This window comes from Aulostomus chinensis, chromosome 21 (assembly GCF_037954235.1).
Source record: "Aulostomus chinensis isolate RoL2024-O1b breed Wild chromosome 21, RoL_Achi_v1.0, whole genome shotgun sequence".
In the NCBI taxonomy this organism is placed as follows: domain Eukaryota; kingdom Metazoa; phylum Chordata; class Actinopteri; order Syngnathiformes; family Aulostomidae; genus Aulostomus; species Aulostomus chinensis.
The window spans coordinates 20445180-20516651 of record NC_141340.1 but is presented as its reverse complement, the minus strand read 5'-3'; the positions used below and the strand labels follow the sequence as shown (position 1 = coordinate 20516651).

At 45.3% G+C, this 71472-nt stretch overlaps 2 protein-coding genes across 12 annotated transcripts; one reads left to right on the top strand and one right to left on the bottom strand.

Moving 5' to 3' along the window:
* Positions 1 to 725: 725 nt before the first annotated feature.
* On the bottom strand, positions 726 to 8990 carry LOC147242019 (homeodomain-interacting protein kinase 2-like). 2 transcript variants are annotated; one of them, XR_015111008.1, is made up of 10 exons: positions 8839 to 8990; positions 8445 to 8629; positions 8160 to 8351; positions 7884 to 8071; positions 7505 to 7625; positions 7286 to 7402; positions 7107 to 7169; positions 6852 to 7024; positions 6028 to 6745; positions 726 to 5946 (listed from the first exon to the last, which is right to left on the bottom strand). XR_015111008.1 is itself a non-coding variant. In XM_086191996.1 (9 exons), the coding sequence occupies exons 1-9, from the start codon at positions 8951 to 8953 to the stop codon at positions 6523 to 6525; spliced, it is 1377 nt and encodes a 458-aa protein (XP_086048122.1). In that variant the 5' UTR covers positions 8954 to 8990; the 3' UTR covers positions 726 to 6522. The 2 variants fall into 2 exon arrangements, 1 of the variants encoding a protein (XP_086048122.1); XM_086191996.1 differs by having other exon boundaries at positions 726 to 6745.
* Positions 8991 to 15614: 6624 nt separating this feature from the next.
* Positions 15615 to 50950, top strand: LOC147242018 (homeodomain-interacting protein kinase 2-like). Of its 10 annotated transcripts, none has more exons than XR_015111012.1 (22): positions 15615 to 16446; positions 16605 to 16698; positions 18227 to 18414; positions 19322 to 19381; positions 19603 to 19674; positions 31511 to 31582; positions 31906 to 32003; positions 32136 to 32188; positions 32318 to 34411; positions 34580 to 34720; positions 35604 to 35648; positions 35812 to 35862; positions 36274 to 36321; positions 37041 to 37221; positions 48173 to 48364; positions 48453 to 48640; positions 48899 to 49019; positions 49122 to 49238; positions 49355 to 49417; positions 49500 to 49672; positions 49779 to 50495; positions 50577 to 50950. XR_015111012.1 is itself a non-coding variant. In XM_086192011.1 (21 exons), the coding sequence occupies exons 14-21, from the start codon at positions 37189 to 37191 to the stop codon at positions 49900 to 49902; spliced, it is 1011 nt and encodes a 336-aa protein (XP_086048137.1). In that variant the 5' UTR covers positions 15615 to 16446; positions 16605 to 16698; positions 18227 to 18414; positions 19322 to 19381; positions 19603 to 19674; positions 31511 to 31582; positions 31906 to 32003; positions 32136 to 32188; positions 32318 to 34411; positions 34580 to 34720; positions 35604 to 35648; positions 35812 to 35862; positions 36274 to 36321; positions 37041 to 37188; the 3' UTR covers positions 49903 to 50950. The 10 variants fall into 10 exon arrangements, 1 of the variants encoding a protein (XP_086048137.1); XR_015111015.1 differs by having other exon boundaries at positions 36061 to 36321; XR_015111016.1 differs by having other exon boundaries at positions 35604 to 35653.
* Positions 50951 to 71472: the final 20522 nt, after the last annotated feature.

Below are 71472 nucleotides of genomic sequence, written 5' to 3'. Positions count from 1 at the left end.
CCCTGTCCCCACTCCTATAGGCCTCCTCCTTGACCAGTCGGAGCTGACACAGTCTGGCGGTGAACCATGGCTTGCAGTTATTAAAAGTCCAAAATGTTTTGGTTCATTAGAAACTGATGTAGGCTGTCACAGTCTCTGTCAGGTCGTCCAGGTTGTCATTGGGTCATTGTCATTGTCATTGGGTATGAACATACATTTGTGTTTTATCAAACTTTTTATAATAGAATTGTTTCCCAAGACTTTATATATTTATTTATTTATATTTTTGTAAAGCTTCACGTACCCCTGGTGGACCTCCACGTCCCTCCATTTGAGGACCAGTGCACGACTACATGTCTCTGTCCCGCTCACACTTTGGAAGGGTTCCTTTCTCCAGTTGTAACTTGCATTGAGCAGATTGTTTCCGTGTTTGTTACTCCTACGTTTGATGTGCAGTATATAATTTATCTCGGAGAAATAATTCTGACAAAGGTATCATAGAATGAGGCAAACACCACGGACTACAGCGCAGCACTTCATTAGCATGACAAACCAGCAGATCATTTTCAGATGGAGGCAAAATTGCACGTATTATTGTTCCTTACATCATCTTGAGTCAGAATCAATGGTTTTTCTACTCTGGACGCTATTTTTTTATTTAAAACAATGTATTACAAATGTACCATTTCAGACAGAAACAATTCTAATGAACATGGAATGAATTCATAAATGTCACATTGGATTTAAAAAGATGTTAAAATAATTCCAGAGAAGAGTTAATTGAACAAGCAGCTATTTAGGCTGAAAAAATTGAAATCAATTAAGTTAATAGATGAGTAGAAAAGACTAGAAGACATTTAACTTTCCTAAAAAGGTATCTTCTCAATCAAATAACCTGGCGTGACTGTCCCATGGTCGCCACCGGGGAAACAACCGTTTCTCAGGTGGCCCACGTGACTCACCCCTGCTTTTATTCTCTTATTTTCCGTTTCTATTGTCAGACAGTCAAACAAGTGTGGAGTACTGATTGAAATGAGGCCCATTCAGGTGTTCACCTGTTAACCATAACTACCTGGAAGCTCTGCTCTGAGCACGTTCTCAGTCCGAGCTCTGAGACACGCCCACTGACTCTCCTCTGCCTGTCACTCAACGGAGGACCGAGAGGCCTCGGGGGAGAACAACCTCACCCTGGCGGACCGCCACCAGCGACACTTTTCAACTTAGAGTCGCTGGTTTGGTCTCGAGGCACTAAATCCTTAACGGCGGCTAAATCTCGCGACCAAATAAACGGAGAACCCTGGGCTGCAGGACCGCTCCAAGCGGAAATGCTAATTTGATTGGCTGGAAGCGTCACGTGGGCGCTGCGCGGGCTCGAGGCAGAGAAGTGCTGGGCTCATACGGTGACGACAGACATGCACGTGCGCGACTTTCAACCCACGAGCATGCGATCCCAAGGCAGGGGGGATACCTAATTTTTCCAATAACTGTTAACCGTTTCCATGGACATTTGTCCTTTTTTAATCATTTTCCATGACTGGAAAACTGTTGACCAGTTTTCCAGGTTTTCCAGGACGCGTGGGAACCCTGTAGTGAATAGAACTGTCCTTGGGGATGAATCAAGTATTCTGATCATGATTCTGATTCCAGAATTTGCTGTTTTATTTCATTGTTTCACCATGTGATTTTTATTGAACATAGGATTCATGGCGGGAGTGATGAAGTCAGCAAGTAGGAGTAAGGATGAGTCATTTTCTGTGCTGGGGGCAAGTCCTCAATGGCTGTCTGTGTCCCACAACATGGTCTCACAGCAGCAACAAAATCATTGGTGAATGAATGATAAATATAGCAACTTCTGAGCAACCCCTATTGATTTCTTGACATCAATTCTGCGAATGTTATATGTCCATCACAACCCACCTCCTCCGAGATAATGGTGTACCTGCTGGTCCCGATACTTCAGTATCATTTCTATAGTGACAGTATTTTAGCATGGAAGACATTTGCTCCAGTAGCTCAGTGGTTTGTTGTTGTTTCCTTTTAATATGAACAAAACTGAATTACAGTTTAAAAGAATTCAGTGTGTAGAACTTTGGCTCAAACTGCTGGCAGTTTATACTGAGCATCAAAAGTCTGTCGGTGTCAACGGTGCTGCCGTCATGTGCTGGTATTGGGCTCTGATGGCCGGGACAACCCAGGCTGGTGACACCAGGCTCTCAGGATCCACACCAGGGAACGGCGAGAGGCTGTTGGGTGATAGTGCCTACAAGACATGAGCACAACATTAGTGGGCAAAGTTAAAGGTGCAATGTTCAACACCTCCACCTCCTGCTGCACTAATCTAGTCTCCTGGTCACCAGGTTGACTCAACTAACCACATGTGGTCAGAGTTGGAATAGCAGAGATTAAACAGACAAGTCATGTGGTGGACCATGCCAACATGGTGGGGATTCACACACTCAAAGTAACAACATGAATCTGTCAGAAGTTAAGTTGCTAAACTGAGATATTGCTGTAGTTTGTTAGCAACCGTTAGCTTAGCTGCCCATCAGAGAAGTGGCCCCTTCAGGCTGATGACCTTGTCCATATCCTGCTCTCTCATTCCTTTGATCGTTCTTGGGCTTGTGGAGCTCCTGGATGTGGGATTACTGGCCCCACGGGGATCTCCCACTGATGGGGCGGGGAGGCAGTCTGCTCCTGGGGGAGGGGAGGCGGCCTGCTCCTGACGCCTGGAGTGCCAGGCTCAGCTGCTGGCTCTGCTGTGGAGGTGTCCCCTTGTATCAGCTGATGTCCCTCCTTTTGTTTCAGCTGGGTGGTGGAGGGAGTCTCCTCAACCAGGGAGCTGGGGGCTGAGGGGGGCTCCTGGGGAGCAGTGGGGTGGTGGTGGGGCGGGGGGTCCTGTGGAGCAGTGGGGCTCCTGGGGAGCAGTGGGGTGAGGGGGGTGTCCTGTGGGGTGAGGGGGTCAAGGGGTTTTTTCTGCTTTAATCTGACTCTCCACGACCCGCTTGTCTGCCTTTTTCTTCTCCAGCTGGTTCATTGTCTTGTACAGGTTGTCGATGTCGGCCTGTTGCTCTCTGCTGTCGTTTTGCAGACGCTTGTTAATCTCATGTAGATTTTCCAACTGGGATTCAAGGTTGAAAGTATTGCTCTGTGAGTGATTCACTCGATCCAGGCAATAATATATATATATGCTCCTGTGGAGCAGTGGGGTGAGGGGAGCTCCTGGGGAGCAGTGGGTTGAAGGGGGTGTCCTGTGGGGTGACGGGGTAAAGGGGAGCAGTGGGGTGAGTTGGGCTCCTGGGGAGCAGTGGGGTGAGGGGGGTGTCCTGTGGGGCTCCTGGGGAGCAGTGGGGTGAGGGGGGTGTCCTGTGGGGTGAGGGGGGTGTCCTGTGGGGTGAGGGGGTCAAGGGAAGCAGTTGGGCTCCTGGGGCTCCTGGGGGGTGAGGGGGTCAAGGGGAGCAGTGGGCTGAGGGGGTCCTGGGGAGCTATGAGGTGATGGGGTCTGGGTGATGATTTTCTCAGGCTGCTTCATGCCAGTGTGCTGACCGGTCACAGCAGTCTGACTTTCTGTGCCTGTGTGTCAGGGACAGCCTGGCTTTGGGGTGTGGAGGGCACGGGAGTGGATGAGCTTGCACTGAAGCCTGTGTGGAGTACCAGGGGCAGGAGAGGTGATAGCCCTGATAGGGAATCCTGCATGGAGTACCAGGGGCACTGGGTTAGTTCCCTCAACCACTGGGAGCCTCTGGCCAGAGGGACTCCTCTGCCACACAATGGTCGTGTCCTGCACCCCCAGGTGTGACAGCAGGGCGTGGAACCGAAGCTTATCCTCATAGGGAAGCCTGCGTGGAGTACCGGGGGCACTGGTGGGGGGTCCCCTGGCTGAGGGGAGCTCTGAGGAGGGCTTGGGAACAGGCATGGTAACTGGTCAGTCGCCCGAGAGGCATTTGAACTGTTTTTTGTTCCTGGCAGAAATCCCTTTCTCTAAAAAAAAAAAAAAAAAACACTTTCTCTGGTGAGTCCAACTGACTCGTCAGCTCCGATGACAAATTGTCAATGACCTTGTGCATCTGCTGACCTCTGGTGGCCGCCTCAAGAGACATATTTTTGAGCTGCCCTGCCAAGGAGTCAAGCTCATGACTCACTTTCCCTTCCAACACCTGTTTTTCTGCTGGGATTCAAGGTCAAGGGCTCCATCCACCGTCGATTCTTTTCCCCTCCCATTAGGGTAACCTGTCTGTAGCAATGGACTTCAGAGAACGTTAGCAACCTCTGTGCACTGCGCCTCAGCGTGTGCTGACTCCACTCTGTGATTTTGGCCAACCACTTTGAGGCTGAGTTGCTGTTGTTCCCAGTTGCTTCCACTCGGTGATAAAACCAGTAACAGTTGAGCGGGGAATATTTAGAACGCCTGAATTCACTGAGCTCATGAGAGCATGGAAGTAGGCAGGAAGGTGGAGCAGATCCAGGATCCGTGGGGACGGACGTCTGCTTTGACCTGTGTATTCAGGAACCTTTGTAAATACGCCCGTCTGTTCCGAGGATGGCAACCTTTCCGTGTCTTTGGTGAACAGTCCCATTTTTCATTTTTCTAGACTGTATGGGCTGAGGCGAGGGTTCCATCTTCTTCTTGGCAGGCTGCTTCATGCCAGCGTGCTGACCGGTCACAGCACTCTTGATTTTGGGTGCCTTTGTGTCAGGGACGGCCTGGCTTTGATTGGGCTTTGGGGTGTGGAGGGCACGGGAGTGAATGAACTTGCACTGGGGGGGGGGGGGGGTCTACTGGCTGAGGGGAGCTCTGAGGGGGGCTTGGGAACAGGCATGGCAACTGGTCGGTCGCATGAAAGGCATTTCAGTTGTTTCTTGATCCCAGCGGCAACCACTTTCTCTGGTGCTTCCTGAGCCTGCAGCTTCTTCTGGATTGTCTTCCAACGATCCTCCTGCTGCTTCTTCACAGAGTCCAACTGACTCGTCAGCTCCGATGACAAATTGTCAATGACCTTGTGCATCTGCTGATCTCTGGTGGCAGCCTCAAGAGACACGTTTTTGAGCTGCTCTGCCAAGGAGTCAAGCTCATGACTCACTTTCCCTTCCAGCGCCTGTTTTTCTGCTTTAATCTGACTCTCCACGACCCGCTTGTCTGCCTTTTTCTTCTCCAGCTGGTTCATTGTCTTGTACAGGTTGTCGATGTCGGCCTGTTGCTCTCTGCTGTCGTTTTGCAGACGCTTGTTAGTCTCATGTAGATTTTCCCACTGGGATTCAAGGTTGAAAATGTTGCTCTTTGAGTGATTCGCTTGACCCACGTCCTCATCTTGATGGTGTTGCTGTCTCATTTTTTCTTCACTTAAAGCAATTTCAGCCATCAGCTGCTTTTCCAGTTCCTCCACAGAGTTGCAGAGGTTATTTATTTGTTCTGGAAGCTCTTTATAGGCTTTGGCTGAAGAAACTGCCTCAGACTTTTCCATGTGTTCACGGTCATGAATGAGCTCTCTGAGGTGTTCCAGCTGAGCCCGGTCCACCTTTCCCTCCTCCAGGGCTGCAACACGAACTTGCAGACTCTCGATCCCTTTTTCCAAGTTGAGTATGGCCGACTCTACAGCAGTCTGCCGGTCAGAGCAACTCAGTGGAATTAAAAAAATAATGAACATGATCAATTTTCCATTAAAAAACAAAAAAGGTGGAGAGAACATGAACACAAGTGTTGGCAGAGAGGCGCCACTACTTTGACACAAAGTTGTTTGATTGAGCTCAGTGGTTTCTGCCTCTCTGCCAAAAGGCTCAGTGTCTCCGCACTGGAACGAACTCCTGAGGATCTTCTTTGGCCAGCTACCAGGACAAGGGCTGGACAGGGTCTCTCACGCTCTGGTGGGACTCCCGCATCTCACTGCTGATGTCATGATCCCGCCAGTTACGCTGATCCTTATTCAGGCGGCCCCACAGAGCTTTGGCCCCTGGATGGTCCAAAGCCACAGGCTACAAAGAAAATACAATGTTTCAAGTTACAACCATAACATTTGGTCACCCAGATTTCAGTAAAAAAGATTTGGACTTTACCTTTGTGTTCTTACACGGGGTATTGATGTGTGTCCTCAGGGGAGGGGCACTGTCTCTGTCCTCTGAGAATGTCTGCTGTGCCAGGGAGGCTCATTAGCATGAGGGACATGGCCTCCAAAGGCTCCTCCTTGTTTTTGGCCTTCCTGCGGCCCCTGGAACGGTGCACTGGTGGGTGTCCTTTGGGGGAAGGTCAATGTCTCCGTCCTCTCTGAACAAGGACAGTTGCGCCAACTAGGTCCATTTGCATGAGGGCCACGGCCCCCAGTGGCTCTCCCTCATTTTTGGCTTTCCTGCAGCCCCTGGCAAGGTGCATAGGTGTGTCCTCAATGTTGCTTCCATGAGGGGGCATGCACGTACAGTGTATCTGGCAATGAAGTTGACATTAACTTTGACCTTGTATTCTCCATGAGCCACACACCAGGCTGATGAGGGCGCTAATGACATTCTGGCCAAGCCCTCAGGTGATCCCCCAACTAGTTAAATACCTGGCTTTCCTCACCTTCCTTTAGAACGGAAGAAGCCTCTCGGATAAGTGGGGAAACGTCTTCTACACCAGTGAAAGAAGAACTTTTGCCTACACCAGATTTTGTGTGTCAACAGAACAGCATGTCTGCATATTTTGCCGAAGAAAGATTTGACTCTTTGCAACAGCCCCTTCTTGGGCTCAGCGGGGGCATCCCCCTGGCTCATCCGCATTTTCTCTAGACTGTCTTTCGTACTGGAAAAAAACAAAAAACATGACGATGAATGACTCTGTCAGTCATTGAATTCACCTGTTCAGGTGTCTGCTCAACTCTACTGATACCAGAAACTCAGGTACTTACTACTGGCCCCCGTCTGGTTTCACCATCAGATGGACCATTTTTATAAATGGATGATGGAGAGCCTCCTGAGGTGTGATCCTCTTGTCTGGGTCCAATTCCAGGAGAGCCTTCAGGAGGTCGATGAAGGCAGCTCGATCCTCCAACTCCGCTTTGTTGTCTGTCTCTGAGGGGAACTGAGTTTGCAAAGATTGTGTTTGTCAGCATCCTTCTATCAGCAGGAGAGCAAACTTGTATTAATGCAAATGGACCACTTACTGTCATCAGCGCGTCCAGGTACTGGAGTAGCCCTTTCCAGTTTGTAGTCCCTAAAGTGTAATCCTACATGGTCGACAGCAACAAAACACGTTAGATACTTTCTCCTAAAGGTTTGAATCATTTCAAATAGTTCCTGCCTAAATGAACACATCTGGAAAGGACAGAAGAAGTTCAAATACCTTCAACCTCCATTTCGGTTGTAAGTGTTCACAGTACTCAAAGTACATCTGGGTGTGTTTCCCGGCGTTGAGTAGGTGGTCAGGTGGCTGGCCAAAGACGTCCACCATGGACCTGATCTGGAGAGAGAAATTTGTATCAGCCAATGTCCTACTTTACCTCCCTAAATGACTTGGGATATGTTTTCTGCAGTGGGATGTCATGAGGTCTTCGCTACTTACAATCTGGAACTTGTCCCTTGGAAACAGGCGACGGGCGGTGAACAGTTGAAACAACAGGCAGCCGAGAGACCACATATCTATGGCCTCGGACACAGGGAGTCCCAAAAGGACTTCAGGGGCACTGTTGGTAAAGAACAAGTTGAGGGCATTGTTTATTGTGTTTTGGGTTGTGTATTGCCTGCTACTATTTTTATGTTGGTTTATTGCCTGTTTGCACCGTGAAATTTCATCTGTGCTGTATGTCATGCACGTACAGTACACTTGACAGTAAAGTCGACTTTGACTTTTCACAAAGTCAGCATGTGTGTGGAACATTGGAACAACTTTTAATGGATTGTGAAGAGCATGTGACAAGAGGGGCCTTGCAGAGGGATCTTACCGTATTGCCAAGGGCTGGATGATCTGACCGTGTTTGCTATTAGCCTCGCTCGTAAAGAAGGACAGGCCAAAGTCAATGATCTTGACTTTGAAGGGTGTCTTTTCATGGTCCACTAACATGACGTTGTCCAGTTTTAAGTCAGAATGAATTATTCCCATTGACTTTAGTGTGTCTAAAGCTGTCAGGAGCTGCAGGAAAAAGGAGGAAACGTATGAGACCAAGGTGAAGGTCGGTATAATTCCTGGACCAGTCAATAGAAAAGCTTGACATTCTTACCTGCTGTGCTATCGGTCGTATCTCATGAAGGTTTAGTGGCTGGAAGTTTCTGTCTTCTAACAATTCATATAGGTTCCTATCCAGCCTCTCAGATGATAGATAGGCGTTTTCTCCAACTTCAAAATGCTCAATGTCCTTGACCAAATTTGTCCTGTCCTGGTCAAGGACACTCATTGCCTTTGCCATGGTTATCTAGAGAGAGGAGCAAAAAATGACATTGTTGAGAGACGCAGGGTCGTACAACCTATTTGTCTCATCATCATCAAGAGGGCTCGGATTGCTTACCTCTCTTGAAGCCAGCGACTTGTGTTTAAAAAGCTTTAGCGCCACCCTTTGTTCTGGTGCCAATGTTACACTTTTAAAAACGTGAGCGTAGGACCCTTCACCCATGAGGCCCAGAAGAAAGTACCTCCTGGTGGGGCTGTCAACAAAATCTTTTCCTCTCAGATTTTTGAATGATGGCGTCGGCTCTGTGAGGAAAGGAAAACATGAGTTTGAGGAACAATGCCACAGTTTCCAAACATTTGGTCTTCTGTCTGTAGTGAGGGGCGGGGCCATGAATTGTGTGAAGATGACCGACAGCATCAAAGCTCTCTCAAAGCTTTGATGGGTTGTGACATCGCACAACCTCCTCAACCACCCTTCATGTCCCATGATGACAATGACACGATTTACTTACCATCCATCTCTCTGTTTGTCTCAGGCAGCTTTCCTCCATTGTTGGTCATAACTCTGGTGTGTCGTGAGATATTTGGACGCACCACGTTCCAAATTCTGGATGAAATCCTGAACATCTTTGGTTTAGGTAGCTGTGTTGTTGATGTTGATGTTGTTGTGACAAGCCTTTAATTCTCATCTTAATTCGTTACTCTTATATTGACTCAGTCATCCTGATCACTGAACTTTGTCATCTGTGTCACATCATCAATGAATCTGCTGACAGAATCAGTGATGTCACAGAGAACTCACACACACACACACACACACACACACACACACACACACAAACACACACACACACACACACACTGACGTGCAAACAGAAGGTCTTTGTGCAGAAGCTGAGCAGCTTTTAGGGTGAAACCATAAAGGCCAGTTCTGATCAGTGATTGACAACATGACAACATGACATGACAGCTTTAAAATGTTGCAGATGAACATGCAGCAGTGTGAACCATTACCTGGGGGCTCAAAACTCAAACTACTACGACTGAAACGCTCTCACATACACACACACTACTGAAACGCTCTCACATACACACACACACACTACTGAAACGCTCTCTCATACACAAACACAAACTACTGAAACGCTCTCACATACACACACACACTACTGAAACGCTCTCTCTCATACACACACACAAACTACTGAAACGCTGTCACATACACACACACACTACTGAAACGCTCTCACATACACACACACTACTGAAACGCTCTCACATACACACACACATTACTGAAACGCTCTCACATACACACACACACACAACTGAAACGCTCTCACATACACACACACTACTGAAACGCTCTGAAATATACACACACACTACTGAAACGTTCTAACATACACACACACACACAACTGAAACGCTCTCACATACACACACACACACAACTGAAACGCTCTCAAATACACACACACACGACTGAAACGCTCTAAAATATAGACACACACTACTGAAACGCTCTCTCATACACACACACACACTACTGAAACGCTCTCACATACACACACACACTACTGAAACGCTCTCACATAAACACACACACACAACTGAAACGCTCTCTCACATACACACACACACAATTGAAACGCTCTCATATACACACACACACTCCTTAAATTCTCTCTCACAAACACACACACTATAAAAATGCTCTCAAATACACACAAACACTACTGAAACACTCTCACATACACACACTCTCCTGAAACACTCTCAGTTACACACACACACGATTGAAACACTCTCGCATACACACACACTACTGAAACGCTCTCAGATACACACACACACACTACTGAAATGCTCTCACATACACACACACACACACTCCTTAAACGCTCTCACATACACACACAACACTGAAACACTCTCACATACACACAGACACTACTGAAACGCTCTCACATAAACACACAAAAACTGAAACCCTCTCACATACACACACACTACTACAACGTTCTCACATATACACACACACTACTGAAACGCTCTCAAATACACACACACACTACTGAAACGCTGTCTCATACACACACACACACTTCTGAAATGCTCTCACATACACACACACAACTGAAACGCTGTCTCATACAGACACTACTGAAACGCTCTCACATACACACACAACACTGAAACGCTCTCACATACACACACACATTACTGAAACGCTCTCACATATACACACACACACACTACTGAAACGCTCTCACATACACACACACACTAGTGAAACGCTCTCAAATATACACACACACTACTGAAACGTTCTCTCATACACACACACACAACTGAAACGCTCTCTCACATACACACAAACACACTCCTGAAACGCTTTCACATACACACACACACAACTGAATCGCTCTCTCACATACACACAAACATACTACTGAAACGCTCTCACATACACACACACAACTGAAACACTCTCACACACAAACACACTACTGAAACACTCTCACATACACACACACACACGCACAACTGAAACGCTCTCTCACATACACACACACTCCTGAAACGCTCTCACATACACACACACAAACAACTGAAACGCTCTCTCACATACACACTACTGAAACGCTCTCACATACACACACACACTACTGAAACGCTCTCTCATACACACACACACTACTGAAACGCTCTCACATACACACACACACTACTGAAACGCTCTCTCATACACACACACACTACTGAAACGCTCTCACATACACACACACACAACTGAAACGCTGTCTCATACACACACACACACACTACTGAAACGCTCTCACATAAACACACACACAAACAACTGAAACGCTGTCTCACATACACACTACTGAAACCCTCTCACATACACACACACACTACTGAAACGCTCTCTCATACACACACACACTACTGAAACGCTCTCACATACACACACACACTACTGAAACGCTCTCTCATACACACACACACTACTGAAACGCTGTCTCATACACACACACACACACTACTGAAACGCTCTCACATAAACACACACACACAACTGAAACGCTCTCACATAAACACACACACACAACTGAAACGCTCTCTCACATACACACACACACAATTGAAACACTCTCACATACACACACTCTACTGAAACACTCTCAGTTACACACACACACGATTGAAACACTCTCGCATAAACACAGACTATTGAAATGCTCTCAGATACACACACACACTACTGAAACGCTCTCAGATATACACACACACACACTACTGAAATGCTCTCACATACACACACACACACACGCCTTAAACGCTCTCACATCCACACACACTACTGAAACGCTCTGACATACACACACACTACTGAAACGCTCTCACATACACACACAACACTGAAACACTCTCACATACACACACACACTACTGAAACGCTCTCAAATAAACACACAAAAACTGAAACCCTCTCACATACACACACACTACTACAACGTTCTCACATATACACACACACTACTGAAACGCTCTCAAATACACACACACACTACTGAAACGCTGTCTCATACACACACACACACTTCTGAAACGCTCTCACATACACACACACAACTGAAACGCTGTCTCATACAGACACTACTGAAACGCTCTCACATACACACACAACACTGAAACACTCTCACATACACACACACACTACTGAAACGCTCTCACATAAACACAAAAAAACTGAAACCCTCTCACATACACACACACTACTGAAACGCTCTCACATAAACACACACACACAACTGAAACGCTCTCACATAAACACACACACACAACTGAAACGCTCTCTCACATACACACACACACAATTGAAACACTCTCACATACACACACTCTACTGAAACACTCTCAGTTACACACACACACGATTGAAACACTCTCGCATAAACACAGACTATTGAAATGCTCTCAGATACACACACACACTACTGAAACGCTCTCAGATATACACACACACACACTACTGAAATGCTCTCACATACACACACACACACACGCCTTAAACGCTCTCACATCCACACACACTACTGAAACGCTCTGACATACACACACACTACTGAAACGCTCTCACATACACACACAACACTGAAACACTCTCACATACACACACACACTACTGAAACGCTCTCAAATAAACACACAAAAACTGAAACCCTCTCACATACACACACACTACTACAACGTTCTCACATATACACACACACTACTGAAACGCTCTCAAATACACACACACACTACTGAAACGCTGTCTCATACACACACACACACTTCTGAAACGCTCTCACATACACACACACAACTGAAACGCTGTCTCATACAGACACTACTGAAACGCTCTCACATACACACACAACACTGAAACACTCTCACATACACACACACACTACTGAAACGCTCTCACATAAACACAAAAAAACTGAAACCCTCTCACATACACACACACTACTACAACGTTCTCACATATACACACACACTATTGAAACGCTCTAACATACACACATACACAACTGAAACGCTCTCACATACACACACAACTGAAACGCTCTCAGTGACACACACACACGATTAAAACACTCTCGCATACACACACACTATTGAAATGCTCTCAGATACACACACACACACTACTGAAACGCTCTCAGATACACACACACACACACTACTGAAACGCTCTCACATACACACACAATACTGAAACACTCTCACATACACACACACACTCCTGAAACGCTCTCAAATATACACACACACCACTGAAACGTTCTCTCATACACACACACACACAACTGAAACGCTCTCACATAAACACACACACACAACTGAAACGCTCTCTCACATACACACACACACAATTGAAACACTCTCACATACACACACTCTACTGAAACACTCTCAGTTACACACACACACGATTGAAACACTCTCGCATAAACACAGACTATTGAAATGCTCTCAGATACACACACACACTACTGAAACGCTCTCAGATATACACACACACACACTACTGAAATGCTCTCACATACACACACACACACACGCCTTAAACGCTCTCACATCCACACACACTACTGAAACGCTCTCACATACACACACACACTACTGAAACACTCTCACATACACACACAGAACTGAAACGCTCTCACATACACACACACACACTACTGAAACGCTCTCACATACACACACAAAGCTGAAACGCTCTCACACACACACACACACACTCCTTAAACGTCTCACATACACACACACACAATTGAAATGCACTCTCACATACACACACAAAACTGAAACGCTCTCTCACATACACACAAAACTGAAACGCTCTCACATACACACACACACTACTGAAACAATCTCACATACACACACACAACTGAAACGCTCTCACATACACACACACACTACTGAAACGCTCTCACACACACACACACACTACTGAAACGCTGTCTCATAAACACACACACACAACTGAAATGCTCTCACATCCACACACACGACTGAAAGGCTCTCATATACACACACACTACTGAAACGCTCTCACATATACATACACACACAACTGAAACTCTCTCAGATAGACACACACACTACTGAAACGCTCTCACATACACACACACACTACTGTGACGCGCTAACATACAAACACACTACTGAAACGCTCTCACATACACACACAAACTACTGAAACGCTCTTACACACACACACACTACTGAAACGCTCTCACACACACACACACACTACTGAAATGCTCTGACATACACACACAAAAAAACTACTGAACACTCTCACATACACACACACAACTAAACACTCTCACATTCACAAACACTACTGAAACTCTCTCACACATACACACATACACTACTGAAACGCTTTCACATACACACACGCACTACTGAAACGCTCTCACATACACACACACAACTGAAACGCTCTCACATACACGCACACACACAACTGAAATGCTCTCTCATATACACACACACACTACTGAAACAATCTCACATACACACACACAACTGAAACGCTCTCACATACACACACACACTACTGAAACGCTCTCACATACACACACACACACTCCTTAAACGCTCTCACATACACACACACACTACTGAAACGCTCTCACATATACACACACACACTCCTTAAACGCTCTCAAATACACACACACACTACTGAAACGCTAACACATACACACACACACACAATTGAAACGCTCTCACATACACACACACAACTGAAACGCTCTCACATGCACACACACACTACTGAAACACTGTCTCATACACACACACACTACTGAAACACTATCACATCCACACACACACTACTGAAACTCTCTCACATACACACACACTAATGAAACGCTCTCACGTACACAAACAACTGAAACGCTCTCACATGCACACACACACTCCTGAAATGCTCTCACATGCACACACACACTCCTGAAATGCTCTCAAATACACACACACAGAACTGAAACGCTCTCAAATACACACACACACAACTGAACTCTCACACACACACACTACTGAAACGCTGATGATGATGATGGTGATGATGATGATGATGGTGATGATGATGATGATGTTGATGATGGTGATGGTGATGGTGATGATGATGATGGTGATGGTGACGGTGACGGTTACGATGGTGATGATGATGGTGATGACGATGATGGTGATGATGATGATGATGATGACGATGACGATGGTGATGATGATGATGATGACGATGACGGTGACGATGACGCTGACGGTGATGATGGTGATGGTGATGATGATGATGATGATGATGATGATGATGATGATGGTGATGATGATGATGGTGATGATGATGATGGTGATGACGATGATGGTGATGATGATGATGATGATGATGACGATGGTGATGGTGATGATGATGGTGATGACGATGATGGTGATGATGATGATGAGCGGCTGGCTTGACCAAGCTGTAGCGAAAGACCGCTGACTTGACCGCGGTCGATGCGCATCGCGGGCTGCGGAGCGGAGCACCCGCGGAGCATCTCGAGCTGCTGCGCTTCAACAGGGCCGCTGTCAAGCTCGATAGAACAGAATGTAGCAGACAGGAAGTCAGGCACAGAAAAGACGAGAGAATCCGGCCAATTTTCAAAATAAAATAAAGAGAGCCTCTCGTTAGACTTCGTCCGATGACGTCTGTTCAGCACATCGGTGGTCTGGTTAACGCCAGAGCCTCTGTGTGCAAGGCTTCAGTCTGCAGATGTGTGTTTCTAAAAGCTCATTTTGGTGCTGTGCTTAGTTTTGCTGCACACTCGTAGCTGCCCAGCTGTGTTTCGCAACCCGTTAGCATAGCCGCACCGAACGTGTAGCCGGGGCAAGTCCAGGCAGCACCGCTTTGAGTGCTGCCGCTGAACGTTTTATTTTACCGACCGAGACGTCTCACTCTCAACTCGAGACTCCGACACTGAAGAGGAAACGTACCAGATAAGTTTTATCAGTCTGCACCGCGGTCAGTAGCCCAGTCAGGGAATAAGAAGTGTGTTTGATTGAGTGAATCGCCATGATGCACTATCTGCCAAATTGATGTATCCAGGTGTGTTTGCATCAGCCACATCAAGGACCAGGCATACCTGGATTCATCAGTTTGGCGAATATTATAAGACAGGAGGTAAATGAGCTGCCTTGAATGCAGGATGTGGTGGAACTGTGCATATGTAAGATTCACATCTACAGTCGGAAACTGATTGCTGAAGAATTTACTCATTCTTCACGTCAGTTGCGCATCATTTTAATGCTGGAAACATGTTAAAGTTGGGACAGAACATCTAACAGGATTTAGCATGAAATGTAGCCGCCTCATCAGTTCCAGTGTTGAAAGGACAGCCATGTGACGTGACAGGCAGTTCGAAGTTGATGTTGTCTGGGCATTGTTCCAGCCAAAGTGACTGAGAGGAGGAGAAAGACTCCCGATCAGGATGCTGTGGACCACATTATTCCTGGAGAAGACAAATCCTGCCTGGAAGGAAGACTTATTAACCCTTATGAAGGTAAGTTCTTCATCCAATATATTCATGTCTGATTCTCTGAGTGTAGTCACCTCACAGTAGCTGTAGTTTAAGATGCTGGGAGTGATGTACTGCTCAGGGCCCCAGCATGCACTGCTAAGACCCTATTGTTTTTCCATCTCCATGTGAACAAACTTCAGGCCACTTGAGTCAGTTGAGTCAGACGTCCATTCCTGGATTATTGGGAGCTGACAGAGACAGAATACACCACTAAACACTGCAAGCTCCAACAAGGTAGGGAAGTGACTGCTGTCCATCTGAAGTTTCAGGAAGGGTTGGGAGAGCAAAGTGCTAAAAGTTACCCCTCAACTACATCAGGCGTGACAATGTCATGACACACATGTCGCAGCACAATGCATCCGTTAAAATCAACCCAGGCTGCTAAAGATTGTTTTCCATAATGCCTGTAATGTGTGTGTGCTTCCCATCCAGATAAAACCCACGTGGAGTTGATATAGTACACCGACTGGCTACCTAGATGCAATATTTTTCCTTGCATTGTCTTCCTTAAACGCTGGACCGAAGGGGATTTAAATTGTAAGATCATTTGATTGATGGGTTGCTATGTGGTTGCAGAGTTGAATTTCTGAAAGCCTGCATCAAATTCAGGAATCGAGTCTTATTTATCTAACCTGTTCATGCAGTCTTCATTGGTGGTTCAAAGCTACCAACCTACAGCCAGGACTGAGTTAGATGTGCAGGGATGGGCAATTACAGGCAAACAAACTCAGTTATAAAATGGATTGGTGAACTCTGCCTATCTGTGGTACAGTGAGCGTATACCACAGCTACGATTTTAAAAAGCCTTATCATAGCATATCACTCTGTTTCAGGGAAGCATCATGTTTCCACGACAACAACCACCAACCTGGGCCGTATTATTATCAGATGAGATGATAAAACTCTGCACTCTGCTTCAATGAATAATTAGGAGTCAGACAGCTGCCGTTTAGGGACCGTCGAGGATCAGCACACAGGGCTCTACAGGGTGGTCTGCCCTTGTCTGATTGAGCAGCCTCATGGAAAAGAGATTTTACAGTTCTTCCCTTTATTTACTCATCAAGTTTATTTTATGGCAACCAGGCTATTCAGTGCTTTGAACGTCATGATATTCAGACGGCGCTGCTGTGTCTCCATGTGTCTGCCGCGATGTCACCTACAGTCAGCTTAGTGAAGTCAGTGACCATTCAAAGCTGCAACAATCAAAAAACCTCCTTGGTTGAGGTTAGGGTGGATTCTTCTGGACCACTCACTCATAGTAACTGTGTTCCCACGTGTTTACGTCACTGGACTGATGGTCAGAGAAGCAAACATTCATCCATGAAAACAAACTGTAGGGAGCAAAAAGTTGCTGTTTCATTATAAACTTTGATCAAAAACTTTATGCACTACAAATTGTTTACAACGTATCCAAAATTCTTAGCTTTTCCTGTGTAATGTGAAGGTCATTAAAGCACACACAATGTGCAGCTTCCTGATGTCATCCCTCTGGTCTGTACACCAAGAATGCAAATGACTGATTCAACCTGAGGAGTAGTTGCTGGGATAAACTGGGATTCTCTGCTTATCCTGGATGAATTTAGCCTTGATTTGGGTTATTAATTAATAATTGGCTTTATTAATGCTGCTTCTCAGACAGCAGCCACTCTCATCTGAAGCCAGTTTGTTTCTTACAATGACAAGACATGTAAAAGTAAAAAAATTCAGACACGTTACAAAAGGATCATACATGTTTAAACATTCTTTTTGCCTCACCGCATAGATGCTTCAAAAGAAGACGGAACACTGGGACGGCTGGTGAATGATGATCACATACATCCCAACTGCAAAGCCAAGAGAATAATGGTCCACGGAAGGCCCCACCTTTGCCTTTTTGCTGTCAAGGAAATCTTTCCAGGCGAGGAGCTAACATATAACTATGGTGACTCCTCTTGGCCATGGCGCTCAATGGTGAGTTAAGGTTCTCATGTTCTTTTAATACAGCAGCTAGTTCTGACTGTAAACTGTAAAGAGGCACTCCAATGCTGATATTGAGTACGAAAGCAGTAGGATGTTTCCCAGTATGTCTCAGTCCATGTTACAGGTGTTCCAACAGTTGCTAATGAAAACAGTCATGGCTAACTTGCTGGCTAGTTTAACACAAACGGCATTGTAACAAATAGCACTGAAACTGGACTTTTTTCCAAAACTTACTTTTGAGATGAATCATGAATTGTTGTTAGCAGAGGATGAGGAGAAGATAAAGCAGAATACTTCAGTGCAAACCTCCAGCTATGCTGTTGTGACATCAGTGAGCGAGTGTGCAGGAATATGTTCATTATTTGTGTGGCTTAGTAACAGTCATTTTCTGGTTCAGTGACAGCACCATTTGTGTTGGGAGAGTCCAAAGAAATGATAAGATAAACAAATCATAGTCTGTTATTCTTATTACTGTCAACCAATAAATGCCATTTGTGGAACTGCTGTGGTCCTGAATAGCAGCACAGCTGTGATAGGGTTGTAGGCACAAGGCCGAAGGACAAGAGCAGAACCTTGAGTGTAATATTGCTTAATTAACAAATTAAACAAGTTCAAAACATGAGGTGGAGCTGGAGGTCAGCAGGGTCATCTAAGATTTTAGTTAATTTCATTATTTAATTGGTTTATACGGGACGGTGTGTGCTTAAATTATTAATTCATAAGAATGTGTACATGGGCACAACTGTGAAAATTTTGCGATCTGTAGAAATTGGTTGTAGACCTAGAAATTTTATGCTATATGACTCATTACAGCTGTATTCCTTTCTCAATGACCACAAGTGACAGCGCTACCAGACATGTGACCAGCCAACTGTAAACTTCCTCTGTATTATTTCAGGCACCCTGTGTAGAACCATCAGACCCGAAGTTGAAAGAAAACGAGGCAGCCTCAGAAAAGGCAAGTTGTGCTTTGCACCATCAGTCACGTGCTGCATTTGTGGCCTTCAGTACATTAGAATGCTTTTGGTCCTTCAAATTCCATACGACCTTCTCTGCTGACTTACTAACACTTCTGCCATACTTGCGGGCAGCGTTGCAACACAATGTTTGTGGAAGGAAAATGATTTAGTTCATGTTAAAATAATCTCAACGCTGTCCCTGTCATTGACTCACTCACAGGAAGTCTCTGGTTGCACTGAGGATACGGTGGCGGCGGTCAGTTGCAGTCCTACAACATCAAAGGATGATACTGTAAGTTGACAGTTTTCTGGTAACATCATGACTCTACATCCAGCCATAATACTGTTTAGTTTGACCCTATGACAATGCTCAGGCATCCACACACTCACACACACTGTGTCCTGACAGGATTGTGAGGACACAGCGTGTGTGAGGACAGGAGCAAACTTGTTGAACATGCTTCAAACTGAGACTTGTGTGTCGGATGGGCACCTGACACACCTGAATTATGAGGACACCTTTTTTTAATGAGGACCCTCGTTTATATCTTTACACAATGGGTTTCACAATTTGGTCGGAAAACCTGTAAAGGTTTTAGAATGTCAAGTAGTCTGTAGGTCTTGAATGTAATGAATTTTTTGAAATCTTATTTTGGAACTCGTAGAATTTTGTTGTTTGTAATGACATTGTAACAGTAATCTGTCACCTTTGAGTTTAATATGAGCAGAATCATCTCCTGACTAACTTTCTCAATGACCACCGAGTCACAGTGCTACCAGACAAGTGACTAGACGTAGATCTAGACTGTAAAGGTCTTAGAATGTTAAGTGTGCTACGGGTGGCAGCTTGATCCTCTTTAGGTCTGCAGCCTCCTCCAGCAGCACCCAGGATCTGGGATGAGGGGAGCCCGAAGGCTCCGGAGAAGAAGACGAGTTAGTAATACGTATGAGTATGATTTATGTATGACACATATAGGAGGACAGAGAGGGAAGAGAGGAGGAGAGCCCAATGCACCATGGGAGATCCCTCAGCAGTCTGAGCCTATAGCAGCAGATCTAAGGGCCAGCCTAAGCAGCCCTAAGTATAAGCCTGATCAAAAAGGAAGGTCTTAAGTCTGCTCTTTAAGGTCAAGAGGGTGCCTGCATCCCGGACTGAAACTGGGAGACGGTTCCACAGGAGGAGAGCCTGATAGCTGAAGGCTCTGGCACCATTCTACTTTTAGAAACTCTCAAAACCACAAGTAACCCTGCATCCTGGGAGTGAAGGGCTCTAGCTGGATCATAGGGGACTTGGAGCTCTGTCAGGGATGAAGGCAAGGCAAGGCAAGGCAATTTTATTTGTATAGCCCGTTTTCACAAACAGTTTGTCTCAAAGGGCTTCACATGGCATCATAACAACATCCTCTGCCCTTAGACCCTCACATCGACTGAGGAAAAACTCCATAGAAAACCTTTAACAGGGAAAAATCTGAGAAACCTCAGGGTGAGCAACAGAGGAGGGATCCCTCACCCAGGACGGACAGACGTGCAGTAGATGTTGTTACAGACAAGAAAAGAGTTTACAATGCAAAATGTGGGAAACATGGAAATGTTAATAACAGCTGAAGAAGGAAGCTTCTGGAAGGGGAGGCAGGGAGAGCAAGCCAGCTTGATGGGGGACTGGATGGCAGACTGGTTCATGGAAGGGGAGCGCAGGCCGGTGTAACAGTAGGGAATAAGGGGGGGGGGGGGCGATGCAGGCGGCGGTTGGGGCTCTGGTGGATCTGTGGAAACACAGAGAGACTGCGAGACACCAAGGCCAAACTACAAAGTGCAACAAGTAATAGTGAGGAGAGGAGAGGAGAGGAGAGGAGGGGAGGGGAGGGGAGGGAAGGGCTCCATGTAACCTGATGTGTCCCCCAGCAGTCTAAGCCTGTAGCAGCATAGCTATCAATGGTTCAGAGCTACCTGAACCAGTCCTGACTGAAGGCTCTGTCATAGAGGAAGGTCTTAAGCCTGGACTTAAACGTAGTTAAAGTGTCTGCCTCTCTGACCCATGGAGAGATGCTGGTTCCACAGTAAAGGAGCCCGGTAACTAAAGGCTCTACCTCCCAGTCTGTTTTTAGAGATACTGGGAATCACTAAAAGACCTGCATTCTGGGAGCGGAGTGCTCTGGTCGGACAGTAGGGACTAATGAGCTCTTTCAAATAGGATGGAGCTTTATCATTGAGAGCCTTACAAGTTAGCAGAAGGACTTTGAAGTCGATTCTAGATCCTACAGGAAGCCAGTGGAGAGAAGCTAAAGTGGGAGAGATGTGTTCTCTCTTCTTAACTCCCGTCAAAACCCTCGCTGCAGCGTTCTGGACCAGCTGGAGACTCTTTAGAGAGTATTTAGGACATCCTGACAGGAGAGAGTTGCAGTAGTCCAGCGGAGAAGTGATAAATGCATGCACCAGTTTCTCAGCATCACTCAGGGAAAGGATGTTCCTAATCTTAGCGATACTTCGCAGATGGAAGAAGGCGGTCCTAGTCACATGCTTTATGTGGGAGCTGAAGGAAAGGTCCTGGTCAAAAATGACCCCAAGGTTCCTTGCAGTTGTACTCGAAGTTAGGGTGATGCCATCTAGAGTAGAGATCTGATTCAAGAGTGTGTCCCTGTGGTGTTTAGGTCCAAAAATGATTACCTCAGTTTTATCTGAATTGAGCATTAAGAAGTTAGAAGACATCCAGGATTTAATGTCTTTCAGGCAGTCTTGCAGATGAGTAAGCTGGCTTGTGTCGTCTGGCTCCATCGACAAGTAAAGTTGTGTGTCATCTGCATAACAGTGGAAGTTGATCGAGTGCTTCTGGATTATGTCACCTAATGGGAGCATGTAAAGAGTGAAGAGAATCGGTCCTAAAACTGAACCCTGTGGTCCACCATATGTAACTCTGCTATACTCAGAATGGTCATTATTAACATTAACAAACTGAAACCTGTCAGATAAGTAGGACTTGAACCATTTTAGGGCAGTTCCTTTAATCCCAATGTCATGGTCTGGTCTCTGTAGCAGGATGCTGTGGTCGATGGTGTCAAATGCAGCACTGAGGTCCAAAAGGACAAGTACAGAGACGAGACCTCTGTCTGAAGCTATAAGAAGATCATTAGAGACTCTGACCAGTGCTGTTTCAGTGCTATGGTGTTCCCTGAATCCAGACTGGAAGGCTTCAAAGAGCTCGTTGCTGTGCAAATGTTCATGTAGCTGCTCCAGGACAACCTTCTCAAGGATCTTGGAGATGTAGGGAGGTTGGATATCGGCCTATAGTTGGCTAACACATCTGGGTCAAGAGAAGGTTTTTAAGTAAAGGGTTGATGACAGCCACCTTAAAGGCCTGTGGCTCATAACCTGTGACTAAGGAAAGATTCATTTGATTCAATATAGAAGTGTTGACTAGAGGGAAGGCATCCTTAAGGAGGCTTGTCGGGATGGGATCCAGCAGACAAGTGGCTGACTTGGAGGAACCGACTGCAGAAGTTAATTCTGACAGGTCGATGGGGGAGAAGCTGTCCAAGTATGCACCAAGTCTGGGAGGTGCTTCTATGGGGACTGTAGTCTGTCCTCCATTACTGGCAATCTTTGTTCTAATATTCACAATCTTTTCAGTAAAGAAAGAAAGGAAGTCGTTACTGCTGAGAGTTGGGGGATGCATGGCTCAACAGCACTATGGTTCTTGGTGAGCCTGCCCACGGTGCTGAAGAGGAACCTGGGGTTGTTCTTTTTCTTTTCTATCAGGGACGAGTAGTAAGCGCTTCTAGCATTGCGGAGTTCTTTTTTATATATTAATAAACTCTCCTTCCAGGCTTGGCGGACTTCCTCGTGCTGGCTGGAATGTGTCTTCCTTTCCAGTTGTCTGGTCTTCTGTTTTAAGGCACGCAGCTCTGGGCTGTACCAGGGAACTATTCTTTTCTGGTTGATAACCTTCTTCTTCAGGGGAGCTACGGCATCAAGTGTCCCAAGGAGTGCTGCTTCAGTGCTGTCCACAAGATAGTCCACCTGGGTGGGGTGGAATCAGCATAACTGCCCATTATATCACTACAAGGTGTGGCAGCAAGCTCTGCTGGAATAAGCTCCTAAATCTAGAAACAGCAGTGTCAGATAGACATCTACTGAAGCGGGACTTTTTCCCAGGTAGGATATAATTTGTTAAAGTAAATTCAAATGTAATTAAGGAGTGATCAGACAAGACAGGGTTCTGAGGAAGAACTATGATGCGGTCAGCTTCTATTCCATAAGTGAGCACTAAATCAAGGATGTGATTAAAAGTGTGAGTGGGTTTGTTTACCCTCTGACAGAAGCCAACAGAATCAAGAAGCGACTTAAACGCAGTGGCCAGACGATCATCATTGACGTCCGCGTGGATGGTAAAGTCACCCACTAGAATGACTTTGTCTGAGTTCAATGCCAAGTTAGACAGAAAGTCAGGGAGTTCTTCTAAGAACTCAGAATAAGGTGCAGGAGGACGGTACACCCCAGCAAGTAAGAGTGGTTTCTCTGCTTTCCAGTCTGGGAGGGAGAAGCTGACAGTCAGGCTCTCAAATGAGTTAATGAACAATTAGGTGGAGGGTTAATGAGCAAATTTGACTGATAGATTGCAGCTCCTCCTCCTCTGCCAGTGGTGCGAGGTACATGGTAGTTAATGTAACCAGGAGGGGAAGATTCATTTAAACTAACACACTCATCTTGCTGCACCCAGGTTTCAGTGAGTGCTAATACACCAATCTGATAATTAGTAATTAAGTCGTTCACTAGGAGAGACTTGGATGCAAGAGATTGAATATTTACCAAACCACATTTAATAGTTTTACTAGGTTGGTTTGCTGGAGCAGTGGTTTTAATTTGAACTAAGTTGCCATAAGTTACTCCTCCAGATTTGGGTGTAGCCTTATACAGCCTCGGGGCAGACACAGTTTCTATAGGCTGGGTGGGTGACAACACGAAGGAACCAGCAGAGGGGCGTGTTAAACTGCAGCTCTGCCTGCTGGTCTGAACTCTGGTTGCTTGTCAGGGATTAGTATGGCTAACAAACTGGCCTCTGTTCCTAGATAAGAGAGATGCACCATCCAAAGTAGGATGGACGCCATCTCTCCCAATCAGACCAGGCTTTCCCCAGAAGGAGCTCCAATTGTCTATGAGCCACGTTGTTATCTCAGCACCACCTGGACATCCAGCGATGGAATGAACGCATGCGGCTAAACATGTCGTCACTCGCTAAATTGGGTAGCAGGCCAGAGAAAACTACAGAGTCCGACATTGTTTTTGCGTAGTTGCACACCGAAGCCATGTTAACTTTAGTTAATTCCGACTGGCGAAGCTGGGTGTCATTAGCGCCGACATGTATTAAAATCTTACTGTATTTAACCGTACGTTTTGCCAGCAGCTTTAGATTTGCCTCAACGTCACCCGCTCTGGCCCCTGGGATGCACTTTATGCTCGCTGGAGTCTCCACCTTCACGTTGCGAAGAACAGAACTGCCAATAACTAATGTCGGCTTCACAGCGGGGCTGCGAGCAACAGAGCCGACATGCAGAGTTTCACTCTCAGCGGGTGTGTCGCTGAGTGGGGAAAAGCGGTTAGAAACATGAAGGGGTTGGTGGGCAAACACGGGCTTACTGCGTCTAGGTTTCCCTCGTGATGTCACCCAGCGGGACTGGCTAGTTCCCGGCTGCTCGGGAGCTGCAGGGGAGCTGCTAGCGGTGGCTAGGCTAGGTGGCTCCGCACCCGCTAAGGTGGACTGAGCAGCTCCTGAAGGTAAAGGACTAGCGCTAGCTTCCATGGTGCGGAGCCGAGTCTCTAACTCACTAAGCCTCGCCTCCAGGACTACAAACAAACTACACTTTTTACACGTACCATTATCACTAAAGGAGGCAGAGGAGTAACTAAACATCTGGCACATGGAGCAGGAGAGGGAGGGAGAGGTGGGGGGAGAGGCGGAAAGAGAGAGAGCAGCCATAGCTAGTGTGCTCAGGTGAGCTAGTGGACCTGTGGCAAATATAACAAATAGAACGAGGAATTTCAGAGCAAAGTCCTGCTAAAGAGTTAAGTGACAGAAACCTATGTATTACACCAAAACGTCGTATACAGTGGTGCTTAAAGCGATTAAGTTAGCAGTACACCTGAGGGAGGATTGAAAGAGTCGAACAACACAGCGACAGGATTACAGGCAGGAAATGACGTAACACGCTCACCGGTATCGGGTCAGCAGGCAGCAAAAGGGAGCCTGATTGTTGAGGACTTTGTATGTTAGAAGGAGAATTTTGAATTCTATTCTGAATCTGACAGGGAGCCATGCAGAGAAGCCAGTTCAGGAGAGACCTGGTCTCTGCTACCAGTTCTAGTCAACACGTGGGCAGCAGCGTTCTGGACCAGCTGGAGAGTCTTTAGGGACTTCTTAGTCCAGCCTGATAGGAGGGAATTGCAGTAATCCAGCCTGGAAGTGACAAAGGCATGGACTAGTTTTTCTGCATCTTTTTGAGCCAGGATGTTTCTGATCTTAGCGATGTTATGTGAATGAAAGAAAGCAGTCCTAGAAATTTGCTTCATGTGGGCATTAAAGGACAGATCCTGATCGAAGAGAACACTGAGGTTCCTTACGGTCGTGCTGGGGGCCAAGGTAATTCCTTCCAGGGTACCTATCTCATTAGATAGGGTGTCTCTAAGATGTTTTGGGCCCAGGACAATGACTTCAGTTTTATCAGAGTTTAATAAAAGGAAATGATTGGTCATCCAAGTTTTTATCTCCTTTAGACAGGCCTCCAGTTTAGTCAGCTGATTTATTTCATGTGGATCATTGATTAGTACAGCTGTGTGTAGTCAGCATAACACTGAAAATTAATTGAGTGTTTCCTCTTTTTTTTTTTTACCTGTCCTGTTCAGTAGCTGAGGCAAGCAGCATCAATGTTCCTGGTGCCTTGTTGTACTGAAGCAGTTTTATTCTGCATAGGAGGAATCTGATAAACTCCTCCTATTGCCATTTATGTTTAACTTTATTAGGAATGGTGTTGGTTCATTGATGAAGCGACCAGACTGAGGACAGGAGAGAGAACAGGGACAGGACAGCGAAGACAAGGGGGGGGGGGGGGAGCCAAAAACAACAACAGCAATAGCAGAAAACAACAACAACAATAAAAAACACACAAAAAACAAAACAAACAAACAAACAAAAAACAAATAAACAAAGAAAAAGTAACAACAAAAGAAAAAGAAAAAGAAAGGAAAAAAAACATTGGTTGCAGAATTTCCGGTGCAGGCTTACCATTTGGTTTAATATAATTTTAAGATAAATGTCTGAGTGTGTGTTTATGGTCAGTTGTGCGCTCCATGCGTGTATGTGTGTATACGTGTGTGTACGTGTATGTGTGTGTGCTACGGTTTGTCTTGGATGCCGTGCGTACCTGGCTGTAGCTGATGTGGGGGGCCAGGACATCGCACCCCCAGTCCAGGATAGCAGGTAGGTCAGGACCAGGTCACCAGAGCACCCCGAAACCCCCAGGACACGGGGAGCCCCAGGCCACCCCCCCAGGAAACAGCCACAGGACCAACCCATGCCAGGACCCATAGGAAAGCATAGGAGCAGCAACCCCCACCCATAAGCAACCCACAGAGAGACGGGGCAGAGATGACCCTGGTCCCGTCGGGCACCCCCCCCCCCCCCCCCACAGCATGAGCAGAGCCCAGGGGCACAGGGCCCCTCCGGCCCAAGACCCGACCAGAGCCCCCAGAGAGGTCCGCCAGCGGCGGGGTCGACACCCACCCACACCCCACACCCAGGCGGGGCAGCCACAGCCCACCACAATGACCAGGCCCACCGCCCCGAACAGAGCTATCCCCCCCCCCCAACCCTCGATCCCCATCCCCTCTACTCATCCCCTGTTCTCCCCCTCCCCCCAGAGCAGGAGGGCTTCAGGCTATAGGGCACCACCAGCCAGCCAGCCGGGACCCCCCACTCCCCGGAGAGGTCCAGCCATGCCGCCGGGTTGAGTCAAAGGCACGCACACCCAGGACCGCCACCCCCGAACAAAACCATCATACTCTCATCTTCTTCCATACAGGGGCTGAGAACACCATAGATGCTGATACGGTCCAGGGCACCTCAGACTTAGTGAAACCGCCAGCGAGCGATCCACCGCACAACAGCAGGGCCCGTGACCAACCCCAGCCCAACCACCATGCCGGGAAGAGGACCACCCCCCCCAAAGAGCCCCGGCCAGGCCCCCAGGCCTGCAATGGTGCAGTTACCAAAGGAGGCAGCACTGGACCCACTCCCTGCCCCAGCTGCCCCCCCATCCCAACATGGTGCAGGGTGCGTGTTGTGCATGGGAATGTAGATGTGATGATGTGGATGACTAGAATGTGGTTAAAATTGGCGGAGGCACCCAGGGCATGGGAGCCCCGCCGGTTGCAGACGGCAGAGTCTCCCAGTACATCCTCATGCACTCCCCCAAGCCCTAAATGTCTACGATGGGCCCACCACGGTGCAGTCAGAGGGCAAGGAGGGCCCAGGCCCCCAGTGCACAGCGGAACCCCCAGCCAGCAGCCTGTAGTCAGGGCCCCCAGTTCGATCAGCATCAAGGTGGTCAGCCCCCATCCCTCAGACGTCCCCCAGCATCCTCCCTTTGTCCAGAGTGGCGGCAGTCTAGGACACCGCGCCAGGGCCCAGCCCGCCCGAGGATGGGCTGAGGCTAGCAAACCCCTCCCAAATGTGGGTGCGACCCCCCCGGGGGAGCGGCAGGGCCCCAGGCCAGCAAGTCCCAGGCGCCAAGCAGTCCACCTCTACCTCACTCTCCAGCCCCTACCTCCCTCCCGACCCCCCTCCTCCTGACCCCCCTCCCTCTCTAACCCCACCTAACCTTCCTTCCCCACCCTCCTCCCATCGTCCGGGGGCAAATATGCCCCAGCCGCCACGGCAGGCCCCAGCACGCCCCGCCAGAGCCCGGGGACCGGGCGACCACAGCCCCCCACCGCAGGACCCCACCGGGGGACCGGCGCGAATCCCCGGCAGCAGAGCACAGGGCCCCCGACCCCCCCATGCCGGGTGGAGGCCCCGACCCAGCCCAAGGACCCCCAACCCCCAATCCCATAGGGTGCCGCCATGATAGGGGAAGCCGCCCCCACGCCCCCCATGTCGTCCCTCAACAGGTGAGACCCAAAGCCGCCCCAGAAGGCAGTAACCCCAGGCCCACCAGCCCAGCGAGCCACCGGACACCCAAGGCAGCCAGCGTCCATAGCCACCCGCCCCGGGGCCAGAGCCATGAAGCCCAGCCCCCCCCAATCAAAACTATGTGATGGATTTAATTATCGGGGACCAGATTTGTTCGAACTCTGACGATCGACTTTCCTCCCAAGCAGACATTCTCTCCATGGAAATGTGGTCTAATAAAAGGTTTCTATATTGAGTAATGCTTAGGTTGTTCTTGGATTTCCAATTCATCAGGATGGCCTTCTTTGCGATGCTTAGAGCAGTGACAAGCATGCAGGATTTGTTTACTTCCATATTAACATCAGTGAGGTCACCTAGCAGACAAAGTGAGGGGGAGATGGGGTTGGGGTACCCTAACCACCATGATAGGTCTTTACAAACCCTCTGCCAAAAATTGTTAACAGGTGTACAAAGCCATATAGCATGCAGATAGCAGTCTGGTGAGCCAGTCGCACAATATGGACAAATGTTTGTTTGTGTGAGGCCCATCTGGAACATCCTTTGTCCTGTGTAGTGTGTTCTGTGGAGAACCTTGTAATTTATTAATTGTAGGTTATCACAGCGAATCATTCTAAATGTGTTGGAGCAGATTTCTATCCAAAAGTTAGGGTTTGGGTTGATCGACAGATCTTCCTCCCATTTGGATGAAGGAATAGAGATTATAAGTTCTGTTGTTGAAACTATTGAGTTAATTTTAGACAGTAGCTTAGGGGGTGAAATTTGTAAAAAATCTGTTATTCTGGGTGGAAGCTCTAAGTCTAACTGGGTGAGGTCAAACCGTGCCTGTATTATAGATTTGAGCTGAAGATATTCCAGAACTTTTTTTTTGTTAATACCATAATTTGCTGTAATTTGGTTAAATTCTATGAATTCTTTGTCTTGGAAGATATGCTGTAGATTTTTAATCCCTTTATTGGCCCATGCAGCAAAATGTATTGTTTTTTTATTTTGCAGGATGTCAGGATTGTTCCAGATAGGCGTGAGCCTGCAAGGGGTGTTCGAGAGCCCATTGCTTTTGAGAAATTCCCACCAGGCTATGAGGGTGTTGCTGATGCTAATGTACTTAAAGCAGCTGTGACGCTTGATAACAGGGCTGATAAAAGGGAGATCAGAGATTTGGATTTCTTTGCAGAATGTTTGTTCAATATCGCGCCATGCTTGGTCTAATGAGTTTGGCTTTAACCATTTTAGTATGTATTGCAATCTATTGGCCAAGTAGTAATTATAAAAAATTTGGTAGTTCCAAGCCACCATAGTCTTTACTCTTTTGTAAAGTCTTAAAGCTTATACGTGGTGGCTTAGCTTTCCAGAGAAATTTGGAGATGTTAAAGGTCAAGTGTTTTGAACCAAGTCCGGGGAGGTTGGGTCGGAACCATCGAGAAAACATAGTTGATTTTTGGCAAGATCATCATTTTTACTGTTGCTATTCTTCCCATAAGTGATATGGATAGGGAGGTATGATTCAGCAGTGTCAAGTCAGACAATTTGGCAGAGATGTTGATGCCCAGGTATTTAATGTTTCCTGGCCGTAGTGGTACGGCGAGCATACTCTGGAAACCTGAGAAGATGATTATTAGGAAACACTTGAGTATTTCCTAATAGTGTGACCGAGAGGAAGCAGATAAAGGGTGAATAGGATTGGTCCAAGCACAGAGCCTTGTGGTTTCTGAGGGGTTATCATTTGTTAGTACAAACTGAGATCGACCTAGTAAATATGACCTGAACCAGTTTAGTGTGGTTCCTTTGATGCCAGTGACAGGTTCCAGTCTCTGTAGAAGGATATGGTGGTCAATGGTATCAAAAGCTGCAATGAGATCTAATAAGACCAGCACAGAGACCAGTCCCTCATCTGGTACCAGTAGGAGGTCACTGGTACCTTTGACTAGTTCTGTTTCTGTGCTAGGATGAACCTGGAACCTGACTGAATCCTCCAATCAGCTGTTGCTGTGGAGAAGTCTCAGAGCTGTTTAGCAGCTGCTTTCTCCAGAACCTTGGAGAGAAAAGGAAGATGTGATGTTGGTCTGTAGTTGGTAGAACTTCTGGATCCAGGCTTGTTTTTTGAGAAGGGTTTAATTCCTGCCACTTTAAAGGACTGTGGGACGGAACCAGATACCAGCACCACATTGATCATATCTAAGAGGGAGGAGCTAATGGGGGTAGAGAGTCCTTTTCAGCTTGGTTGGGATGGGGTCTAAAAGACAGGTGGAGGTTTAGAGGAGGGAATTATTGAACTGAGGTCATGAAGGCTGATGGGAGAAAAACTATCAAAATGTACGTCTGGTTCTACAGCTGCCTCTGAGGCTGTCAGTGCCATGTTGTCAGCTGATGGCTGGAGGACGTGAAGTTTCTCTCTAATCAGGACAGTTTTGTCATTCAAGAAGTCCATGAAATCTCTGCTGCCCAGGGAAACAGGACTACTTGGTTCAGTAGAGCTGTGGCTCTCTGTCAGTCTGGCTCCAGGACTGAAGAGGAACCTGGGGTTTTTCAGCTGATTTGTGCAAATTCAAAAGTGATTGATTGATGGTCTGATAAAAGCGTTCTGTGGAAACACAACCAGATGTTCAGCTTCAGTTCCACATGTTAGGAGGAGGTGGAGGTGTGGTTGTGACAGTGAGTCGGTTTGTGAACAGACTGATGGACACCAGTTGAGTCTAGGAGAGAGAGAAATGCAGTACCAGACTGTCCTTATCAACATCCACATGAATATTGAAGTCTCCTACAATCATGACTTCATCTGATTTTAGAACTTGTGCTTGTGGTCCTTCAAATTCCATACGACCTTCTCTGCTGACTTACTAACACTTCTGCCATAATTGTGGGCAGCGTTGCAACACAATGTTTGTGGAAGGAAAATGATTTAGTTCATGTTAAAATAATCTCAACGCTGTCCCTGTCATTGACTCACTCACAGGAAGTCTCTGGTTGCACTGACGATACGGTGGCGGCGGTCAGTTGCAGTCCTACAACATCAAAGGATGATACTGTAAGTTGACAGTTTTCTAGTAACATCATGACTCTACATCCAGCCATAATACTGTTTAGTTTGACCCTATGACAATGCTCAGGCGTCCACACACTCACACACACTGTGTCCTGACAGGATTGTGAGGACACAGCGTGTGAGGACAGGAGCAAACTTGTTGAACATGCTTCAAACTGAGACTTGTGTGTCGGATGGGCACCTGACACACCTGAATTATGAGGACACCTTCATATAATCCAGTGCAGTTTGTGGCTGAATATTTATACTGTATTTTTACCATTTTCATCAATTTTATTTTCCTATGTACATTATTGTTTCCTCAGTGCCACCATCGAACTATAAGTGCAGTTGTCAGCGCTTTGGACCATTGTGAAGTTTGCGACGGACCTGTGTCTAAGATGGCTTGGTTTCACATGCGCATGTTTGTATTTACATCACTCAAACACAATTTTTATGGTTGTTGTTGTCTGTTGTCTGTTGTTGTCTATTTATGTTAAATTAAAACAAAAGCGTGAGGATGAATCGGTAACCTTTCATTTCAATGTGCTTTCAGTGTGTTCAAAATCATGGCACAAATCGTGCTTTTTCAAGACAGATTTGCCGCTGGTATGTTGATTGTCTTCTATTTCATTTCAAATTTGAGTTTAAAAAGTTTCATTGTTGGATGGTAACTTACAGGAAAAGATTTTGGGGGTTTAATTTCGAATTTTTTTGTTGTTGTTTTTTGCTACATAGGATATTGATGATGAGCATGTTTCTGACTCTGCAAGTAATGATGGCTCTTCCTCCGTTGATGTCTATCAACCTCACACTGCATCAAGTGGTGATGAATCCCACTCTGATGAAGATGTTGCACCTGACACTGAACAAAATATTGATAGTGAGGATCCACAGTGGGTAAACCTCCCACACTGCAAGGGTGGACCAGTTAAATCACTTTCCTCTCAGGAAAGGACAAAGACAGTGCCGCAACCTACATCCTGCATGGAAAAAGAAGACAAGGATTGTTCCAAGTCTGGCAAATTTGGCATTGATGATGACCTCATACCTGATTGTGAACCCTGTTCTTATGATGATCCTACGACAAGCAAGACCCACACACTTCCAACGAGTACAAAGGAGTCTACTGAGACTGCAGCAGCCCCAGAAGTCTCTTCTTGCACTCCAAGAAACTACTGCTACGTTTGCAAAACACCTCAATCTAAAATATCCCGTCATCTTAAAAAGCATGAAAAAGCAGAGCCTGATATTGCTGAAGCATTCTCATTCCCTAAGAAATCAAGAGAGAGAAAAAGATTACTTGAGAGGTTGCGGAACAAAGGTAATTATGAACATAACCAAGAAGTTGTGAGAAATCATGGGGGACAGTTAAAAATAAAAAGAAGACAAGCACAATCAAAAGTCACTGTGAATACCAAAACGCATGTTCACTGTGCATATTGTAACGGCATGTTTATCCGTAAGGAGCTGTGGCGCCACCTGCGTAGATGCCCATCAAAGACGGTCTCAGAAACTGAAGCTGTTGGTCAGAGCAAGGTCTTAGTTCTGGCTGATATGGTGGAGGCAACATTCTGCCAAGCAATTTCTGCTGGATTTTGGAAAGTCCTTGGAAGTATGAGGCAAGATGAGGTAGCTTCTGTTGTACGAAACGACTTCCTCGTTCTGCAACCGGGCCAGTCTCTCTACAACAAGCATGGGAATGATCCAACAAAATTTGAGTATATCAGAACAAAGGTCCGCGAAATGGGCAGACTGTTGTTGACCTGAAGAGAGAAATATTCTGTATTTACCTTTGAAGATGCTGTGAAGCCAAAAAATTTCTACAAGATCATTGGAGCTGTCAGAGCAGTTGTAGGATATGTTGAAGAGAAGCATGCATATTGCACACCAAGTCTTGCCCTAAAAGTGGGACACTCGCTCAAGAAGATTGGTGGCATTATCCTTTGCAGGGCCACTGCAGCAGAGGATGAAAATCTGATTAAAGCAGCAGAACGATTCACACAACTCTGCACAAAAGAGTGGGCAGGACAGGTCTCCCACACTGCACTGGCTACTTTGAGCAAGTCAAAATTCAATAAACCATCCACCATACCATTCACAAGAGATGTGCAGCTTCTGCACAAGTACCTGGAGGAGAAATCGGCTCGCGCCATTGAAAACCTACAAGACCTTGAGTCTCCACAGGCGTATGCAGAACTTGCAAGGGTGACACTTGCTCAAATAATTGTCTTTAACAGGCGCCGTGCGGGAGAAGTCTCCAAAATGACACTTGAATCCTTCAAAAAAAAGGGACCAGACAGAGCTCCATAGTGACATAGCTGCTAGCCTGTCACCGTTTGAACAAAAGCTAGCCAAGCACTTCAGCAGGGTAGAAATTATGGGCAAAAGAGGGAGGAAAGTTGCTGTTTTATTAAACCCTGAGCTTGTCAGTGCAACAGCCCTTTTGTCAGATAAGAGAGACACATGTAATGTGCACAAGGATAATCCTTTCCTCTTTGGACGGCCACAGTCCCCCCGCAAGCCACTACAGGGGACAGGACTGCATAAGAGTTTTTGCACGCATGTGTGGTGCAAAGAATCCTGATCATCTCAGGTCAACACACCTTCGCAAGCACATTGCAACACTGTCCCAAATTCTCAACCTCAAGAATAATGAGCTGGACCAACTTGCCAACTTTTTGGGCCATGATATACGGGTCCACAGAGACTTTTATCGTCTGCCGGAGGCAACTAGAGAAATGGCAAAAATCACAAAGCTTCTACTTGCAATGGAGAAAGGAACTCTTGCAAAATTCCAGGGAAAGTCTCTTGACGAGATTGAGGTTGAAGGTAAGTGGTGGTAACAACACTCTTGATAGCTCTTCTCAAAGAATTACAAATTTTATTACAGGAACAGAATAGCCTTATTGTTCAAGTAAATAATACAAAAACATGTGAGGTGTACAAACTTGCAATAACAATGATTTTTATTTTTCCATCAATCATGCTTTTCTTTAGATGAATTGGACCCAGAGCTCGATGATGGAGATGGTGGAGACGACAAAGGTGGTGGAAATGACGGAGGCGATGGAGACAACAGTGGTGGAGATTACGAAGATGGAGGCAATGAAGAGTCAGATTGTCCCCTTGGACTAAGGGGTATGTATTGAATATCTTCCTGTATACATTCATGGTATATCATGGAATAAGGACCAAAATTTGGTTCCCTTTGCTTCAGCACTGTAAAGTTATCATGAGTTTATGTTTGTTTAGCTTCTCCTCAACAGAAAATGGTCTGGTCAACCATAAAGTGTGCAACGGACCTTTTTTCCTCTTTCTGATTTTTTATTAGGGAATACCAGGTTGAAAGCAGAAACAGAAATGCACTACGAACAAACATTATTGCTTTCAAAGAAAACTATTTCAAATCATTTAATGATAATAGTCATTTTAATGTTGACTTTAAATTTAATGTTTCAACTTAAATGTTTTTAAAGAGCAGCAGCAGTTACTGTTCGATATTTAAGCTTATATTAATGTTAAGGAGCGAAACCAATGTGTAAACCAATGTATAAACACGTTCAGCAACAAACTAGAGTCAAAAAAGGAAATCAAAGAAGGCCACTTGACGACTGCTCGACATGATCAAGCCTGATGGAGGCTGTTGATCAGCCTGGATATTTCTTCTCCTCAGCAGGGAGGCTATGTGATGCTCCACCCAGCCTTCATACGTCATTTTGTCTTCGTGCGATTAGACTTTAAATCAAGTCTAAAGTCACAGTCAGTCAAAGTCGGCAAGGTACATGGTCGTCACGATAAATAGCCCTAACAGTGAGCTAAATGTGGCCATCAGGGTTAAGTCCATGGTTTGGTTCCACATTCAAGAGGAGTCATGTGGTATATCTATGTACACATACAGGAAACAAGAACATATTCATAAAAGTTAGACCAGACACTCCTAATCACTGCCACTACCAAAGTAGTTCATTGATCACTTAACTTCGATAGATGCTGAAAGCCTTTTTTGTATTCTTTTCACCAGAAAATCAAGAAATGACAATACCTGAAGAGCCCTCCAGCTCCTTTGGTAACGTATGGGAAATTCATAATTTGTCCTTGCTATATAGCAGGCAGTACTACTGTGCTAAATGGTGTCTGACAGGGGGGAGAACGCAGACAAATTGCAAAGCCGTTAAAACTTCAGAACTTCTAAAATCTGAACCTTCTTGTTATTTATTTATTTATTGTAGGGAAAAGAAAAAGTATGAAATTGACCCAGGGTGAGGCCAAGAGTTGCAAAGGTAAGGTTTTTGTTTTTGTCTAAAATGGCAGTAATGGTTCAGAGGGGTTTCCAGAAATCACATTGCCAGATTTTGTACAAAAAAAACGTATAGTTCCTTGGAGATTTACATTTTGATACGGTGTCATTATGAAAGTTAATATTTACACAAAGTTTGTCATGGCACCCTGACTGAGGAGTGGCACTTCACATTAAAAAGGCTGCAGACCCCTGGTAAGGGAAAGTGAAAAATAACTTAAGCCAGTAAGATCTCTGACCAACTTACCCCACCGAGAAAAAAAATGAAGGTTCAACCCAGAAGTTCAAGCTGCTATTCAGTAAGTAGTATTGTTTGGTGTAGAAAGTGAACTTCTCCAGAGATGGATAGGATATTGTACTAGCTATTCAACAAAATAATTTCTTGCTTCTCCAGGGCAAACAAAACTGTGTGTGACCCAGAGTGTGGTATCCAGCTCCAAGGGTAGGACTAAATCCATTAATTACTTTATTTTTAGGTGCTTAAACTTGAATTGATCAACACATGTAAATGAATAGATAAATATTGACAGAATACTACAAGCACAGTTCAATGTAGTACATGGTGTCATCATGTATACATCACTAAGAGAAATACTACTGTATGTGACCTTTGTATATCATAAGGGTGTCCAAACTTTTTTCAAAGAGGGCCAGATTTTAAAATGTGCGAATGTCCAAGAGCTGATGGCCCCATCCACATTTCTTTAACCATGAAAGGCAAAATGTTTGCCGTGTTAAGCAATTGACGTGAACACAGATTGTAATTTCCGTCTTCCCTGGAAGCATCAGCCCTCAAAATCGGTCGTCCTCTTTTCATCAAGAGTTGCCATGGAACAAAGTGGCCTGTATGGGGCACACAGTCAGGGGAAGTTCCAGAGTGCTGCTGTCACCATGAAGTGGAAAGAGAAACTGTGTTCTGGATCTGCAGGCGTTCTTAGTTCTGTTTGACAGTGGTGGTGGGCCAAAACTAACACATGATAAGACAGAGGCTGGAGGCCGTATAGTAGCTGACCTCATGCCATGATTGGCCCCTGGCCGGGACTTTGGACAAGCCTGAACCTTAATTTCAGCAGCTCAAAGGTCATTTAAAAAATATTGAACTAAATTTATAACAGCTATTGTCCTCACTATCTTAATTTAGATTTTTTTTTGGATTGACAGAGTTCAAATCAAGAAGATGTGTGGAAAGGCCCTGGACCAAGGATGAAATGAGCGCTGTCATGAAACACTTCAAAACTCCCATTTCAAAGGGACACCTTGACACAAAGTTGGAGTGTGGCAGTGCAGGCTTCCTGAGCACCCTGTTCTGATGAGCAGGACCATTCAAAACATCAGAGATTTTGTGAGGACCAGGGGCCTGATGTTTGAAGAAATATGGTCTGATAAAGACCACTTTGCTGTTACAGTGAATGTGTTGGGTCTGTGGTTGTGGGTTGTTTTTACCCCTTGATTCTTGTGCAGTGGACTTCCTGTTCCGCTCAATTTCTGTTGTTTAAATTTGAAATCAATATTTTGCAGTTCTCTCAGGGCAGTACTTGTGATGAAGTCATTTCCTTACTCAAGTGTTGCTGTGCACTTTATGGTGGGATACATTACTCTGCACTTCAGATTTTAGATGTTGATTTAAATTGTAAATCAACAGTTGATTTGAATTGAAAGATGTGAAAACACATGAATACATTATTCATTATTTATTAACTGATTCAAACACCATTTATTGTCATTTCAGGACATGAGGGTACATAAAAAGAACAAAATTTAGTTAAAAATAGCATTCAAGAGCGTTTCAGTTGTCTGTGTGTGTGTGTGTGTCTGTGTGTGTGTGTGTGTGTGTGTGTGAGAGCGTTTAAGTAGTGTGTGTGTATGTGAGAGCGTTTCAGTCGTGTGTCTGTGTATGTGAGAGCGTTTCAGTCGTGTGTGTGTATGTGAGAGCGTTTCAGTAGTGTGTGTATGTGAGAGCGTTTTAGTTGTGTGTGTGTGTGTATGTGAGAGCATTTCAGTAGTGTGTATGTGAGAGAGCGTTTCAGTTGTGTGTGTGTATGTATGTGAGAGCGTTTCAGGAGTGTGTATGTGAGAGAGCGTTTCAGTTGTGTGTGTGTGTGTATGTGAGAGCGTTTCAGGAGTGTGTGTGTATGTGAGAGAGCGTTTCAGTTGTGTGTGTGTGGATGTGAGCGTTTCAGTTGTGTGTGTGTGTCTGTGTGTGTGTGTGTGTGAGAGCGTTTAAGTAGTGTGTGTGTATGTGAGAGCGTTTCAGTAGTGTGTCTGTGTATGTGAGAGCGTTTCATTCATGTGTGTGTATGTGAGAGCATTTCAGTTGTGTGTTTGTGTGAATGTGAGAGCGTTTCAGGAGTGTGTGTATGTGAGAGCGTTTCAGTTGTGTGTGTGTGTGTGTATGTGAGAGCATTTCAGTAGTGTGTATGTGAGAGAGCGTTTCAGTTGTGTGTGTGTGTGTGTGTGTCTGTGTGTGTGTGTGTGTGTGTGTGTGAGAGCGTTTAAGTAGTGTGTGTGTATGTGAGAGCGTTTCAGTAGTGTGTCTGTGTATGTGAGAGAGCGTTTCATTTGTGTGTGTGTGTGAATGTGAGAGCGTTTCAGGAGTGTGTGTGTGGATGTGAGCGTTTCTGTTGTGTGTGTGTGTATGTGACAGCGTTTCAGTAGTGTGTGTGTGTATGTGACAGCGTTTCAGTAGTGTGTTTGAATGTGAGAGCGTTTCAGTTGTGTGTGTGTGGATGTGAGAGAGTTTCAGCAGTGTTTGTGTGGATGTGAGAGCGTTTCAGTAGTGTGTGTGTGTATGAGAGAGCGATCAATTGTGTGTGTACGTGTGTGTATATGTGACAGCGTTTCAGTTGTGTGTGTGTATGAAAGAGCGTTTCAGTTGTGTGTGTGTGTGTATGTGAGAGCGTTTCAGTAGTGTGTGTGTGTGTATGTGAGAGCGTTTCAGTAGTGTGTTTGTGTATGTTAGAGCGTTTCAGTAGTGTTTGTGTGTATGTGAGAGAGTTTCAGTAGTGTGTGTGTGTATGAGAGAGCGATCAATTGTGTGTGTACGTGTGTGTATATGTGACAGCGTTTCAGTTGTGTGTGTGTATGAAAGAGCGTTTCAGTTGTGTGTGTGTGTGTATGTGAGAGCGTTTCAGTAGTGTGTTTGTGTATGTTAGAGCGTTTCAGTAGTGTTTGTGTGTATGTGAGAGCGTTTCAGGAGTGTGTGTATGTGAGAGCGTTTCAGTTGTGTGTGTGTGTGTGTATGTGAGAGCATTTCAGTCGTGTGTATGTGAGAGAGCGTTTCAGTTGTGTGCGTGTGTGTGTGTGTGTGTGTGTGTGTGTGTGTGAGAGCATTTAAGTAGTGTGTGTGTATGTGAGAGCGTTTCAGTAGTGTGTGTGTGTGTGTGAGAGCGTTTAAGTAGTGTGTGTGTATGTGAGAGCGTTTCAGTAGTGTGTCTGTGTATGTGAGAGAGCGTTTCATTTGTGTGTGTGTGTGTGTATGTGAGAGCGTTTCAGTATGGTGTGTGTATGTGAGAGAGCGTTTCATTTGTGTGTGTGTGTGTATGTGAGAGCGTTTCAGTTGTGTTTGTGTGTATGTGAGAGAGTTTCAGCAGTGTTTGTGTGGATGTGAGAGTGTTTCAGTAGTGTGTGTGTGTATGAGAGAGCGATCAAGTTGTGTGTGTACGTGTGTGTATATGTGACAGCGTTTCAGTAGTGTGTGTGTATGAAAGAGCGTTTCAGTTGTGTGTGTGTGTGTGTATGTGAGAGCGTTTCAGTAGTGTTTGTGTGTGTATGTGAGAGCATTTCAGTAGTGTGTATGTGAGAGAGCGTTTCAGTTGTGTGTGTGTGTGTGTGAGAGCATTTCAGTAGTGTGTATGTGAGAGAGTGTTTCAGTTGTGTGTGTGTGTGTATGTGAGAGCGTTTCAGGAGTGTGTGTGTATGTGAGAGAGCGTTTCAGTTGTGTGTGTGTGGATGTGAGCGTTTCAGTTGTGTGTGTGTGTGTCTGTGTGTGTGTGTGTGAGAGCGTTTAAGTAGTGTGTGTGTATGTGAGAGCGTTACAGTAGTGTGTCTGTGTATGTGAGAGCGTTTCAGTCGTGTGTGTGTATGTGAGAGCGTTTCAGTAGTGTGTCTGTGTATGTGAGAGCGTTTCAGTTGTGTGTTTGTCTATGTTAGAGCGTTTCAGTAGTATGTTTGTGTGTATGTGAGAGCGTTTCAGGAGTGTGTGTGTGTGTATGTGAGAGCATTTCAGTAGTGTGTATGTGAGAGAGCGTTTCAGTTGTGTGTGTGTATGTGAGAGCGTTTCAGGAGTGTGTGTGTATGTGAGAGAGCGTTTCAGTTGTGTGTGTGTGGATGTGAGAGTGTTTCAGTAGTGTGTGTGTGTATGAGAGAGCGATCAAGTTGTGTGTGTACGTGTGTGTATATGTGACAGCGTTTCAGTAGTGTGTGTGTATGAAAGAGCGTTTCAGTTGTGTGTGTGTGTGTGTATGTGAGAGCGTTTCAGGAGTGTTTGTGTGTGTATGTGAGAGCATTTCAGTAGTGTGTATGTGAGAGAGCGTTTCAGTTGTGTGTGTGTATGTGAGAGCGTTTCAGGAGTGTGTGTGTATGTGAGAGAGCGTTTCAGTTGTGTGTGTGTGGATGTGAGCGTTTCTGTTGTGTGTGTATGTATGTGACAGCGTTTCAGTAGTGTGTGTGTGTATGTGAGAGCATTTCAGTAGTGTGTATGTGAGAGAGCGTTTCATTTGTGTGTGTGTGTGTATGTGAGAGCGTTTCAGTTGTGTGTGTGTGGATGTGAGAGCGTTTCAGGAGTGTGTTTTTATGTGAGAGAGCGTTTCAGTTGTGTGTGTGTGGATGTGAGAGCGTTTCAGGAGTGTGTTTGTATGTGAGAGAGCGTTTCAGTTGTGTGTGTGTGGATGTGAGCGTTTCTGTTGTGTGTGTGTGTGTATGTGACAGCGTTTCAGTAGTGTGTGTGTGTATGTGACAGCGTTTCAGTAGTGTGTGTATATATGTGAGAGCGTTTCAGTTGTGTTTGTGTGTATGTGAGAGAGTTTCAGCAGTGTTTGTGTGGATGTGAGAGTGTTTCAGTAGTGTGTGTGTGTATGAGAGAGCGATCAAGTTGTGTGTGTACGTGTGTGTATATGTGACAGCGTTTCAGTAGTGTGTGTGTATGAAAGAGCGTTTCAGTTGTGTGTGTGTGTGTATGTGAGAGCGTTTCAGTAGTGTGTGTGTGTGTATGTGAGAGCGTTTCAGTTGTGTGTTTGTGTGTATGTGAGAGCGTTTCAGGAGTGTGTGTGTATGTGAGAGCGTTTCAGTAGTGTTTGTGTGTATGTGAGAGCGTTTCAGTGTGGTGTGTGTATGTGAGAGTGTTTCAGTAGTGTGTGTATATATGTGAGAGCGTTTCAGTAGTGTGTGTATATGTATGTGAGAGAGTGTCAGCAGTGTTTGTGTGGATGTGAGAGTGTTTCAGTAGTGTGTGTGTGTATGAGAGAGCCTTTCAGTAGTGTGTGTGTATGTGAGAGCGATCCAGTTGTGTGTGTACGTGTGTGTATATGTGACAGCATTTAAGTAGTGTGTGTGTATGAGAGAGCGTTTCAGTAGTGTGTGTTTGTATGTGAGAGCGTTTCAGGAGTGTGTATGTGAGAGAGCGTTTCAGTTGTGTCTGTGTGAGAGCATTTCAGTTGTGTGTTTGTGTATGTGAGAGCGTTTCAGTAGTGTGTGTGTATGTATGTGAGAGCGTTTCAGGAGTGTGTGTATGTGAGAGCGTTTCAGTAGTGTGTGTGTGTGTATGTGAGAGCATTTCAGTAGTGTGTATGTGAGAGAGCGTTTCAGTTGTGTGTGTGTGTGTGAGAGAGCATTTCAGTAGTGTGTATGTGAGAGAGCGTTTCAGTTGTGTGTGTGTGTGTGAGAGAGCGTTTCAGTTGTGTGTATGTGAGAGAGCGTTTCAGTTGTGTGTTTGTGTGTGTGTGAGAGCGTTTCAGGAGTGTGTATGTGAGAGAGCGTTTCAGTTGTGTCTGTGTGAGAGCATTTCAGTTGTGTGTTTGTGTATGTGAGAGCGTTTCAGTAGTGTGTGTGTATGTATGTGAGAGCGTTTCAGGAGTGTGTGTATGTGAGAGCGTTTCAGTAGTGTGTGTGTATGTATGTGAGAGCGTTTCAGGAGTGTGTGTATGTGAGAGCGTTTCAGTTGTGTTTGTGTGTGTATGTGAGAGCATTTCAGTAGTGTGTATGTGAGAGAGCGTTTCAGTTGTGTGTGTGTGTGTATGTGAGAGCGTTTCAGGAGTGTGTGTGTATGTGAGAGAGCGTTTCAGTTGTGTGTGTGTGGATGTGAGCGTTTCAGTTGTGTGTTTGTGTGTGTGTGTGTGTCTGTGTGTGTGTGTGTGAGAGCGTTTCAGTTGTGTGTTTGTGTGTATGTGAGAGCGTTTCAGGAGTGTGTGTGTATGTGAGAGCGTTTCAGTAGTGTGTGTGTGTATGTGAGAGTGTTTCAGTAGTGTGTGTATATATGTGAGAGCGTTTCAGTTGTGTGTGTATGTGAGAGAGTGTCAGCAGTGTTTGTGTGGATGTGAGAGTGTTTCAGTAGTGTGTGTGTGTATGAGAGAGCCTTTCAGTAGTGTGTGTGTGTGTATGAGAGAGCCTTTCAGTAGTGTGTGTGTGTGTATGTGAGAGCGATCCAGTTGTGCGTGTACGTGTGTGTATATATGACAGCGTTTAAGTAGTGTGTGTGTATGAGAGAGCGTTTCAGTAGTGTGTGTTTGTATGTGAGAGCTTTTCAGGAGTGTGTGTGTGTATGTGAGAGCGTTTCAGTAGTGTGTTCGTGTGTGTATGTGAGAGCGTTTCAGTAGTGTGTGTATTTGAGAGCATTTCAGTAGTGTGTGTGTAGGTGAGAGCGTTTAAGTAGTGTGTGTATTTGAGAGCATTTCAGGAGTGTGTGTGTATGTGAGAGCGTTTCAGTAGTGTGTGTGTATGTGAGAGCATTTCAGTTGTGTGTGTATATGTATGTGAGAGAGTGTCAGCAGTGTTTGTGTGGATGTGAGAGTGTTTCAGTCGTGTGTGAGTGTATGAGAGAGCCTTTCAGTAGTGTGTGTATCTGAGAGCGTTTCAGGAGTGTGTGTGTGTATGTGAGAGCGTTTCAGTTGTGTGTGTGTGTATGTGAGAGCATTTCAGTAGTGTGTATGTGAGAGAGCGTTTCAGTTGTGTGTGTGTGTGTATGTTTGAGCGTTTCAGGAGTGTGTGTGTATGTGAGAGAGCGTTTCAGTTGTGTGTGTGTGTGTATGTGAGAGCGTTTCAGGAGTGTGTGTGTATGTGAGAGAGCATTTCTGTTGTATGTGTGTGTGTATGTGAGAGCGTTTCAGGAGTGTGTGTGTATGTGAGAGAGCGTTTCAGTTGTGTGTGTGTATGTGAGAGAGTGTCAGCAGTGTTTGTGTGGATGTGAGAGTGTTTCAGTAGTGTGTGTGTATGAGACAGCTATCAAGTTGTGTGTGTACGTGTGTGTATATGTGACAGCGTTTCAGGAGTGTGTGTGTATGTGAGAGCGTTTCAGTAGTGTGTGTGTGTATGTGAGAGCGTTTCAGTGTGGTGTGTGTATGTGAGAGTGTTTCAGTAGTGTGTGTATATATGTGAGAGCGTTTCAGTTGTGTGTATATGTATGTGAGAGAGTGTCAGCAGTGTTTGTGTGGATGTGAGAGCGATCCAGTTGTGTGTGTATATGTGACAGCGTTTAAGTAGTGTGTGTTTATGAGAGAGCGTTTCAGTAGTGTGTGTGTATGTGAGAACATTTCAGTAGTGTGTGTGTAGGTGAGAGCGTTTAAGTAGTGTGTTTATGTGTGTGAGAGCGTTTCAGTATTGAGTGTATTTGAGAGCGTTTCAGTAGTGTGTGTATATACGTGAGAGCGTTTCAGTTGTGTGTATATGTATGTGAGAGAGTGTCAGCAGTGTTTGTGTGGATGTGAGAGCGATCCAGTTGTGTGTGTATATGTGACAGCGTTTAAGTAGTGTGTGTTTATGAGAGAGCGTTTCAGTAGTGTGTGTGTATGTGAGAGCATTTCAGTAGTGTGTGTGTGTGTATGTGAGAGCGTTTCAGTCGTGTGTGCGTGTGTGTATGTGAGAGCGTTTCAGTCGTGTGTGCGTGTGTGTATGTGAGAGCGTTTCAGTTGTGTGTGCGTGTGTGTATGTGAGAGCGTTTCAGTTGTGTGTGTACGTGTGTATATATGTGACAGCGTTTCAGTAGTGTGTGTGTATGTGAGAGCATTTCAGTCGTGTGTGTGTGTGTATGTGAGAGCTTTTCAGTAGTTTGTGTGTGTACGTTAGAGTGTTTCAGTAGTGTGTGTGTATGTGAGAATGTTTCAGTTGTGTGTGTGTGTGTGAGAGCGTTTCAGTCGTGTGTGTGTGTATGTGAGAGCGTTACAGTTGTGTATGTGTGTATGTGAGAGCGTTTCAGTTGTGTGTGTATGTGAGAGCGTTTCAGTTGTGTATGTGTGTATGTTAGAGCGTTTCAGTAGTGTGTGTGTATATGAGAACGTTGTAGTAGTGTGTGTGTATGTGAGAGGGTTTCAGTTTTTGTGTGTTTATGTGAGAGCGTTTCAGTAGTGTATGTGTATGTGAGAGTGTTTCAGTGTTGTGTGTGTATGTGAGAGCGTTTCAGTAGTGTGTGTGTATGTCAGAGCGTTTCAGTAGTGTGTGTGTATATGTGAGAGAGCGTTTCAGTTGTGTGTGTGTGTATCTGAGAGCGTTTCAGTAGTGTGTGTGTATCTGAGAGCATTTCAATAGTGTGTGTGTATGCGAGAGTGTTTCAATCGTGTTTGTGTGTATTTGAGAGCATTTTAATAGTGTGTGTGTATGTGAGAAAGCGTTTCAGTTGTGTGTGTGTGTTTATGTGAGAGCGTTTCAGTAGTGTGTGTGTGTGTATGAGACAGCGTTTCAGTTGTGTGTGTTTGTATGTGAGAGAGTTTCAGTTGTGTCTGTATGAGACAGCGTTTCAGGAGTGTGTGTGTATGTGAGAGCGTTTCAGGTGTGTGTGTGTGTGTGTATGTTAGAGTGTTTCAGTAGAGTGTGTGTGTATGTGAGAGCGTTTCAGTTGTGTGTATGTGTGTATGTGAGAGCATTTAAGTAGTGTGTTTGTGAGAGAGCGTTTCAGTTGTGTGTGTGTATGTGAGACAGCATTTCAGTTTTGTGTGTGTGTGTGTGAGAGCTTTTCACTAGTGTGTGTATGTGTATGTGACAGCGTTTCAGTATTGTGTATGTGTGAGCGTTTCAGTAGTGTGTGTGTGTATTTGAGAGCGTTTCAGTAGTGTGTGTGTGTATTTGAGAGCGTTTCAGTTGTGTGTGTCTGTATGTGAGAGCGTTTCAGTCGTATGTTTGTGTGTATTTGAGAGCGTTTCAGTAGTTTGTGTGTGTATGTGAGAGTGTTTCAGTATTGTGTGTGTATGTGAGAGCGTTTCAGTAGTGTGTGTGTATGTGTGAGCATTTCAGTAGTGTGTGTGTGTGTATCTGAGAGCGTTTCAGTAGTGTGTGTGTGTATCTGAGAGCATTTCAATAGTGTGTGTGTATGCCAGAGTGTTTCAATCGTGTGTGTGTGTAACTGAGAGTGTTTCAGTAGAGTGTGTATGTGAGAGTGTTTCAATAGTGTGTGTGTGTAACTGAGAGTGTTTCAGTTGTGTGTGTCTGTGAGAGTGTTTCAATCGTGTGTGTGTGTAACTGAGAGTGTTTCAGTAGAGTGTGTATGTGAGAGTGTTTCAGTAGTGTGTGTGTGTATTTGAGAGCATTTTAATTGTGTGTTTGTGTATGTGAGAGAGCGTTTCAGTTGTGTGTGTGTGTTTATGTGAGAGCGTTTCAGTAGTGTGTGTGTGTGTGTGTAATAGACAGCGTTTCAGTATTGTGTGTATGTGAGAGCGTTTCAGTAGTGTGTGTGTGTGTGTGTGTGTGAGAGCATTTCATTTGTATGTGTGTATGAGAGAGCGTTTCAGTAGTGTGTGTGTATGTGAGAGCGTTTCAGTCGTGTGTTTGTATGTGAGAGCGTTTCAGAAGTGTGTGTGTGTGTGTGTATGAGACAGCGTTTCAGGAGTGTGTGTGTGTATTTGAGAGCGTTTCAGTAGTGTGTGTGTATGTGAGAGAGTTTCAGTTGTGTCTGTATGTGAGAGAGTTTCAGTTGTGTGTGTGTATGTGAGAGCGTTTCAGTAGTGTGTGTATATGTGAGAGCGTTTCAGGAGTGTGTGTGTATGTGAGAGTTTTTCAGGAGTGTGTGTGTGTATATGAGAGTGTTTCAGTTGTGTGTATGTGTGTATGTGAGAGAATTTTAGGAGTGTGTGTGTATGTGAGAGAGCATTTCAGTTTTGTGTGTGTGTGTGTGTGAGAGCGTTTCAGGAGTGTGTGTGTATGTGAGACAGCATTTCAGTTTTGTGTGTGTGTGTGTGTGAGAGCGTTTCACTAGTGTGTGTATGTGTATGTGAGAGCGTTTCAGTAGTGTGTGTATATGTGAGAGCGTTTCAGGAGTGTGTGTGTGAATAAGAGAGTGTTTAAGTTGTGTTTGTGTGTGTATGTGAAAGCGTTTCAGTTGTGTGTGTGTGTGTATGTGAGAGCGTTTCAGTAGTTTGTGTGTGTATGAGAGAACGTTTCAGTAGTGTGTGTGTATATTTGAGAGCGTTTCAGTAGTGTGTGTGTATGTGAGAGTGTTTCAGTATTGTGTGTGTATGTGAGAGCGTTTCAGTAGTGTGTGTGTATGTGTGAGCATTTCAGTAGTGTGTGTGTGTGTATCTGAGAGCGTTTCAGTAGTGTGTGTGTGTATCTGAGAGCATTTCAATAGTGTGTGTGTATGCCAGAGTGTTTCAATCGTGTGTGTGTAACTGAGAGTGTTTCAGTAGAGTGTGTATGTGAGAGTGTTTCAGTAGTGTGTGTGTGTATTTGAGAGCATTTTAATTGTGTGTGTGTGTATGAAAGAGAACGTTTCAGTTGTGTGTGTGTGTTTATGTGAGAGCTTTTCACTAGTGTGTTTGTGTATGTGAGAGCGTTTCAGTCGTATGTTTGTGTGTATGTGAGAGCGTTTCAGTAGTGTGTGTGTGTATGTGAGAGCGTTTCAGTTGTGTGTTTGTGTATGTGAGAGCGTTTCAGTCCTATGTTTGTGTGTGTGAGAGCGTTTCAGGAGTGTGTGTGTATGTGAAAGCGTTTCAGTTGTGTGTGTGTGTATGTGAGAGCGTTTCAGTAGTGTGTATGTGTTTATGTGAGAGAGCGTTTCAGTAGTGTGTGTGTATGTGAGAGCGTTTCAATATTGTGTGTGTGTATATGTGAGAGAGTGTTTCAGTTGTGTGTGTGTGTTTATGTGAGAGCGTTTCAGTCGTGTGTGTGTGTGTGTGTATGAGACAGCGTTTCAGTATTGTGTGTGTATGTGAGAGGGTTTCAGTAGTGTGTGTGTGTGTGTGTGTGTATGAGACAGCGTTTCAGTATTGTGTGTGTATGTGAGAGGGTTTCAGTAGTGTGTGTGTGTGTGTGTGTGTGAGAGCATTTCATTTGTATGTGTGTATGAGAGAGCGTTTCAGTAGTGTGTGTTTGTATGTGAGAGAGTTTCAGTTGTGTCTGTATGAGACAGCGTTTCAGGAGTGTGTGTGTATGTGTGAGAGTTTCAGTAGAGTGTGTGTGTATGTGAGAGCGTTTCAGTTGTGTGTATGTGTGTATGTGAGAGCATTTAAGTAGTGTGTATGTGAGAGAGCGTTTCAGTTGTGTGTGTGTGTATGTGAGAGCATTTCAGGAGTGTGTGTGTATGTGAGACAGCATTTCAGTTTTGTGTGTGTGTGTGTGTGTTAGAGCGTTTCACTAGTGTGTGTATGTGTATGTGAGAGCGTTTCAGTATTGTGTATGTGTGAGCGTTTTAGTATTGTGTGTGTGTATTTGAGAGCGTTTCAGTTGTGTGTGTGTGTATGTGAGAGCGTTTCAGTTGTGTGTTTGTGTATGTGAGAGCGTTTCAGTCGTATGTTTGTGTGTATGTGAGAGCGTTTCAGGAGTGTGTGAGTATGTGAGAGCGTTTCAGTTGTGTGTGTGTGTGTATGTGAGAGCGTTTCAGTTGTGTGTGTGTGTGTATGTGAGAGCGTTTCAGGAGTGTGTATGTGTGTATGTGAGAGCGTTTCAGTAGTGTGTGTGTGTATGTGAGAGCGTTTCAGTAGTGTGTATGTGAGAGCGTTTCAGTAGTGTGTATGTGAGAGCGTTTCAGGAGTGTGTGAGTATGTGAGAGCGTTTCAATATTGTGTATGTGTGTATGTGAGAGCATACATTTAAAGCATTAGCATAGGTTGTACGACCCTGCGTCTCTCAACAATGTCATTTTTTGCTCCTCTCTCTAGATAACCATGGCAAAGGCAATGAGTGTCCTTGAACAGGACAGGACAAATTTGGTCAAGGACATTGAGCATTTTGAAGTTGGAGAAAACGCCTATCTATCATCTGAGAGGCTGGATAGGAACCTATATGAATTGTTAGAAGACAGAAACTTCCAGCCACTAAACCTTCATGAGATACGACCGATAGCACAGCAGGTAAGAATGTCAAGCTTTTCTATTGACTGGTCCAGGAATTATACCGACCTTCACCTTGGTCTCATACGTTTCCTCCTTTTTCCTGCAGCTACTGACAGCTTTAGACACACTAAAGTCAATGGGAATAATTCATTCTGACTTAAAACTGGACAACGTCATGTTAGTGGACCATGAAAAGACACCCTTCAAAGTCAAGATCATTGACTCTGGCCTGTCCTTCTTTACGAGCGAGGCTAATAGCAAACACGGTCAGATCATCCAGCCCTTGGCAATACGGTAAGATCCCTCTGCAAGGCCCCTCTTGTCACATGCTCTTCACAATCCATTAAAAGTTGTTCCAATGTTCCACACACATGCTGACTTTGTGAAAAGTCAAAGTCGACTTTACTGTCAAGTGTACTGTACGTGCATGACATACAGCACAGATGAAATTTCACGGTGCAAACAGGCAATAAACCAACATAAAAATAGTAGCAGGCAATACACAACCCAAAACACAATAAACAATGCCCTCAACTTGTTCTTTACCAACAGTGCCCCTGAAGTCCTTTTGGGACTCCCTGTGTCCGAGGCCATAGATATGTGGTCTCTCGGCTGCCTGTTGTTTCAACTGTTCACCGCCCGTCGCCTGTTTCCAAGGGACAAGTTCCAGATTGTAAGTAGCGAAGACCTCATGACATCCCACTGCAGAAAACATATCCCAAGTCATTTAGGGAGGTAAAGTAGGACATTGGCTGATACAAATTTCTCTCTCCAGATCAGGTCCATGGTGGACGTCTTTGGCCAGCCACCTGACCACCTACTCAACGCCGGGAAACACACCCAGATGTACTTTGAGTACTGTGAACACTTACAACCGAAATGGAGGTTGAAGGTATTTGAACTTCTTCTGTCCTTTCCAGATGTGTTCATTTAGGCAGGAACTATTTGAAATGATTCAAACCTTTAGGAGAAAGTATCTAACGTGTTTTGTTGCTGTCGACCATGTAGGATTACACTTTAGGGACTACAAACTGGAAAGGGCTACTCCAGTACCTGGACGCGCTGATGACAGTAAGTGGTCCATTTGCATTAATACAAGTTTGCTCTCCTGCTGATAGAAGGATGCTGACAAACACAATCTTTGCAAACTCAGTTCCCCTCAGAGACAGACAACAAAGCGGAGTTGGAGGATCGAGCTGCCTTCATCGACCTCCTGAAGGCTCTCCTGGAATTGGACCCAGACAAGAGGATCACACCTCAGGAGGCTCTCCATCATCCATTTATAAAAATGGTCCATCTGATGGTGAAACCAGACGGGGGCCAGTAGTAAGTACCTGAGTTTCTGGTATCAGTAGAGTTGAGCAGACACCTGAACAGGTGAATTCAATGACTGACAGAGTCATTCATCGTCATGTTTTTTGTTTTTTTCCAGTACGAAAGACAGTCTAGAGAAAATGCAGATGAGCCAGGGGGATGCCCCCGCTGAGCCCAAGAAGGGGCTGTTGCAAAGAGTCCAATTTTCTTTGGCAAAATATGCAGACATGCTGTTCTGTTGACACACAAAATCTGGTGTAGGCAAAAGTTCTTCTTTCACTGGTGTAGAAGACGTTTCCCCACTTATCCGAGAGGCTTCTTCCGTTCTAAAGGAAGGTGAGGAAAGCCAGGTATTTAACCAGTTGGGGGATCACCTGGGGGCTTGGCCAGAATGTCATTAGCGCCCTCATCAGCCTGGTGTGTGGCTCATGGAGAATACAAGGTCAAAGTTAATGTCAACTTCATTGCCAGATACACTGTACGTGCATGCCCCCTCATGGAAGCAACATTGAGGACACACCTATGCACCTTGCCAGGGGCTGCAGGAAAGCCAAAAATGAGGGAGAGCCACTGGGGGCCGTGGCCCTCATGCAAATGGACCTAGTTGGCGCAACTGTCCTTGTTCAGAGAGGACGGAGACATTGACCTTCCCCCAAAGGACACCCACCAGGGCACCGTTCCAGGGGCCGCAGGAAGGCCAAAAACAAGGAGGAGCCTTTGGAGGCCATGTCCCTCATGCTAATGAGCCTCCCTGGCACAGGAGACATTCTCAGAGGACAGAGACAGTGCCCCTCCCCTGAGGACACACATCAATACCCCGTGTAAGAACACAAAGGTAAAGTCCAAATCTTTTTTACTGAAATCTGGGTGACCAAATGTTATGGTTGTAACTTGAAACATTGTATTTTCTTTGTAGCCTGTGGCTTTGGACCATCCAGGGGCCAAAGCTCTGTGGGGCCGCCTGAATAAGGATCAGCGTAACTGGCGGGATCATGACATCAGCAGTGAGATGCGGGAGTCCCACCAGAGCGTGAGAGACCCTGTCCAGCCCTTGTCCTGGTAGCTGGCCAAAGAAGATCCTCAGGAGTTCGTTCCAGTGCGGAGACACTGAGCCTTTTGGCAGAGGGGCAGAAACCACTGAGCTCAATCAAACAACTTTGTGTCAAAGTAGTGGCGCCTCTCTGCCAACACTTGTGTTCATGTTCTCTCCACCTTTTTTGTTTTTTAATGGAAAATTGATCATGTTCATTATTTTTTTAATTCCCTGTGCAAATAAAAACTAATGATCAATGAAGACCAAAGGTTGTGTTTTTAATTTTCCAAATAAAAGAAATGACCCAAACCTGCTCAACTGAAATGATTGATAGTTATTGTTTGAATTGTGTGAGTTTATGTGTTCATCATCCAGCAGCTCCAGATAACGGACGCCTCAAAGTGCAGTAGCTGGCTCGTAATCCTTAAAAGGAATAAGCAGAAGACAATGGATGGTGTTTGTGTGTGTGTGTGTGTGTGTATACATATATACAGTATATTTATATATATATATATATACTGTATATATTTATCGTTTGTGTGTATATGTGTGTGTATATACAGATGTGTGTGCGTGACAGATTAATGTGTATCTGCTATGAAATATATTGATTCTCTATAAATGCTTTTCTATTGTTGTGTTTATATTCAGTGTTTGCAAAATACCTATCATACACCACATGTTTCTTATATCAGAATATTCCATTAATTTATTGGTAATCCCACCTTGAATGCATATAAAATGTAATGGCGACCCCACGGCTCGTCGGCGCTAACAGGCAGTACCGGTAGATGCAGGGTCTCCTCTTTACTATGTCTGTGATCGGCCCTGCCATGGACCGGTGACCCTCTGGTCAGAGGCTCCCAGTGGTTGAGGGAACTCCCTCCACCATCAAGCAGGAATCAGCAGATCAAGCAGCTGAGATCAAGTGTCTGGAGCAGGTCACCTCGGAGCAGCAACTCCAAATCCAGGAGCTCCACAACCTCAACAACAGCATGAGGAGTGAGATACAGGAGCTGGGGAAAACAGTTGAATCAGAATCGCTCCCGATGGTCGAGAAGTGCTGCCATCGTGTAGATGCCTTGGAGAAAACCGTGAACCGTCTGAGAGACAGGATGTGGAGGTACCCTAAACCGGAGGAACTGAGTTGCTCTGACCGGCAGACTGCTGTAGAGTCGGCCATACTCAACTTGGAAAAAGGGATCGAGTGTCTGCAAGTTCGTGTTGCAGCCCTGGAGGAGGGAAAGGTGGACCGGGCTCAGCTGGAACACCTCAGAGAGCTCATTCATGACCGTGAACACATGGAAAAGTCTGAGGCAGTTTCTTCAGCCAAAGCCTATAAAGAGCTTCAAGAACAAATAAATGACCTCTGCAACTCTGTGGAGGAACTGGAGAAGCAGCTGATGGCTGAAATTGCTTTAAGTGAAGAAAAAATGAGACAGCAACGCCATCAAGATGAGGACGTGGGTCAAGTGAATCACTCAAAGAGCAACATTTTCAACCTTGAATTCCAGTGGGAAAATCTACATGAGACTGACAAGCGTCTGCAAAACGACAGCAGAGAGCAACAGGCCGACATCGACAACCTGTACAAGACAATGAACCAGCTGGAGAAGAAAAAGGCAGACAAGCGGGTCGTGGAGAGTCAGATTAAAGCAGAAAAACAGGCGCTGGAAGGGAAAGTGAGTCATGAGCTTGACTCCTTGGCAGAGCAGCTCAAAAACGTGTCTCTTGAGGCGGCCACCAGAGATCAGCAGATGCACAAGGTCATTGACAATTTGTCATCGGAGCTGACGAGTCAGTTGGACTCTGTGAAGAAGCAGCAGGAGGATCGTTGGAAGACAATCCAGAAGAAGCTGCAGGCTCAGGAAGCACCAGAGAAAGTGGTTGCCGCTGGGATCAAGAAACAACTGAAATGCCTTTCATGCGACCGACCAGTTGCCATGCCTGTTCCCAAGCCCACCTCAGAGCTCCCCTCAGCCAGTAGACCCCCCCCCCCAGTGCAAGCTCATCCACTCCCGTGCCCTCCACACCCCAAAGCCCAATCAAAGCCAGGTCGTCCCTGACACACAGGCACCCAAAATCAAGAGTGCTGTGACCGGTCAGCACGCTGGCATGAAGCAGCCTGCCAAGAAGAAGATGGAACCCTCGCCTCAGCCCATACAGTCTAGAAAAGTGAGAAATGGGACTGTTCACCAAAGACACGGAAAGGTTGCCATCCTCGGAACAGACGGGCGTATTTACAAAGGTTCTTGAATACACAGGTCAAAGCAGACGTCTGTCCCCATGGATCCTGGATCTGCTCCACCTTCCTGCCTACTTCCATGCTCTCATGAGCTCAGTGAATTCAGGCGTTCTAAATATTCCCCGCTCAACTGTTACTGGTTTTATCACCGAGTGGAAGCAACTGGGAACAACAGCAACTCAGCCTCAAAGTGGTTGGCCAAAATCACAGAGTGAAGTCAGCACACGCTGAGGCGCAGTGCACAGAGGTTGCTAACGTTCTCTGAAGTCCATTGCTACAGACAGGTTACCCTAATGGGAGGGGAAAAGAATCGACGGTGGATGGAGCCCTTGACCTTGAATCCCAGCAGAAAAACAGGCGTTGGAAGGGAAAGTGAGTCATGAGCTTGACTCCTTGGCAGGGCAGCTCAAAAATGTGTCTCTTGAGAGGGCCACCAGAGGTCAGCAGATGCACAAGCAGTGCTGCACACTTGGTGACTTTCTCACTCAATCTGGCGACTTTCCAACTCTCCATGGCGACTTTTTTGTGTCAAAAGTGACTCGCGACAAATCCAGCGACTTTTCCTGGTGTTATTGGAGACTTCTCTGATATTTGGAGACTTACGTAAAATCACATATCTGTGTTCCGCAACTCATGTTCTCAGCGAGCAGTGGGCTCTTCCTGCTCCGCCCGAAAGTCGTCACACACAGGCGATCACCGCCTCCAGCGTTGCGGTAGTTGGCAGCTGTAGTCAGGAGAGGAGCAGAGACCCTCAACCCTCTTCGTCCAGGCAGCAAATGAATCGCGCATGCGCAAAGCCGCCGAGGAGTGGGCTTGGATGGCGGGATGTTAAATAAACGTAAAGGTTCATTCATTTCATTTTTTGTCACCAAATCACTGCATTATACAGTTTTATATACAGTATGTATATTATATATATTATATAAACATGTGATAAAACATATTTAGTTTCTTCAACACTTTTTGTCTCGACTGCGAAGTCTCTCCTGCAGCATCCAATGCGATCACGTGCACATTATGCAAATTAGGTGATGGCGTCATTTAGCGACGTCCTGCGACTTTCCTTCCTGAGGAGTTGGCAACAATGAAGCCAACTTTCCGAGGTGGCATTTTTCACCTCACATCTCGTGGCTGCGTGCTGCTGCCTCGGGCTGAAGTCTGCACAGGTAAGTTTTAAACAGCCTTTCAGTTTGCCTACCAGCCCGGCATCGGCGTGGAGGACGCCATCATCTACCTCCTCCACTCATCGCTGGAACACCCGGAGAAGGCTGGAAGCACTGTGAGGATCATGTTCTTTGATTTCTCCAGTGCCTTCAACACCATCCAGCCCATCCTGCTGGGGGACAAGCTGCAGCATGCTGGAGTGGACCACCACCTTACGACTTGGATTACGGACTACCTCACCAACCGACCACAGTATGTGAGGGCACAGGGCTGTGAGTTGGACATGCTTCTCTGCAGCACTGGGGTGCCGCAGGGGACTGTCCTGGCTCCGTTCCTGTTCACCCTCTACACCTCGGACTTCACCTACAGCTCTCCATCCTGCCACCTCCAGAAGTTCTCTGATGACTCTGCGATCGTCGGCCTCATTACTGACGGAGATGATCGGGAGTACAGGGGACTGATGGAGGACTTTGTGGACTGGTTCCTGCAAAACCACCTCCAGATCAACCCGGGGAAGACTAAGGAGCTGGTTGTGGATTTCTGCAGGAAACAACATTCTCCACCTGCACCAGTGAACATCCAGGGTTCAAACATAGAGAGGGTCACCTCCTACAAGTACCTTGGTGTTCACCTGAACAATAAACTGGACTGGTCACACAACACGGACGCCCTGATCAGGAAGGGGCAGAGCCGGCTCTTCCTGCTCAGAAAACTGAGGTCTTTTGGAGTGTAGGGGTCACTCCTTAAGACCTTTTATGACTCTGTAGTGGCCTCAGCCATCCACTTTGGCATCGCCTGCTGATCAGGCAGCATCTCAGCCCGGGACAGAGAGAGATTGGACCGGCTGGTCAAGAGGGCCAGCTCTGTCTTGGGCTGCTCCCTGGACACTCTGGAGGAGGTGGGCAACAGGAGGATGCTGGCTAAGATCACAGCAATGAAGGACAGACCCTCCCACCCCCTCCAGGCCACTCTGACAGAACTGAGCAGCTCCTTCAGCCAGAGACTGTTACACCCGCGCTGCAAGAAGGAGAGGTACCGCCGCTCATTCCTGCCCACTGCTGTCAGGCTGTTTAACAGTCACACCTGAACTCTGGACTCCATTAGGCCAGACATACCTTTTCACTACAGCTATATGAAGACTTCCATCAACTGCAAGATACAATTGTGAGCAACTGTAATAACTGCTTTTCAGTATACAGTGTTGCAGTACCACTGTACATAGACATACAGTATATTTGAGACTGTACATACTCCACTGCTGTACATACTTCTTCCTCTTTAACTTTGTTTATTATTTTTATATATTACTTATTTTTGTACATTTGCACATACCTCATATTTATCTTCACATACTATTTATGTTAAATTCTCCTTGTTCTTGCTGCTGTAACGATGTAAATTTCCCCACTGTGGGACGATTAAAGGTTGATCTTATCTTATCTTATCTTATCTTATTTAATTTCTTTGAACGTGAAATAATAGGGGAATTTTTACTTTGAGTTGAGTCATCATGGAGAAAGCGACCTGCACCTTTTAAACACAAAGCTTTTCAGTCCTCAGCAGTTCGCGGCTAACTGATGCTAGCAGGGCTGCAGCAGTTAAGCCAGTAACGTTAGCTTGTCTGGGCTTGTCTGTATAATTAGTGCAATTTAGCATATTTTCCTTTTTTTTACCGGCCAAACACACCTGTCCATTGCAACGTTGGGCTGGTGCAGGCCAGGCAGCACGTGTTCAGCAAAACACCGGTTAGCAGGTTGGCATCAGAGAGGCGACAGACAGCTCGTTGGGATTTCCACGCAACAGCTTTATTTCTACGAACTCAAACATTGACCATAGAATGCCAGGTCTCCACGGCGCTACATCTACAAATCATACGTGAAGAGCAGAATATACACAGCTTACGAACTGCACCAGCTCGTCGTTACTGATGAGAGTCCAGTCTTGAGGCAGTGACTGGAGCATAGCAGCGATCGGCATGCAGCACTGGCATACAACAGAAAGGAGGCGCCGCCCTGTGGCGCAATCTGGTACTGTAGTAATAGACTGGCTGTGACACCATGCACTCGCGTTTTTACTTATTAATTTTTACCCTTCCATCAGACTGAGTTCAATAAGTCAAGGCAGCATGGTGATTTTCAATTTTGTTTAATTTAAGTTGAATTTTGAATTTTGAATTTCCATTCCTCGTCCTGGTTATACTGAATCACAGTGTTTGAAAACGTTGAAATGCATGTATTTGGCTCAGTTTTTTACTGACTGCTGACTTATATGACTGTCCTGGTTTGTTGAGTCGTCTCCCTAATTACTGAGTTAAGTGAAATTCATCTTCACAACAGCAACATATATCTAAAATTAAAAATGGGACAGAATATTATATTGTTCGTCTTGTCAACTGTAGTTTCTCGTCTACTGTTCACTAGGGCTGCAACGATTAGTCGATGCTGTCGACAAAAATCGATAATAGAAATAGTCGACAATAAATTCCATCGTCGACTCTTGTCGCCAGACGCGTTTTTCCAACAGAGTGAGGCACCACTCTTGATTATGATCTCTGCCGAGAGTCGCTCATGCACTGTAGCGTCTCTGTCTCTGAGTGGTAACATAGAGAAATGGCGGCGTCAACATCACGTACGCGCACCAAAACTTCTAAAGTTTAGTGGCACTTTAGCCTGGATAAGGCGAATAAAAAGACTACTAGCAAAGGTTGCTAAGCAGACCTTGGTGTCATGGCGGTGTTGCAGGAACATTTAAAGAGAAAGCAGGTCGGACAGTTGAACGGAACGGAGTCTGACTCGCCTCGGTGAGGTTCAAGTAACATTCAAGCAGGACGGTTTTTAGGACACACATTGTACATTTTATAAGAGTGTTTTCGCTATAAAAGAGAGCTTCAGTGTTATGAGACTGTCACTGACAAACGTGTTTTAAATTAACGAATGTTCAATAAAAGATGTATATTTCATTGTACCATCTTTCTTGTTTATTATCATTTGCCACATAATTAAATTAACAAAATGCTAAATTTAAGAAAAAATTAATAATTATCCGATTAGTCGACTGATCGTTTCAATAGTCGGTGACTAGTCAGTCGACTGTTAAAATAGTTGTTAGTTGCAGCCCTATTAATTAGGCACAGCCTCGTCCAGCGCTGTCAGCTTTGTTTATGGTACGAGAGGTGAGAACACTGTTTATTTCTACACAGTAAACACGTTTCGAATGCTGTGAAAGTTTGTGTGTCTGAAACACGATGTGTCATGTGATACAGTACAGTTTACACAGCAGGTACAGGTTCCCTACTACTATTGGAAGTTATGCATATATGCAACTTGTTGTTTGTAGGAAATGTTAACAAATCGGAAGCTTCCCCAAACAGCATCTCTTTCCTGACCATCCCCTCTGTGCACGAACCTTACATGTGGTAATTAAACACTAAAACACCTGCGGCTTACAGTCCAGTGCGTATATATCCTTGTATATGTACACATTAGTTTTTTTACCTAAATTTCGCTGGTGCGGCTTGTAGTCAGGTGCGCCTTATAGTCCAGAAATTATGGATGTATTGTAGTATTTTAAATATAAAAAGTGTTTGCGGCTCCCAGTGTTGTCTTTTCCGTTGAAACCGGATCAAAATGGCTCTTTGAGGGTTAGAGGTTGCCGACCCCTGGCCGATGCTGATGATGTTGTTGTTGTTATAATGTTTAGCAGGACATTGATGCTGTTGCCAGTGTTACTAACAAGTTCTCTAAAGTGTCGGCTGCAAGGGTGAACTGGGGAAAGAGTGAAGCCTTTGCTGTTGGGGAGCGGCGTGGGGGCCTCCCGGGCCTCCCTCAAAGCATGACTTGGAAAAAAGATGGTCTACAATATCTTGGTATCTACCTGGGGAATGAAACTGTGGTTAAAAAAAGAACTGGGAGAATGTTATTGAAAAGGTGAAGGGGAAACTGTTGAAGTGGAGGTGGATTCACTCACACACGTCTTCTAGAGGAAGAGTGTTGGTTTGAAATAATCTTGTAGCCTCTCTGCTGTGGCACGGGCTGGCCTGTTTGGATCCACCATCAGGTTTGTGAGCCCAGATCCAGGCAAAGATGGTTCATTTCTTCAGGGATGGACTGCATTGGGAGTCACAGTCAGTTCTGGTTTTATCTAGAGAGGAGGGGGCCGGGGCCTTGTCCCCCTGGCCAGTAGAACAGCTGCTGTTAGGCTACGTTTTATCCAGAGGTACCTGACAGGGCCGTCTGATGTGGTGTGGAGGGATGAGGCCAGCTGCATGCTCAGGCGTGTTAGTAACTTGGGACTGGACGCTGCTCGGTTTTTAACTGGTTTAAACTTTTAAAGTTAAGTGGGTTCCCTCCATTTTATCATGGTGTTTTTCAATCCTGTGCTCCTTTTAACTGGACAAGGTTTCAGGAGTCTGACTCTCTGCACTGGTTGTTGGAAGAGCCTTTAGTCTGTGGTGGCAGACTGGATGTCTGCAGTAGCACCGTGCCTGGGCTGATGGGGGCGCTGTGCAATTCAAAGATCGTGACACTGAAGCAGCTGGTGGACACAGTGGGGCCAGCGCTCTCCCATGCCCAGGTTTTGAGCTCTTTGTTGGGGATGCGATCTGTCCGGCTGGTCCAGAGATGCTTGGAGCTCTGGAGGCAGAGGCTCTCTGTCCTGGAGAGGAGCTTCCTCCTGAGGTACGGCAGAGGGGAGGCTGAGCCTGACCTCACAGACCTTTTTCCCGATTGCCACCAGAGTCCTGCGACCACAGAGCTCAGTGGTCCTCTCCTGAAGGTCTGCTGTAAGGAGAAGCTGAGCCTGCACGAAGCACACAGACAGACTTTGTGCATGAACTGTGTGAAAGTAATTAACAAAAAGGGCCTGTGCAAGAGAGCAGCCAGTGTATGGACAAGCAGACTGGGGGACAGAGTCCTGGTGAAGACTCTCTACTAGCCCCTCTCAAAGAGCAGACTGGGGGACAGAGTCCTGGTGAAGACTCTCTACTGGCCCCTCTCAAAGAGCAGACTGGGGGACAGAGTCCTGGTGAAGACTCTACTAACCCCTTTCAAAGAGCAGACTGGGGGACAGAGTCCTGGTGAAGACTCTACTAGCCCCTCTCAAAGAGCAGACTGGGGGACAGAGTCCTGGTGAAGACTCTACTAGCCCCTCTCAAAGAGCAGACTGGTCTGTTTTAAATGGCGGTGTTTTAAATCAGCGCCCTTCCTGTAGTCTTTTCATGTTTTTCCTGAGTGCAGCAGATTGACAGAGTTCTTTAGGGTTTGAACTGGTGGTTTTAATCTTTTTGGTGCTGTGCTGTCTGCCCCTGTTTTTATTGGTGGAGTCAAAAACAACAAGAAGAACAAATCCAAGTGCCACATTTTAAACTGATCATTTTCTGCCAGTACATTGCCTGTTCTTCTCCAGACACCTTCCCTTGTAGCTGCTGACGGATCATTCTGTAGACTTACAGGTCACTCTCCAGAAAATCGACAGAACATTCATCATCATGGATCTGAATCCACAACAAAATGTACAAACTGTAGCATTTCTTCCTGGTCATTTATTCAGTGCATCTGAGGTAACAAGTCATTACAAATATAACAAAGTTTAACTTGTGCTGGAGTGTTTTCTCTAAAGGCAAATGTCAGGAATACACGTGTAAAGAACATGCAGTGGGTGTGTGTGGGTGAGACAAGTAACAACTCACTTCATGTCACTTCCACAAAAGACACCCCTCACCACCCCAAAACAGATCAGTCAATAGAACAGGTAGAACCTGAACCATGTCCATGTGGCTTTAGCACAGATACGAGTCCTCAGTGAATGTGTGTGGGACGGGTAACAGGTCACATGACCATCTAAGGAAGATTCTTTGATAAAAAGCTCAATTAAAATTAGGTGGAATTCACAGGAGCTGCCACATCGAGCAGAGAAGACGCCCCTCACCCCCCCAAAACAGATCCAAGAACATCTAGAGAACAGACAGATAACACAGATAAAATTCTATGAATCTGCTCTTGCTCCTGTCGCCCAGATGTGGCACGGCTGCAGGTTTACATGGCGGGGGAGGTGCCAACCCCCCCAAAATCTGTCCTGTCTGCTGAGGCCCATATAGTTTGGTTTATTTTGCTGATCGCCGGCCTCATTGAGACGCTGACTCAGCACCGCGTCTCAATGCAGGCTGTGGCAGGGAGACAATGGAATGAGATAAGATGGTTACAATTGGTTAAGACACGGAAAGGTTGCCATCCTCGGAACAGACAGGCGTATTTACAAAGGTTCCTGAATACACAGGTCAAAGCAGACGTCCGTCCCCACGGATCCTGGATCTGCTCCACCTTCCTGCCTACTTCCATGCTCTCATGAGCTCAGTGAATTTAGGCGTTCTAAATATTCCCCGCTCAACTGTTACTGGTTTTATCACCGAGTGGAAGCAACTGGGAACAACAGCAACTCAGCCTCAAAGTGGTTGGCCAAAATCACAGAGTGGAGTCAGCACACGCTGAGGCGCAGTGCACAGAGGTGGCTAACGTTCTCTGAAGTCCATTGCTACAGACAGGTTACCCTAATGGGAGGGGAAAAGAATCGACCGTGGATGGAGCCCTTGACCTTGAATCCCAGCAGAAAAACAGGCGCTGGAAGGGAAAGTGAGTCATGAGCTTGACTCCTTGGCAGGGCAGCTCAAAAATGTGTCTCTTGAGGCGGCCACCAGAGGTCAGCAGATGCACAAGGTCATTGACAATTTGTCATCGGAGCTGACGAGTCAGTTGGACTCACCAGAGAGTGTGTTTTTTTTTTTGTTTTATGTTTTTTTAGAGAAAGGGATTTCTGCCAGGAACAAAAAACAGTTCAAATGCCTCTTGGGCGACTGTCCAGTTGCCATGCCTGTTCCCAAGCCCTCCTCAGAGCTCCCCTCAGCCAGGGGACCCCCCACCAGTGCCCCTGGTACTCCACGCAGGCTTCCCTATGAGGATAAGCTTCGGTTCCACGCCCTGCTGTCACGCCTGGGGGTGCAGGACACGACCATTGTGTGGCAGAAGAATCAGCTCTGCATGGAAAATTAAACCTCCGAGACCCATGGCTGGTGATGTACATAAGCTCCACGAAACCGCTTTCACACGACCTATAATGCCATCCTCATCATGGCTGTGGTGTCAGCAGAGCAAGTAGCTGAGATCAAGCGTCTGGAGCAGCCCAGTGCCCCTGGTACTCCATGCAGGATTCCCTATCAGGGCTATCACCTCTCCTGCCCCTGGTACTCCACACAGGCTTCAGTGCAAGCTCATCCACTCCCGTGCCCTCCACACCCCAAAGCCAGGCCGTCCCTGACACACAGGCACAGAAAGTCAGAGTGCTGTGACCGGTCAGCACACTGGCATGAAGCAGCCCGAGAAAATCATCACCCAGACCCCATCACCTCATAGCTCCACTTGACCCCCTCACCCCCCAGGAGCCCCCCTCACCCCACACACCCCACTGCTCCCCAGGAGCATATATATATATATATATATATATATATATATATATATATATATATATATATATATATATATTATTGCCTGGATCAAGTGAATCACTCAAAGACCAGTATTTTCAACCTTGAATCCCAGTGGGAAAATCTACATGAGATTAACAAGCGTCTGCAAAACGACAGCAGAGAGCAACAGGCTGACATTGACAACCTGTACAAGACAATGAACCAGCTGGAGAAGAAAAAGGCAGACAAGCGGGTCGTGGAGAGTCAGATTAAAGCAGAAAAACCCCCTTGACCCCCTCACCCCACAGGACACCCCCCTCACCCCACTGCTCCCCAGGAGACCCCCTCAGCCCCCAGCTCCCTGGTTGAGGAGACTCCCTCCACCACCCAGCTGAAACAAAAGGAAGGACAGCAGCTGATACAGGGGGACACCTCCACAGCAGAGCCAGCAGCTGAGCCTGGCACTCCAGGCGTCAGGAGCAGGCCACCTAGGTTAAGGTTAGACAATTTTTTCCTTCGCAACAGTATGAATTGTAGATAGGGTTATGTGCAAGTTGACATTGCCACTTCACTCCCCAGATTCCACTTTCAGATAACGGTGAAGGAATATCTTCCCTGGAGGAATATCCAGGAGACATTCCCACAGCAACAAACAGGTGAAAACCCTGATCTTTATGCTTTATGCTTCCATTCTGAAACAAAATTAAGGGGTACGCAAAATACATACTACTTTCCTCTAAAGCTTTCATTCATCCAAAGTTGTTTTGGTAATGTTTATTCTCACCTAAATGTGAACAGTATGATAGTTAAATGAATCTACGTGCTGTCTGGTGATCAGAATGGTCCAGATGAGGGCCTCGTTGCAGAAGCAGCGAGTGGTCAAACATCTGTAGAACGTTTGAGAGGAAAGCATCTTGTTAGTCCAAGAAGAGAGCACCAGCTGCAGGACGGACCAAACAGGTTCATCAGAGGCCTAAAATAGCAGCAACTGAGATTGTTGGCATTCATTGCTGTGTTATACTGTATGGGTAGTTTTGGCATTCTTGTCATTTCAATTAAATTAGATGTGATGAAAATAATGGTTGTCCTAGTCCCTACAGTGTATTTTCTTAAAATGAGACACAAACATGTATGATTGTCATCAAACCTTCACTTGAGGGTTTCCATGTATTATATCTTCATTATTATGCAGCCTGCTGGAGAGGGGGTCTCCAGAAAGACCCACCCAGTGCTGGAATTGCTACCCTCCACCGACTCACACTGCACTTCTCAATTTTGTGGGGATCACCAAGATATGCACATCGGACCGGCAGCACAGGGACTGTCGTTACAAGTTACTGGTTTCATTTTTATGCTAAAAACAACCCCTTTAACCAATACAGAAAATGTAAATAAAGCAGTTTTTATTTTTTAAAACCGACGTCTTAAAATAGTAATATAGACCACTGATAAACATGTACTGAAAGTGAACACCAGCACGGTATCACTTGGTTAAAGAATTATAACCACATAGAACTATTCCAAAGCATGATTGTATTGTTCATTCATGTTTAATTTACATTGTAATTCAAGCCAATACGTGGTTCCACATGAGGCTGCATTGAGACTTGATGGCTGCGACGTGTAGCTTCCTTTAATTAATGCAGTTCTTAAGCATGTGAAACTCGTCACTGTTTTCCTGGTGATCATCCACAGTTGGACCTTCACTGCACACATTATGCAGATGTGGCTTAACTTGCTTGATCTGACTTAAATCTGGGGTTTTATTCTGCCAATCCAACAATTTTGTCTTTTATAAAGCATGAAGTAAGCATGAAGCATGAATAAGAATTCAGTTTGATCTTCATGTCTGAACTCACTGTCTTGATAGAAACGATGTCCTGTCTTGCAGCCACCCAAGGATTTGTGCTTTTCAGTCCTCTTGTTTCTGATTGGTTAATGGAGCTCATTTGTTTTCTAGCTTTGGGCAAGGAGTTGCACATTTTGTGTATTTACTGAATGTAGGCAGTAAACAGCAATGTATCAAGTGCTAATTCATCTAGCCTGAATGGACATGTCAGGGTTCTTGGTAATCCTTGTCATGGCAAACTGTCAGCCTGAGGAAAACTTGCTCTCAAAGCCTTGTTAGGTGTGACAGTCGAGCCCTGTGTTTGTCATCACCGTTTCATTATAAAAGGCATCCTGTGTCATTCCAGCAGGAACAAGTCTAAAAAAAGGGTCTATTCAACAGTGGAGCTACAAGATGGAAGATTATGTAGAATTCTCTGCATGTCAGTCTTCAGAGCAGGTTGGCAAAGGAGCTTGGGAAGACTGGTGGAGAACTCTGCAAGGATCGTCAACAGAACATTGCTTTCACGTTTACGTCTGAGGTGTCAGAACCCAGTCATGTTTAGGCGGTGCCCACTGACCTGCTCCACAGGAAATGTGTTTCGATCCGCTCAAAAGAGACAAAGAGTACGTTATTCCTCTACCCAGTAATGTAGAGAGATTCAGTCGTTACTGGGGAAGTTGCTTTAACCACTGCCGAATTGTAAGAAAGAGGGATTGCATGCGTGTGTATTCTTGGTGCGCCTCAAAACGAGTGGACAACGTCCAAAAACGTCAACTTCAGAGGATTCAATCTCCTGTAAAACGATAACGCCGACATGGACAAGCACACACAAAGACAGTGCTGGTGTAACAGTTGTGCTACAACGAAATACAAACAAAATCATGGGGTGAACACTTTTGCAAGACACTGCACCAGGCCTCCAGATGTTGAACTTTAGCAGACTGTTGTCCTGCAGAATCAAAGACTTTCAAAAGCTTCATTTTTCAGTCAAGCAGCAAAGCGAATGTCCTGTTAGCTCCACAGCTTCATGGGTTCTCAAGGGTCATGGAAGTGAAACAATCCTAACTTTGGAACATGTACTTTCTATGTGATGGTAAGAAATACACAAGGTTGTGCTGTTGTTGTCGTTCTTATTAGAAATACTGGTGACGACTGCATGACATGAAAGCCTGGGGTCAATTGAAAGGTGCTCTATGTTGGTGCTGTTCATGTTCGCTCAACATTTACCATTAAATTTGGAGAATGGATGGATGGATTTTTAAGGGTTGCCTAACAACAACGGTGGTGCTGAAGGAATCCAAATGTACTTTATAACATTCATAGCTAACATTTTAACATTGCAATAGAAAAGTAAGGACTTTTTTTTCCATTAGACAAGGTATTATTACCCAGCAGCATTGTTGATTTTGTCAGTAAAATACAGTATTTAAAAAGGTTGAAGAGAAAAGGCAGCTCTAGAAAAGAACTGCTGTTGTGCACGCTTTGAAACTGATCTGAGCACACTGAAAGAAATGGTGACATGCTGATGACTTTGTTCTGTTCATAGTGTACTTACGAAGAATACACTAATTGAACACTTTAATAGCTTTGATTATTAGTACCCTTATTTCAAGTGCACTTTAACACTGCTATGCTAACAATGATGTGAAAAAAGAGTTAGAAAGTAATCTTATTAAAAGGGTGCTACAAGTGCACTTGATAAAAGGAGACGCAAATACACTCACATTAAACTTGTGTTGAAAGCATTCAAAGTACGTAATAAATAAATATACTAATCAAACACTTACATGTATTTCAGTGTTAGTACATTTTATATGAATATACTTCATATGAATTTAAGTATTAGTACTAAGTAGCGTACTTTATCTAAGTAAACTGAAGTACTACTGAGGGAATAATGTATTTGTAATTAATACATTTATAATATATTTTTGGTTGACTTTATTTCAACACATAAAGTCAATATGTGCTAGAAACGTACTTTCAGAAAGTGTAGTACATTTTTAGTACATTCAAGTAGATTACTTTTTTACCTGGGAAGTTACGGCACTGTGTTGATGAACAGCAGCAGGAGCGCAGTGACAAGAAGGGTTCAGCTTCAGGTGCAGCTTCCCTACCAACCAGTGGTGGAGGTTCCCTCTCCGCCAGCAGAGCCTCCTGATTGGTGTTGGACCTCAGACGCCTCCTGCAGCCGCTCTCACAGACACGTTGGGCTTTTCATCAAGACGCGGTTTACCTTTTCAGCTGTTTTCAGCTGCTCTGTCACTTGTCTTCTCTCACCAATCAGTTTGTTTTTCAACCATTTTGCACATTTTGTCTTCACACGCACACACACACACACACACACACACACACACACTCTCTCTCTCACACACACACACACACACACACACACACTCTCTCTCACACACACACACACACACACACACACACACACACACACTCTCTCTCACACACACACACACACACACACACACTCACACACACACACACACACTCATAGAGCCTTGTCTTTGTGGCATTGTATGGACACCAGACAGGGACATGCTTTCTGGGAACCACTCTTTCTGAAGGTTGTACAGCACTGAAAAAAATCAGGCAGTTTACTGGAGCAGGCATAAACAGAGATGTCACTTCAAATGATCAATCAGACAAAGTAGAGTTCCTGACCTGAGTAGGAACCTTTTTCTGGGGACTTTCATGTTTTCAGCCATTCGTGGGGTCAGCATATGCACACTTTCTGGTTTTTCTGTCTTACTGAGTACCACTTAACACACATTCAGGTTAAACTTACTTTGAGAACCACTTCACACTGGTAACTGTCAAGGTGTGTGCCAAGATATTTGCTGGAGCTTAATTTCTTGCAAAATATAGGTTCTGTTAAGTAATTGTACAACACACTTATATCCGATTTCTGATTACTGATAAACTTAAATAAATATTTAGGTCAGTAGTGTATTATTCGAAGTTTCCACTCTCCTTTTGTCAAAAAATATGCCTCTTTCTCAAGGTTGTCTGAGCTTGTTTGTGATTATTACAATTTCAGTGCTAACATATGACACCTGGTATTAATTGCAGACAAAGATGTCACCATTCAGGTCAGCATTATTACAGGACACAAGTCCCAATAATTATTAAGTAACAACACTTGATTGAGAACTTTTATTTGAAATGTTGGGATTTTGAAGCAACTCAAATCCACTGAATGCTTACAGGCTCACATGAACACTTTTTTTTGTTACTGACCCAAAAAAAAAAAATGTAAAGCATGAAAAGCTCAAATATCTGGTCAGATTCATAATCTTGACTTATTCTGTGCACAAACACTGTAAGTCAGAATTTTACCAATTTCAGCATTTTTACTTATTTTAAAAGTCCTTGCACTGCTGATTGAGTGCAGACATCACATTTTAGAACTTCTTACTTAAAAGAACATGATTTAAACATGTAACAGACCTAACAGGTGTCAATGGGATAGTTTCAAACTTTGTTCTTGAGAGCTGTGATTCGATTCTTAATGTAAAACTTAATGCCCAGCCAATTTCTGTTTTTAAGTGCTTCTTTCTCCAGTTCAAGGCACTAATCACAATCACGTGTCCCTGGAACACGGCATGAAGTGATGAAGGACATCATGTGCTTCTCGACAGCAAGGATCTCCTGTTTCTCCCACATCCTTCTCTTGAAAGGTTGATGACCTGTACAGCAGTTAACACAAACAAAGAATGTGACATTCAAGATTACATGTTTGATATTATTAATTACTGCTAATAACCAAACCTGCTCTGTGTGCACAACAATAATAAAATTAAAATCCCTAAAAACCTTACCTTTTTCCCTTTTTGGCAGTGACTTGCAATGACCAGCTTGTGGAGGTGTCATGGTGCCCTGCTGTGGTGCTGCATCACTATGACTCACATCTGGCTCTGCTGTCACATTCTCCTCCCTCTCATTAGATGTGACCTGACTCTCTGAAATCCAGAAGAAAATAAATTACAAAACAATAACAATTATGAAGTATTAGTCATACCACAGTAAATTACAGCCATCCTGAGTCAAAAGTATCAGTATCAGGGCCAATCAAGTATTTTTTTAATGGGTTTATATCAGCTACAATAAAGCCAATCTGAATCTCATCATTTCTTAACTGTACTTTACTGAGTTTCTTTACTGTACGGTTTTGTCCACCTCAGTCTGCTAGCGTTCCAACCATGCTCTTCGTTACACAGCGACACTGTACAGTATAACATTTCACTGCAAGTGAAAACTGTGTGTTGGCAGTGTGTGAAAATGACAAATTTTTTGGCTATACACGACCAATCAAAAGTTTGGACACACTTTCCCATTCACTTGAATGAGAAAGTGTGTCCAAACTTTTAACTGGTCGTGTACCTGTGTAATTGATTTCTGACACTCAGCCAAAAATTGCACGTGAAGTAGATCCACTCCGAAACACCACTGTACAATCAGAGTGGACTGAGTGTTTCTGTAGTTCCAACAAGGTGTGACACACATAAGCTATAGTTAATCATGTCATGTCAATTTCAGGAGTGGCATTCCCCAAGTAAACACTCATTAATATGTCAGTAATTTGAACATATCTTCAGTATTTTAATCACATAGCTCGCGAAAAATAATGTGTGTTAGATTTAGCATCTACAGCTGTTCGGATACATATTTAATCAATATTTCGGACACATCCATATAGTAAATTGTGGTTATCCTTAAATGCATAAGGATAGTCAGATTTAGGATCATATGAAAATAAAATAAAAATACTTACCTTGTGAGTCTGATTCACATGCCACCTCAGGGTCTCTGTCCAGGTCGCTGTCCAGGTGCACATTCTCTGTGGAGTGTTAGAAGAGGGGAGGGAGGGAAATGACTGTTACTGAAAGCAGAATGCAATTCATTTGATCCTCACATGCTCCAAAAATGCCCAAGACAAACATGTGTGAGACATAACTATTGTTTAATCACATTACATAAGCAGACATTCTTTTATGTAGAAATATGTGTAGATATAGCGAAATGATAAGTACCTTCAGGATCAATGCTGATGTCATCCAGCGTCTTGCCTTTGAATTCTGCAAGGCGTCCCTGGTCAAGGGCCATGAGAACTTTGCTAATTTTAGCAAGTTGGAGGGTGCCCTCAGGAAGTCTGTAGAACTGCCGGTGAACTCTAATATCATGGCCAAGAAAATCAGCTAACTGATCCAGCTCTGTATTACTGAGGTTGAGAACTTGTGACAGGGTTCCCGTTTGTTTGCGTAGTTTTGTAGACCTGAGACATTCAGGATTTTTTGCACCACAGATCCTGGAGAAGTGTCGAAGGCAATCAGACCCACAGTAGCAGGACAAAGTGGATGGTCTTGCAAATAAATATATGTTCTCCTGAGGAACCCCACATTCTTGCCGTTTGCTGACAAGCAGATCCAATGCTTGCTGCATTGCTGGGGTCAAAAGCACAGGAACCTTTCTTTCCCTTTTTCCTCTTATCTCTATCCTCCTGAAATGCTGACAGAGTTTCTTCTCTAGGTCTGAGAGGGCAGCATTCACATCTTCACATGGGTCTGGTGGATTTTGAAATAAATAAGCAGAAAGGGGAATTTTTGATGCTTCCCCAGCTTTTCGTCGGTTGAACAAAATGACTTGTGTCAAAATGACCTTTGCCAGCTGTGTCCATGTCTGGGGGGATGTCTCTTTGGACAATTTACTGCAAAGATCTTGTTGTTGCACATTTAAATAGGAATGGAGAGTCTGGACATCCTTTGTGAATGGAAGTAACAGAGGAGTATTCCACTTGGACTCCTGGAGTGTTCTCAGTGATGCAGCTGATATCAGTTCATTCCACCTGGCTTCATACACTTTGCGGAACGTACGAGCATCTTTTGCTGCACTGTAGTTGTTCTGTACATTTGCACGACTTTCAACAAGCATTGAAATCTTTGTCAAGCTGTGTCCAATTTTGAGTGCCAGGCTTGGGCACTTGTATGCACTGGTTTCACTGTCATAGCCTGCCAGGTGTTTCACTGCTTGCACAACATGCATAAAACTGGCAGGTTTGACGTGATCTTGAATGGTCTTCAAGGGTGTGGTTTTCCTTGAGCATATCAGAAGCCTTCCCAGCTCTCTCAATTTCTGACGAATGTATTCATGTTTGCCAGCATCATATCCGAGCCTGTTATACAGATGCTCACCATACTCCATGATACAGACATCAGATTTGACAACAGCATATACTTCATCTTGATTCATGTTGTTAAGCAGCTTCCAGAACTCTTCCTTGACACCAGGTGGTGGAGGTGCAGCAAATGCACAGAGGGCCTGGACACGTGTTTTGCCAGGTTTATGTGGAACACGAGGCTTGAACTTGCAGGTCTTCATGTGCCGCAAAAGGATTTTCTTTGTGAAGAAGCCTTGACAATATACACAATGCATGAAATTCTGTGTTTGAGAATCCTGTTTTGGTTGCCTGCGAGGAACAAGATTTCCAACACCAGCATTCAATACATCAACATTATGTGCAAAGTTCCCCCTATTTCTCAAATGTTCCATATGCATTTGTCTTTCTTTGGAGCCTTTTGGGAAAGACAGAGCCAATGTGACCTCTGGCTTATTGTGATGGGCACGCTCCAAATGCCTTGCCATTTTTATAAATCCCAACTTACAGTACAAGCAATACTGCTTTTTGTTGTACATTCTCATTTTTCTCATTTTTGCAGACAGCAGGTATGGAAAGCAAATCATCATCTACTTCATCTTCTGCGAGGATGGAAGAGGCTCTGTCAGTAAGATTTTGCTCCAGATCAGGATTTTCTAACAGGGCTCCGATGTCTCCCCCTACACTCTGTTTTGTTGAGTGACCAGTACTTTTTCGTGTTGCGGGGCAGGATACACTGCTTAAACTTTGCCTTTTGCGTGGCATGCCAGAGCTGCTTTCTTTTCTTGAGGGTGAGCGTCCTCTATTCATTTGCTTTGAAGAAGCATTGTTCAGTTCTGTCAGTTAGAGACATCCATCTCCGACGTAAGCCATCTTCCCTAAGTTTGGAAATCTTTTTTTTTTTTTTTTTTTACCTGTCCTGTTCAGTAGCTGAGGCAAGCAGCATCAGTGTTCCTGGTGCCTTGTTTTACTGAAGCAGTTTTATTCTGCATAGGAGGAATCTGATAAACTCCTCCTATTGCCATTTATGTTTAACTTTATTAGGAATGGTGTTGGTTCATTGATGAAGCTACCGGACTGAGGCTCAGGAATGGACAGGAGAGAGAACAGGGACAGGATAGGGAAGACAAGGGGGAGTGGGGAGACAAAAAAAACAACAACAGCAATAGCAGAAAACAACAACAACAACAAAAGCACGAAAACAAACAAAGACAAAAAACAAATAAACAAACAAAGAAAAAGTAACAACAACAAAAGAAAAAGAAAGAAAAAGAAAAAAAAACAAAAAACAAAAACAAAAAACAATGGTTGCAGAATTTCCGGTGCAGGCTTACCATTTGGTTTAATATAATTTTAAGATAAATGTCTGAGTGTGTGTTTATGGGTCAGTTGTGCGCTCCATGCGTGTATGTGTGTATACGCGTGTGTACGTGTATGTGTGTGTGCTACGGTTTATCTTGGATGCTGTGCGTAGCTGGCTGTAGCTGTTGTGGGGGGCCAGGACATCGCACCCCCAGTCCAGGATGGCAGGTAGGTCAGGACCAGGTCACCAGAGCACCCCAAAATCCCCAGGACACGGGGAGCCCCAGGCCAGCCCTCCCCCAGGAAACAGCCACAGATCCAACCCATGCCAGGACCCATAGGAAAGCATAGGAGCAGCAACCCCCACCCGGAAGCAACCCACCGAGAGACGGGGCAGAGATGACCCCGGTCCCGCCGGGCACTCCCCCCCCCCCCCCCCACAGCATGAGCAGAGCCCAGGGGCACAGGGCCCCTTCAGCCCGAGACCCGACCAGAGCACCCCAAGGGGTCCGCCAGTGGCGAGGCCGACACCCACCCACACTCCACACCCAGGCGGGGCAGCCACAGCCCACCACAACGACCAGGCCCACCGCCCCCGAACAGAGCTATCCCCCCCCCCAA

Coding starts and splice junctions, on each gene's coding strand:
- LOC147242018 (XM_086192011.1), top strand. CDS start 37,189: ATGAGCAGGACCATTCAAAACATCAGAGATTTT. Junction 37,222..48,172: donor TTCAAAACATCAGAGATTTT/GTGAGGACCAGG, acceptor TCCTCTCTCTAG/ATAACCATGGCAAAGGCAAT. Junction 49,418..49,499: donor ACCTGGACGCGCTGATGACA/GTAAGTGGTCCA, acceptor TTGCAAACTCAG/TTCCCCTCAGAGACAGACAA.
- LOC147242019 (XM_086191996.1), bottom strand. CDS start 8,953: ATGTTCAGGATTTCATCCAGAATTTGGAACGTGGTGCGTCCAAATATC. Junction 7,170..7,285: donor AACCGAAATGGAGGTTGAAG/GTATTTGAACTT, acceptor TCGACCATGTAG/GATTACACTTTAGGGACTAC. Junction 6,746..6,851: donor AAACCAGACGGGGGCCAGTA/GTAAGTACCTGA, acceptor GTTTTTTTCCAG/TACGAAAGACAGTCTAGAGA.